This window comes from Nuphar pumila, chromosome 1 (genome assembly GCF_984573655.1).
Source record: "Nuphar pumila chromosome 1, dmNupPumi1.hap1.1, whole genome shotgun sequence".
Taxonomy (NCBI): domain Eukaryota; kingdom Viridiplantae; phylum Streptophyta; class Magnoliopsida; order Nymphaeales; family Nymphaeaceae; genus Nuphar; species Nuphar pumila.
The window spans coordinates 58,500,905-58,572,993 of NC_143249.1; positions in this window are offsets into that span (position 1 = coordinate 58,500,905).

Here is a 72,089-nt window from a genome sequence, read left to right on the forward strand (position 1 = left end):
AATCTTGGTTCCTCCGGCATGTGCCAGCCCGAGCCAGTTCATTCAGATACAATGGTGAAAAGCTTCTTCCAGTTGCGCGATACCGATTCTTGATTGATAATCTTCAGGAGGAAGAGGTCGTGTGAGATTACTTTGATCGTCAGGAATCACCTCTCAGATATACTTATGCATACGGCAAGCGGTTCAGGCTACTTGGCCCATTTTTCTGTGCATACTACCATCCAGAGCGGTGTGTCAGGCAGTTCTCTCAGAGACAAAAGCGCATAGAAATTCGTCTACTATCAAAGATCTTGCCAGAGTTCGATCTCACATCAGATCAGTGGTCCAGAGCATACCATTCTGCCAGACATGGCTGGGATTCTTTTGTTACTCTCACTTTTAGAATCCACTGCTTGTACTAGTAATCTTTTAAAATCCAGTGCTCGTACTGGTATTTTATCAAAGTTCGGTCTTCATACTGGTCGCAACATAAATCTCACATTGAGGTTCAGACTCAATGTTAATCTTCAGATCTGCGAACCAAACAATCTTTATGAGACCTTTGGGTTACTCCATTCTGTTAATCTGACCTTTGGATCACCAATTTTGTCAGACCTCTGGTCATCCATTTTACCAAGAAAACCTTTGGGTTATCAAATTCTCTTAATGTCGATCATATTTGTTCGACCTTTGAGTTGTATCCTGCAATCATAGTCTTTCAAGATTTGACCTTTATGTCCTATTCGTCTGCCAATTAGTTCAGAATCAATCATCAATCATTTTCTCTTGCGAGGGACCCTTTTTCCAGGGAGAGTTCAAGGGAGCTCGTTCTTCTCGCATGTCTTTATTGTTCGTTCGTTGAACCCCTTTTTCTAGGGAGAGTTTGAAGGGACTCATGTTTCACGAACAGTTTGCAAAACAATCTTTATTGTCACACAAGGAACCCTTTTCCCAGGGAGAGTTTCGACGGAAGCTCGTCCTCCTTGTAACCCTAAATGTCTTTTGTTAGGCCACCCCCGTCGTCGAGGACCCTTTTTCCAGGGAGAGTGTGATGGACTTGTTCCTCTATGATATCCTTCCAACTTTTGTTAGCGGCCCCCTTTCTATAAGAGAAGCCTTGAAATAGATAGTTTTGACGAAAACTTTATTTCTCTTCGAAAGTTCGTTTTGCAAACACCTCCTCTTCAGGGAAGAGAGGAGTATCTTTTGTTACCCGTTCAGGTAAGGGTCAAGCCTGAGTCTCTCCTTTGGGGAAAGGAGAGGAGAATCTAGCCACAGATGTGTCATTCAGACCTCAAGTGAACTCTTTCACCAAGGATTCCAAGAATATTTTGCCAATTTGTTATGAAAAATAGTTGTTGATTCCAAAAATATTTTATTACACAAAAGAATTATATCAAGTTACCTTCAGTATTACTTCGAAAAGAGCGAAGCTTTTGCGAAGAAGGATTCAAAATCCAAATTCTTTCTATTGACCAAACAAAGGGATGAAGAATAAATCCTTGATATGACCAGCAAAGAAAATTCAATGTTGTCGCAAAGCCATAAGTGATTGATATTGATCAAAGATATGGCACATTTTTAAAGATCATTCTTGTACAGGCAGAAAGACCATTCTGAGAAAAGAATCCCAGGATATCAAACTGCCAAATTTGCCAAGAATCTTCTTTAAATTTTGTGAAATTCTTTTATCAGTATCCTTTCACCAATTGCTTTCACAATATCAAGAATACTCTCTTTTTCGTTCATATCAAGGAAATTGATAGCCTACTTGAAAGAAAGTCAATGGCAAGCAATTTGAATTTGAATTTTGATTCTACGAAGTTAAGTCCATATGGAGGTAATACTTCAGGTAGAAAAGAGGGAATATTTTTCATATAAATATACTTATATTTTAATCATTTTTCAATCAACTACAATTTTTTTAATCTTATTGGCAATCTTTTCAAGTTATCCTGACATGAAGTGAGAGCTTGATGCATATTTTGATGTATCGAGACGTTGTTGTTATCCCTTTTAGGATCAGATGATGGGAGTTGTCCAAGATCCTTCCCTTCTTGTTTTGATCTGAACGCCTGGGCTCTCAGATTTACACACTTCCCTGTGTTCCCCATTATCCCACCTTAGACAGTTCCCATTCAGGGTAAGGGTTAAACCTGAATTTTCTGCAAAAGGTCATATGTCTTAAAAGCCATTCAGTCTCAACGATGAGACGCCCAAGATCAATCCATTTTCAAGCTGTAGGGAACCCCCTTTCTTCCTTTTGCAAGCTCCTCTCGGATTTATTGTGCAAAATTCGAAGGTCCCATCATGGTTTCTTCATTTGATGATTTCGTTTATTGTCCCCTTTCAGGTTAAGGGTTAAGCCTGAGCCTTGTTTTTTCATGAGGTAATGTCCCCTTTCAGGTTAAGGGCTAAGTCTGAGCCTTGTTTTTCCACGAGGTATTGTCCCCTTTCAGGTTAAGGGTTAAGCCTCAACCTCATTTTTCCATGAGGTATTGTTCCCTTTCAGGTTAAGGGTTAAGCCTGAGCCTCATTTTTCCACGAGGTATCGTCTCCGATCAGGTCAAGGGGTTAAACCTGAGCCTCATTCTTATAAGGTATTTCATTTTCTGCCCCATCCAGGTTAAGGGCTAAGCCTGAGCCTCATTTCGATGAGGTGAATCTTCTTCTTTATTCTCCATTCCATATCTACCATCATCGTCTGAATTAATTCTTTCACAACCAGTCAGATTCTCCTAACTGGGGCATTTTTATAGTCCAAATTTGGTGTACTTTTCTTTGCCACTAAGCTCGTCCCTATACCGACTTAGTAGCAAAGATGGGCATCTGTAAACACCCCAAATTTTCACCCTCATCCAGTGTTTATATATTTCATGTGTCACTGCATATCATTACATGCATTTGGCATACCATTTCATTGCATTGCATAGCATTTGCATGCATTCATTTGCATTTTCGCATACATCAACTTGAATCAATCCAATACCCATTCAGGATAAGGGATAAATCCTGAGATCCGTGGCATTTGTCCAGGTCATCATGAGGGTGAAGATTGAAAATCTCCCATCACAATCGATTGATAATCTTTTAGAAATCAGTGCTGGTAATGTTTTAAAAAAATCAGTGCTCGTACTGGTACTCATACTAGTTGAACTAATTCTAAATTTCATCCTTTCAAATTTCAGAATTGGTCTAGAAGATCCGAATTTTGATTCGAATCTTCTTCCAAATCCAATTCATAATTGGTCTAGAAAATCCAAGTCCCGACTTGAATTTTCTTCCAAATCCAATTCGTCTAATTTTCTTTCCTCCAGATTTCAGAATTGGTCTAGAAGATCTGAATTCTGATTCGAATCTTCTTCCAAATTCAATTCATAATTGGTCTAGAAAATCCAAGTCCCGACTTGAATTTTCTTCCAAATCCAATTCATCTAGTTTTCTTTCCTCCAGATTTCAGAATTGGTCTAGAAGATCCGAATTCCGATTTGAATCTTCTTCCAAATCCAATTCAGAATTATTCTAGAAAATCCAAGTCTCGACTTGAATTTTCTTCCAAATCCAATTCGTCTAATTTTCTTTCCTTCAAATGTCTTGAATTGGTCTAGAAGATCCGAGTTCTGACTCGAATTTTCTTCCAAATCAAATTCAGAATTGGTCTAGGAAATCCGAGTTCTGACTCTAATTTTCTTCCAAATCCAATTCATCTAATTTTCTTTCCTTCAAATGTCTTGAATTGGTCTAGAAGATTCGAGTTCCGACTCAAATTTTCTTCCAAATCCAATTCAGAATTGGTTTAGAAAATTCGAGTTCCGACTCAAATTTTCTTCTAAATCCAATTCATCTAATTTTCTTTCCTTCCAATATCTTGAATTGGTCTAGAAGATCCGAATTTCGATTTGATTTTTCTTCCAAATCCAATTCAGAATTTGTCTAGAAAATCTGAGTTCTGACTCAAATTCTCTTTCAAAATCCAATTCGTCTAGTCTTTCCTTGAAGATTTGAATACCGATTCAAAGCTTCTGACCGAACCCAGTTTTCCACTGGTCCAGTTAAATCCAATTTTCAAATTGGTCCTTTTATGAAATCCAACCTCACCTTGTTTGCTTTACCAAATCTTGTATTTGTATTGATAATCTTTTAAAATCCAGTGCTCGTACTGGTAATCTTTTAAAAATCCAGTGCTCATACTAGTAATCTTTTAGAATCCACTGCTTGTACTAGTAATCTTTTAAAATCCAGTGCTCGTACTGGTATTTTGTCAAAGTTCGGTCTTCATACTGGTTGCAACATAAATCTCACATTGAGGTTCAGACTTAATGTTAATCTTCAGATCTGCGAACCAAACAATCTTTATGAGACCTTTGGGTCACTCCATTCTGTTAATCTGACCTTTGGATCACCAATTTTGTCAGACCTCTGGTCATCCATTTTACCAAGAAAACCTTTGGGTTATCAAATTCTCTTAATGTCGATCATATTTGTTCGACCTTTGAGTTGTATCCTGCAATCATAGTCTTTCAAGATTCGACCTTTATGTCCTATTCGTCTGCCAATTAGTTCAGAATCAATCATCAATCATTTTCTCTTGCGAGGGACCCTTTTTCCAAGGAGAGTTCAAGGGAGCTCGTTCTTCTCGCATGTCTTTATTGTTTGTTCGTTGAACCCCTTTTTCTAGGGAGAGTTTGAAGGGACTCATGTTTCACGAACAGTTTGCAAAACAATCTTTATTGTCACACAAGGAACCCTTTTTCCAGGGAGAGTTTCGACGGAAGCTCGTCCTCCTTGTAACCCTAAATGTCTTTTGTTAGGCCACCCCCGTCGTCGAGGACCCTTTTTCCAGGGAGAGTGTGATGGACTTGTTCCTCTATGATATCCTTCCAACTTTTGTTAGCGGCTCCCTTTCTATAAGAGAAGCCTTGAAATAGATAGTTTTGACGAAAACTTTATTTCTCTTCGAAAGTTCGTTTTGCAAACACCTCCTCTTCAGGGAAGAGAGGAGTATCTTTTGTTACCCGTTCAGGTAAGGGTCAAACCTGAGTCTCTCCTTTGGGGAAAGGAGAGGAGAATCTAGCCACGGATGTGTCATTCAGACCTCAAGTGAACTCTTTCACCAAGGATTCCAAGAATATTTTGCCAATTTGTTATGAAAAATAGTTGTTGATTCCAAAAATATTTTATTACACAAAAGAATTATCTCAAGTTACCTTCAGTATTACTTCGAAAAGAGCGAAGCTTTTGCGAAGAAGGATTCAAAATCCAAATTCTTTCTATTGACCAAACAAAGGGATGAAGAATAAATCCTTGATATGACCAGCAAAGAAAATTCAATGTTGTCGCAAAGCCATAAGTGATTGATATTGATCAAAGATATGGCACATTTTTAAAGATCATTCTTGTACAGGCAGAAAGACCATTCTGAGAAAAGAATCCCAGGATATCAAACTGCCAAATTTGCCAAGAATCTTCTTTAAATTTTGTGAAATTCTTTTATCAGTATCCTTTCACCAATTGCTTTCACAATATCAAGAATACTCTCTTTTTCGTTCATATCAAGGAAATTGATAGCCTACTTGAAAGAAAGTCAATGACAAGCAATTTGAATTTGAATTTTGATTCTACGAAGTTAAGTCCATATGGAGGCAATACTTCAGGTAGAAAAGAGGGAATATTTTTCATATAAATATACTTATATTTCGATCATTTTTCAATCAACTACAATTTTTTTAATCTTATTGGCAATCTTTTTAAGTTATCCTGACATGAAGTGAGAGCTTGATGCATATTTTGATGTATCGAGACGTTGTTGTTATCCCTTTTAGGATCAGATGATGGGAGTTGTCCAAGATCCTTCCCTTCTTGTTTTGATCTGAACGCCTGGGCTCTCAGATTTACACACTTCCCTGTGTTCCCCATTATCCCACCTTAGACAGTTCCCATTCAGGGTAAGGGTTAAACCTGAATTTTCGGCAAAAGGTCATATGTCTTAAAAGCCATTCAGTCTCAACGATGAGACGCCCAAGATCAATCCATTTTCAAGCTGTAGGGAACCCCCTTTCTTCCTTTTGCAAGCTCCTCTCGGATTTATTGTGCAAAATTCGAAGGTCCCATCATGGTTTCTTCATTTGATGATTTCGTTTATTGTCCCCTTTCAGGTTAAGGGTTAAGCCTGAGCCTTGTTTTTTCATGAGGTATTGTCCCCTTTCAGGTTAAGGGCTAAGTCTGAGCCTTGTTTTTCCACGAGGTATTGTCCCCTTTCAGGTTAAGGGTTAAGCCTGAACCTCGTTTTTCCATGAGGTATTGTTCCCTTTCAGGTTAAGGGTTAAGCCTGAGCCTCATTTTTCCACGAGGTATCGTCTCCGATCAGGTCAAGGGGTTAAACCTGAGCCTCATTCTTATAAGGTATTTCATTTTCTGCCCCATCCAGGTTAAGGGCTAAGCCTGAGCCTCATTTCGATGAGGTGAATCTTCTTCTTTATTCTCCATTCCATATCTACCATCATCGTCTGAATTAATTCTTTCACAACCAGTCAGATTCTCCTAACTGGGGCATTTTTATAGTCCAAATTTGGTGTACTTTTCTTTGCCACTAAGCTCGTCCCTATACCGGCTTAGTAGCAAAGATGGGCATCTGTAAACACCCCAAATTTTCACCCTCATCCAGTGTTTATATATTTCATGTGTCACTGCATATCATTACATGCATTCGGCATACCATTTCATTGCATTGCATAGCATTTGCATGCATTCATTTGCATTTTCGCATACATCAACTTGAATCAATCCAATACCCATTCAGGATAAGGGATAAATCCTGAGATCCGTGGCATTTGTCCAGGTCATCATGAGGGTGAAGATTGAAAATCTCCCATCACAATCGATTGATAATCTTTTAGAAATCAGTGCTGGTAATGTTTTAAAAAAATCAGTGCTCGTACTGGTACTCATACTAGTTGAACTAATTCTAAATTTCATCCTTTCAAATTTCAGAATTGGTCTAGAAGATCCGAATTTTGATTCGAATCTTCTTCCAAATCCAATTCATAATTGGTCTAGAAAATCCAAGTCCCGACTTGAATTTTCTTCCAAATCCAATTCGTCTAATTTTCTTTCCTCCAAATTTCAGAATTGGTCTAGAAGATCTGAATTCTGATTCGAATCTTCTTCCAAATTCAATTCATAATTGGTCTAGAAAATCCAAGTCCCGACTTGAATTTTCTTCCAAATCCAATTCATCTAGTTTTCTTTCCTCCAGATTTCAGAATTGGTCTAGAAGATCCGAATTCCGATTTGAATCTTCTTCCAAATCCAATTCAGAATTATTCTAGAAAATCCAAGTCTCGACTTGATATTTCTTCCAAATCCAATTCGTCTAATTTTCTTTCCTTCAAATGTCTTGAATTGGTCTAGAAGATCCGAGTTCTGACTCGAATTTTCTTCCAAATCCAATTCAGAATTGGTCTAGAAAATCCGAGTTCTGACTCTAATTTTCTTCCAAATCCAATTCATCTAATTTTCTTTCCTTCAAATGTCTTGAATTGGTCTAGAAGATTCGAGTTCCGACTCGAATTTTCTTCCAAATCCAATTCAGAATTGGTTTAAAAAATTCGAGTTCCGACTCAAATTTTCTTCTAAATCCAATTCATCTAATTTTCTTTCCTTCCAATATCTTGAATTGGTCTAGAAGATCCGAATTTCGATTTGATTTTTCTTCCAAATCCAATTCAGAATTTGTCTAGAAAATCTGAGTTCTGACTCAAACTCTCTTTCAAAATCCAATTCGTCTAGTCTTTCCTTGAAGATTTGAATACCGATTCAAAGCTTCTGACCGAACCCAGTTTTCCACTGGTCCAGTTAAATCCAATTTTCAAATTAGTCCTTTTATGAAATCCAACCTCACCTTGTTTGCTTTACCAAATCTTGTATTTGTATTGATAATCTTTTAAAATCCAGTGCTCGTACTGGTAATCTTTTAAAAATCCAGTGCTCGTACTAGTAATCTTTTAGAATCCACTGCTTGTACTAGTAATCTTTTAAAATCCAGTGCTCGTACTGGTATTTTGTAAAAGTTCGGTCTTCATACTGGTCGCAACATAAATCTCACATTGAGGTTCAGACTCAATGTTAATCTTCAGATCTGCGAACCAAACAATCTTTATGAGACCTTTGGGTCACTCCATTCTGTTAATCTGACCTTTGGATCACCAATTTTGTCAGACCTCTGGTCATCCATTTTACCAAGAAAACCTTTGGGTTATCAAATTCTCTTAATGTCGATCATATTTGTTCGACCTTTGAGTTGTATCCTGCAATCATAGTCTTTCAAGATTCGACCTTTATGTCCTATTCGTCTGCCAATTAGTTCAGAATCAATCATCAATCATTTTCTCTTGCGAGGGACCCTTTTTCCAGGGAGAGTTCAAGGGAGCTCGTTCTTCTCGCATGTCTTTATTGTTTGTTCGTTGAACCCCTTTTTCTAGAAAGAGTTTGAAGGGACTCATGTTTCACGAACAGTTTGCAAAACAATCTTTATTGTCACACAAGGAACCCTTTTTCCAGGGAGAGTTTCGACGGAAGCTCGTCCTCCTTGTAACCCTAAATGTCTTTTGTTAGGCCACCCCCGTCGTCGAGGACCCTTTTTCCAGGGAGAGTGTGATGGACTTGTTCCTCTATGATATCCTTCCAACTTTTGTTAGCGGCCCCCTTTCTATAAGAGAAGCCTTGAAATAGATAGTTTTGACGAAAACTTTATTTCTCTTCGAAAGTTCGTTTTGCAAACACCTCCTCTTCAGGGAAGAGAGGAGTATCTTTTGTTACCCGTTCAGGTAAGGGTCAAGCCTGAGTCTCTCCTTTGGGGAAAGGAGAGGAGAATCTAGCCACGGATGTGTCATTCAGACCTCAAGTGAACTCTTTCACCAAGGATTCCAAGAATATTTTGCCAATTTGTTATGAAAAATAGTTGTTGATTCCAAAAATATTTTATTACACAAAAGAATTATATCAAGTTACCTTCAGTATTACTTCGAAAAGAGCGAAGCTTTTGCAAAGAAGGATTCAAAATCCAAATTCTTTCTATTGACCAAACAAAGGGATGAAGAATAAATCCTTGATATGACCAGCAAAGAAAATTCAATGTTGTCGCAAAGCCATAAGTGATTGATATTGATCAAAGATATGACACATTTTTAAAGATCATTCTTGTACAGGCAGAAAGACCATTCTGAGAAAAGAATCCCAGGATATCAAACTGCCAAATTTGCCAAGAATCTTCTTTAAATTTTGTGAAATTCTTTTATCAGTATCCTTTCACCAATTGCTTTCACAATATCAAGAATACTCTCTTTTTCGTTCATATCAAGGAAATTGATAGCCTACTTGAAAAAAAGTCAATGGCAAGCAATTTGAATTTGAATTTTGATTCTACGAAGTTAAGTCCATATGGAGGTAATACTTCAGGTAGAAAAGAGGGAATATTTTTCATATAAATATACTTATATTTTAATCATTTTTCAATCAACTACAATTTTTTTAATCTTATTAGCAATCTTTTCAAGTTATCATGACATGAAGTGAGAGCTTGATGCATATTTTGATGTATCGAGACATTGTTGTTATCCCTTTTAGGATCAGATGATGGGAGTTGTCCATGATCCTTCCCTTCTTGTTTTGATCTGAACGCCTGGGCTCTCAGATTTACACACTTCCCTGTGTTCCCCATTATCCCACCTTAGACAGTTCCCATTCAGGGTAAGGGTTAAACCTGAATTTTCTGCAAAAGGTCATATGTCTTAAAAGCCATTCAGTCTCAACGATGAGACGCCCAAGATCAATCCATTTTCAAGCTGTAGGGAACCCCCTTTCTTCCTTTTGCAAGCTCCTCTCGGATTTATTGTGCAAAATTCGAAGGTCCCATCATGGTTTCTTCATTTGATGATTTCGTTTATTGTCCCCTTTCAGGTTAAGGGTTAAGCCTGAGCCTTGTTTTTTCATGAGGTATTGTCCCCTTTCAGGTTAAGGGCTAAGTCTGAGCCTTGTTTTTCCACGAGGTATTGTCCCCTTTCAGGTTAAGGGTTAAGCCTGAACCTCGTTTTTCCATGAGGTATTGTTCCCTTTCAGGTTAAGGGTTAAGCCTGAGCCTCATTTTTCCACGAGGTATCGTCTCCGATCAGGTCAAGGGGTTAAACCTGAGCCTCATTCTTATAAGGTATTTCATTTTCTGCCCCATCCAGGTTAAGGGCTAAGCCTGAGCCTCATTTCGATGAGGTGAATCTTCTTCTTTATTCTCCATTCCATATCTACCATCATCGTCTGAATTAATTCTTTCACAACCAGTCAGATTCTCCTAACTGGGGCATTTTTATAGTCCAAATTTGGTGTACTTTTCTTTGCCACTAAGCTCGTCCCTATACCGGCTTAGTAGCAAAGATGGGCATCTGTAAACACCCCAAATTTTCACCCTCATCCAGTGTTTATATATTTCATGTGTCACTGCATATCATTACATGCATTCGGCATACCATTTCATTGCATTGCATAGCATTTGCATGCATTCATTTGCATTTTCGCATACATCAACTTGAATCAATCCAATACCCATTCAGGATAAGGGATAAATCCTGAGATCCGTGGCATTTGTCCAGGTCATCATGAGGGTGAAGATTGAAAATCTCCCATCACAATCGATTGATAATCTTTTAGAAATCAGTGCTGGTAATGTTTTAAAAAAATCAGTGCTCGTACTGGTACTCATACTAGTTGAACTAATTCTAAATTTCATCATTTCAAATTTCAGAATTGGTCTAGAAGATCCGAATTTTGATTCGAATCTTCTTCCAAATCCAATTCATAATTGGTCTAGAAAATCCAAGTCCCGACTTGAATTTTCTTCCAAATCCAATTCGTCTAATTTTCTTTCCTCCAGATTTCAGAATTGCTCTAGAAGATCTGAATTCTGATTCGAATCTTCTTCCAAATCCAATTCATAATTGGTCTAGAAAATCCAAGTCCCAACTTGAATTTTCTTCCAAATCCAATTCATCTAGTTTTCTTTCCTCCAGATTTCAGAATTGGTCTAGAAGATCCGAATTCCGATTTGAATCTTCTTCCAAATCCAATTCAGAATTATTCTAGAAAATCCAAGTCTCGACTTGAATTTTCTTCCAAATCCAATTCGTCTAATTTTCTTTCCTTCAAATGTCTTGAATTGGTCTAGAAGATCCGAGTTCTGACTCGACTTTTCTTCCAAATCCAATTCAGAATTGGTCTAGAAAATCCGAGTTCTGACTCTAATTTTCTTCCAAATCCAATTCATCTAATTTTCTTTCCTTCAAATGTCTTGAATTGGTCTAGAAGATTCGAGTTCCGACTCGAATTTTCTTCCAAATCCAATTCAGAATTGGTCTAGAAAATTCGAGTTCCGACTCAAATTTTCTTCTAAATCCAATTCATCTAATTTTCTTTCCTTCCAATATCTTGAATTGGTCTAGAAGATCCGAATTTTGGTTCAAATCTTCTTCCAAATCCAATTCAGAGTTGGTCTAGAAAATCTGAGTTCTGACTCAAATTCTCTTTCAAAATCCAATTCGTCTAGTCTTTCCTTGAAGATTTGAATTCCGATTCAAAGCTTCTGACCGAACCCAGTTTTCCATCGGTCCGGTTAAATCCAATTTTCAAATTGGTCCTTTTATGAAATCCAACCTCACCTTGATTGCTTTACCAAATCTTGTATTTGTATTGATAATCTTTTAAAATCCAGTGCTCGTACTGGTATTCTTTTAAAAATCCAGTGCTCGTACTGGTAATCTTTTAGAATCTAGTACTTATACTAGTAATCTTTTAAAATTCAGTGCTCGTACTGGTACTTTGTCAAAGTTCGGTCTTCATACTGGTCGCAACATAAATCTGACATTGAGGTTCAGACTCAATGTTAATCTTCAGATCTGCGAACCAAACAATCTTTATGAGACCTTTGGGTCACTCCATTCTGTTAATCTGACCTTTGGATCACCAATTTTGTCAGACCTCTGGTCATCTATTTTACCAAGAAAACCTTTGGGTTATCAAATTCTCTTAATGTCGATCATATTTGTTCGACCTTTGAGTTGTATCCTGCAATCATAGTCTTTCAAGATTCGACCTTTATGTCCTATTCGTCTGCCAATTAGTTCAGAATCAATCATCAATCATTTTCTCTTGCGAGGGACCCTTTTTCCAGGGAGCTCGTTCTTCTCGCATGTCTTTATTGTTCGTTCGTTGAACCCCTTTTTCTAGGGAGAGTTTGAAGGGACTCATGTTTCACGAACAATTTGCAAAACAATCTTTATTGTCACACAAGGAACCCTTTTTCCAGGGAGAGTTTCGACGGAAGCTCGTCCTCCTTGTAACCCTAAATGTCTTTTGTTAAGCCACCCCCGTCGTCGAGGACCCTTTTTCCAGGGAGAGTGTGATGGACTTGTTCCTCTATGATATCCTTCCAACTTTTGTTAGCGGCCCCCTTTCTATAAGAGAAGCCTTGAAATAGATAGTTTTGACGAAAACTTTATTTCTCTTCGAAAGTTCGTTTTGCAAACACCTCCTCTTCAGGGAAGAGAGGAGTATCTTTTGTTACCCGTTCAGGTAAGGGTCAAACCTGAGTCTCTCCTTTGGGGAAAGGAGAGGAGAATCTAGCCACAGATGTGTCATTCAGACCTCAAGTGATTTCTTTCACCAAGGATTTCAAGAATATTTTGCCAATTTGTTATGAAAAATAGTTGTTGATTCCAAAAATCTTTTATTACCCAAAAGAATTATCTCAAGTTACCTTCAGTATTACTTTGAAAAGAGTAAAGCTTTTGCGAAGAAGGATTCAAAATCCAAATTCTTTCTATTGACCAACCAAAGGGTTGAAGAATAAATCCTTGATATGACCAGCAAAGAAAATTCAATGTTGTCGCAAAGCCATAAGTAATTGATATTGATCGAAGCTATGGCACATTTTTAAAGATCATTCTTGTAAAGATAAGGCAGTTGAAATATCCTGGGTGATACAGAAAAATCCATTCAATTCCTATATCTCCTCAATCACCCAAGCTGCAATTAAATATCTGCAAAAGGGATCTCTCAATTGTCGTCAAGATGAAGACGAATTATGCGAGTTAGACCCCCGAAGCCAAAGAAGATTTGGATCATCTCCGAGATAAAGGAGTTTGTGATGGATCCTTCCAGAGAAAGTTCAGAGCACCGTCAAGATGAAGGCAACTGCGATGAGCCTCCCGACAAACCCTAAAAGATATTTAATTTCATCTATCATCAAGAGACCACCAGCCAATGAGCCAATATCGTCAATATAATCCCTGAGGCAAAGAAGGATCTGAACATCTCCAAGATAAAAGAGTTTGTGACGTACCGTTCTAAAAAGAGAGAAAAAGCTAGGACATCTCCAAAATGAAGGATGATGTAATAAATTCCCCAAAAACCCAAAAAGATCCAATTCTGTCGAAAAAAAAAGAGTACAGGCAGAAAGACCATTCTGAGAAAAGAATCCCAGGATATCAAACTGCCAAATTTGCCAAGAATCTTCTTTAAATTTTGTGAAATTCTTTTATCAGTATCCTTTTACCAATTGCTTTCACAATATCAAGAATACTCTCTTTTTCATTCATATCAAGGAAATTGATAGCCTCCTTGAAAGAAAGTCAATGGCAAGCAATTTGAATTTGAATTTTGATTCTACGAAGTTAAGTCCAGATGAAGGTAATACTTCAGGTAGAAAAGAGAGAATATTTTTCATATAAATATACTTATATTTCAATCAACTACAATTTATTTTATCTTATTGGCAATCTTTTCAAGTTATCCTGACATGAAGTGAGAGCTTGATGTCTATTTTGAAGTATCCAGACGTTGTTGTTATCTCTTTTAGGATCGGATGATGGGAGTTGTCTAAGATCCTTCCCTTCTTGTTTTGATCTGAGCGTCTGGGCTCTCAGATTTGCACACTTCCCTATGTTCCCCATTGTCCCACCATAGACAGTTCCCGTTCAGGGTAAGGGTTAAACCTGAATTTTCTGCAAAATGTCATCTGTCTTAAAAGCCATTCAGTCTCAGCGATGAGACGCCCAAGATCAATCCATTTTCAAGCTTTAGGGAACCCCCTTTCTTTCTTTCGCAAACTCCTCTCGGATTTATTGTGCAAAATTTGAAGGTCCCATCATGGTTTCTTCATTTGAGGATTTTGTTTATTGTCCCCTTTAAGGTTAAGGGTTATGCCTGAGCCTCATTTTTCCACGAGGTATTGTCCCCTTTCTGGTTAAGGGTTAAGCCTGAGCCTCATTTTTCCATGAGGTATTGTCCCCTTTCAGGTTAAGGGTTAAGCCTGAATCTCGTTTTTCCATGAGGTATCGTCCCCTTTCAGGTTAAGGGTTAAGCCTGAGCCTCATTTTTCCATGAGGTATCGTCCCCAATCAGGTCAAGGGGTTAAACCTGAGCCTCATTCTTATGAGGTATTTCATTTCCTGCCCCATCCAGGTTAAGGGCTTTGCCTGAGCCTCATTTCGATGAGGTGAATCTTCTTCTTTATTCTCCATTCCATATCTACCATCATCGTCTGAATTAATTATTTCACACTCAGTCAAATTCTCCTGACTGGGGCATTTTTATAGTCCAAATTTGGTGTGTTTTTATTTGTCACTAAGTTCGTCTCTATACCGGCTTAGTAGCAAAGAGGGGCATCTGTAAACACCCCAAATTTTCACCTTCATCTAGTGTTTATATATTTCATGTGTCACTGCATATCATTACATGCATTCAATATACCATTTCATTGCATTACATAGCATTGCATGTCATTGCATCTCATTTTCGAGATCCAGCACTCCTGTTTTCAAAATATTTAATCCAGATTCTGGTTTTAAAACTTTTCTTTCAAAATCAATTTTAAAACCTGGGTTTTTAATCAACATTTTGTCATTTGCCAACCCCCAGGACCTTATATTTTGAAATGTTTTTCTCAGAAAACAATCTGGATTCGTTTTAAACTCAATTTCAATTGATTTCAATTCTCAGATGAGGCCCATTTAGGTGGTGTCACTTCTGGATTCCTCTATTTATCAAAAATCTCAAAAATTTTAGAGTCCTAGTTGGATCAGGACTCTGTATTTTCATCTTTTTGAATCTTTTTAAAACTCCAATCTGATTTTAAACTAGTAGTGTCCAGAGGAGTTCTGATTTTAAAACTCCAATCTTTATTTCAAATTTTTAAAACTTCGATGTGGGGCCCACTCTGTTGGCGCCATGTCCAGAAGAGTTTTGACTCAGTCAGGACTCTGTGCCATTTCAAAACTTTCAATCTCAATGAATACTTTTGAATCTCTTTTGAAAAACCTCTCATTTTTAAGTTTTAAAATCATTTTTGAAAATTCAAGTGGGGCCCACTCGGGGTGGCGCCATATTTGAAGAAGTCAAGGTTAGACTAGGGTTAGTCAATGTCCTAGTTAGGTTAGGGGTTTAGAGGAGTCAAAAGCAATTTTGAAAATCCATTTTATTTAAGTTTTAAACCATTGGTTTTTAAAGGTTTCAAATTCAAGTTTTAAAAACCAAATGTGGGTCCATACTAGGTGATGCCACATTTGTACTTTCTAGGGTTTAATTAGGTGTTAATTAGAGATTAATTAGAGTCCCACCTAGGATATAATTCTCCAAAAAATCGTTGCTCTTAGTGGATTTATTAGAAAGAGTCCTGAAAAAAAGAAAAACCTCTTAATTAACCCTAATTAAGTGACTTTTTGAAAACCTATAAAAGGGGGACTTCAAGAGGTCAAAAAAGGCTCTTTTCTCTCTCAAAATTTCGTGGACTCTCTCTCCTCTCCAGCCCTCCCAGATGATCCCTCCATTGCTGCACCATCCAAGGTAGGATTCCTTAGTATTTTTTGATAGTTTTTATTATTTGTTTTATGATTTTTCAATAGATTTCACCATGGGAGCCTCCCTTTTCATAGTTTAAACCATGGAATCACCATCAAGAACCTCAAGTTCAATCCAAGAAGATAATCTAAACCTATTCCATGCTGTTTTCCAGGATTCTAATCCATTAGAATCGATGAAAGGTATGTTTTCTACGTTCTTAACCAAAGAAATGTGAGATTTACCCGTTAAATGGGTTAAATCCATGATTTCAAAGGTGAAAGCAATTCCAGACATGGATTCCCTGTGTTTTATTTATTTATTTTTTACTTATTCATGTTTATTATATGTGTTTCAGTTTAAAATTTAATTTTGTTTTACTATTTAGATATTATTTTATTTGTTTTCATTGATTAATGCATGTTTTGTTAAGTTTTATTAAATTTTTGTGTATTTTAAGCTTAGATCAGTAAAGAGCATGTTAGTTCGTATTGAAGTATTCAATGTAAATTTTTGATTTTTTAATATGTAATACATGGATATGTCAGTGAACTACTGTAAAAAAATCAGATGTTTTGGGATTCGGGAACTCTGTCAGAAAAATAAAAGATTAAACCGTGATTTTAAATCGTTATTGAAATTCATGGGCAACTTGCAGTTGTGTTATTTTTCTCATATGATATACGATTTGATATCCGTAAAATACAGTGGATTTATGTTGATGTGAACTATTTACTGTGAAATTTTGACAATTTTTTTGCTTCTGTTTAGTATTTTTCCTCTGTCATAGAGTCGGATTTTAGATTTAAAACTTGTTAGGGTTTACCAAAACCCTAATCAGACTTGTAATGATCATAGATCCCAAACCGTAGATCCGATTCATGATCTGTAAAAAAGGAAGTTCATTATTTTTGTGTCTACTATTCACTTCTGAAATATAAGAAATTTTTGATTAAATTTGCTATTTATTTCATTATTTTCAACCAGAAGTACCTGTTCTAAGCAATTTTATATTCATTAAATTTTAGTCCAGATTGGTGGAAGGGTTTCTCCCTATCCGGACATGATTTTTCCGATCTGTAAAAAGGCGATTCTCTGTTTTTATGTGTAGTTTACCTCTGTAAAATTTGAAAAATTTCTATGCTGGATTGACCCCTGATTCGAGTCTAACTATGAAATTGGTATGTGACCATGGGTAAAAATAGATTATTTTAGGGTTTTAATGCAATTTTTGAATTGAAATAATGTCAAAAAATATATTTTTATGATTCTAATATGATTTTAAAGTTATAACAAGTGCAGGTGTCGATTGTTATGAATTTTGGAATCCATTTGATGCTTGAATGGATCAAATTGCAAAACAGGGTACCTGTAGGATCCAGAAACACTGCAAAAATTGTGATTTTCATGATATTTCTTGATTTTCGTATATAAGTTCATGTTTTTAGGGTTTTTTCATGTTTAGAATCATATTAGGATGCTTCATGATTAATTTTATGTTTATTTGACTTTATTTAAACCCTAAACCCAAAGTTTTTACCAAAATTTATTTCAAAAAATCCTGATTTCAAGGCCATAGTCTTGCTATCAAAGGCAATTTGGTCATTTGACCTAAATTTCAAAATTCTAAACCCTAATTTTCATGTTTTTAATCATATCATATCATATTTGGGTTAATTTATCCTCATTTGAATTTCAAAAGTTGTATTTTACAAAATATTTTTCTGAAAACCCTGATTTCAAGGCCATAGTCTTGCTATCAAGGGTATTTTGGTCATTTTGACCCCAATTTTGAATTTTCAAATCTCATCTTTATTATTTATTTAGTTTTATGTCATATTTTATTAAGTTTATATCAGGGAATCATGGAAAAAAGCTTATATCTAGCAAAATCCAGTAATTTCTAGATGTTACTGGATAAATCTAGAAAAGCTGACATTTCTTCACTAACAAGTTTTCAAGTTTTGCAGGGATATTGAATACTTTACTTTCCTTTAAATTTCTGTATTTAAATTCAATTACTGATGTAAATTAAATGTAATATTTGGAATAAGATTTATATTTTCTGCTTAGATTAGGATTTGCATTGCATATAGTTTTAAACTTTGATATATAACTGCTATGTTTGTCATTCATGCACATTTTATAAATCCGCCATGGTCTACATGAATGGCACGTGCACAAGCTCTTATGAAGTTGACAAACTCGGTGGAATTTGTATTTATGGCCATAGTCAGAATACGAATGAGACCCAGATTTGTGATCTTCGTATTAGCCACATTCAGCCTACACTCTTAGGCTAACTTCAAAATGCACTGCATTTTTTAAAACTCAAAAGGATTTTCTGAATTCCTCAAAATCAAGTCTTTCAAGTCCATATTCATTCATTTCATTTATTTTCAAATTTCAATTCCAATTCAGAGAAATCAATTTTCTCAAAATTTTCTAAGTCTTACTCAGAAATCAATTTTCTAAAAAACTTTGAGTTTTCAAAGGATATTCTAACTATTTCTCAAGTTCAAATCATGATTTTCTAAGCTATATTTTCAATTTCAAAGTTTGAATTTAGAGAAATCAAGTTTTTCCAAAGTTATTTGAAATTTCTCAGAATCGATTTTCACAAAACCCTGATATTTCTTCAGAAATTGATTTTCACTTTCTCAGAAACATTCTCTCAATCATGATTCACGATTTTCAAAGGATTTCTTTTCCAAAAATTTTCCAAGTTTTTCAAATCTTAGAAGCAAATATCATGTTTTCAAATATGCATTTTCAGAAAATTCATAGCACATGTCTGATTCTTTGTGCATTTAGGAAATAGAACATGATTTAGACAAGTTGAGCACACAATTGATCCTTGGTTCAATTACCCCTACTAAAGGCGCTAGGAACGGTTGAACCTCGTACCGACAGACGAGTCCCATTCTTTGGAATTATCATGCATTTTAAAATGGAGGTGAGTTATTTTCAAATTCTTTTTCAAAGGTCAGTTTGACTTGCAAAAGTAAAATTTTGCGATGATAACAAAAAGCCTACACTTATTTCTAACAAGTTTTCTCATTTTGCAGGATTTTCTATTTTTTTATTTCTTTTTAATCGTTGTATCAATTCAAAGGTTGTAATAAATCAATTAATGAGAAGTTTACTTTATGCTTAGTTTAGAATGAATGAGCATGTAGTTTAACTTTTCATTTCTCATAATCAATATGTTGCATTTTTATTTACATTTTCAATAACACTATGGTGAAACACGAATGGCACAAGCACCATTCTAATAAAAGGTGATTAAATCCTAAATTGACGATTTGCATTTATGGTCATAGTCAAAATGTGAACAAAACTTAGGGTTTTCATCTTTTATGGAATAACATTGGGTCCACACTGGATCTTTTTTCAAAAATCATCATGTTTTTCTAAATATTTTCCTCCTTTATTAGTGTTTAATTTAAAATTAACTCAAAACATATATCAATGGTCATAGTCAGGATATATTGAGAGTTAATGTTATTTTAAACTCTATAAAGGCACCAAAATGTATCTTATTCTTCAAATGAATTTAAATACGATTATTATATAATACATTTTATGGCCATAGTCAGAAATGTATTATATCTTCAATCTTATTTCAATTCACTTAAAGAATGAAATATGCTTTTCAAAACCTAATTTCAAATTTCTTTTAATGCATTCATCATTTAAGATAGAATTGCATCATTATCTTTCAAATTATTCAAGTTATTTTTGAATTTCTAAGTGAGTTTTGAAATATATTTTTTTTCAAAAATAGTCTTTATTTCAAGGTTATCCTTTTTCTAATTTCATTCCCAATTTCATGCAATTTCAATTCCTTATTTTCAAATTAAATTCTCTCCATTCAATTACATTTTCAATTTCAAACTTCACTTCTTCAATTCTTCAATTTTAAGTTTAAAGTTCAATCTTTTGACTTCTAAATTCAATTCTAACTTCTGATTTTCAAATTCAACTTTAAATTTTGAATTCAATTTTAGAATTCGATTTCCAGATCTTCGATTTCAATGCGTTTAAATTCATTTCAAATTCTTGAATTTCAAAATCATCATCTGATTGGTGACATCTTTTAGTAAATCGCTATTGCGATTTACCGTGTCTTTCCATAAATCATTGTGCAATTTACAATGACTTTTAGCAAATCATCCTGCGATTTATGATATTGCGATTTATCGCGTCTTTCAGAAAATCATTATTGCGATTTACAACATTCTTCAATAAATTTTAAACCATTTTTTGAACTTTCGGGCTGTTCCCTAAAGGATGTTTTCAAAATTTATTCCCAAAATCACTTGGAAATTCTCAAATTTTCTGAAACACTTCTAAAAATATGCATTCTTTTCAAATTCAAAATCATAGCACAAGCCTGATTCAATGTGCATCTAGGACTTAAAATAATTACTTAGATAAATTTGGGCAAAGCAAAGGCATGAATTCGATCCTTGGTTCGATTACCCCTAGTAAAGGCACCAGGAACGGTTGAACCTTGTACCGACGAACGAATCTCGTATCTTCATTTTCCCGCAAAATTTTCAAAACGGAGGCGAGTGATTTTCCAAAATATTTCTTTGGTCAAATGAGACCTTGCAAAAGAGTTCCTCTCTCTTCTTCCTTTTCTTTTCTCTCTTCTTTTCTGTCTTTTATTTCCCCTTTAAAAAGGGATATAGAGGCTAGAAAGGCAAAGAGAAAGAAAATAGGAACAAGAGGAAAATTTTGCATGATCATAGAAGTTGGCGACCGTGATGGGACCTCATCTTCGTCCGGTCGAATTTGTGCCTTTTGCTTTGCTATGATATTTTCTATGTATTTATTCTTCAAATGTCAGCTTCATTTCCATGCAAACCTTAGGAGCCTAGACATTGTCCTAGCTGACATAATGCATATAGGATTTAAGTATGGTTTGGTAGGACCGTATTGAGGAGATTATTCCATGTTCACTTAGACTTATGTCTGAAATACAAGTCTCCTCAATTCTAGAGATTGAATATATACAATGTATGCAAGTGTATGCTTCTTTTCATTTAAATTCTATCTCTTTTAGGACTTGCATTAGAGCCATCTGGTTTTTATTGCATGCTAAACATGTTTTTGAAAACATCCTTACCTATATTGTCCCGGTCTTCACGTTGCTGGGCTGTCTCATTGAACCATAGTTTGGGAGAGAGCCTCACAACTGGACCACTTATTTGGATTCATGCCCCCCTACAACGTACCTAAGGGCCATAGTCCGAGGTATATCGGTAGGTGCTCAAGGATGTTGGGAAGCCATTACTCTAGAATCAGAGAGATATTTCTATGCCACGTACTTCGAGCTTCGGCTTGAGTATATCGGCATACCTTGATTGGAATCAGATAATCTGAACCATAGAATTAGGATTAAGGTCCTACAAGCCATTTCAAATACTGCATTTAGAGTCAGCCTTTAGGGAGTGCTGTTTGTGCATCCTTGTTTGTATAGCTGTGATTTTGTGATGTTTATTTACTTCTTATATATTACCTTATATTTTCTAAAACCCTGGGTATATTATTCAAAATTTCCTCTTTGTTTTTAAAACCCAGGTATATTTTTCCTTTCTTCTTTTGATTTCTTCAAATTCTCTGATCCTGCCCGCAATTCTTCAAATTTTAAATCTTTACCATCTATTTTCAAACTCTTCTTTCTTCTTATCTTCCAGTGTATCTTCCGATTCTATTTCAAAAATTCTTGTTTACATTTTTAATAAAATCTCTTTTCGTCAAGAGATATCCTTTTCAAAATAGCATTTTCCTTCACATTCCGATTGTTTGTTCCTTCTCACAGAGAGACAATGCGATTGTCGCAATTTCTGTGATCCCTGGTAATGGGATATCAATTTTTGTCAACCTGATTTCTTCTTTTGTTACCATTTCTTTTAAAATTCTTTTTTCTAAATATCCCATTTTTAAATTCTCCTATGTTTCTTAAATAGCATTCTTCAAACATTATTCTTCCTTCCCAGTTATACTGGGGCATTTTTTTTATGAAAAATCACTTGTTTCAAAAATCTACTTGCAGGCAGGATAAAAAAAACTCTTTCTTTTCTCAATTTCTTATCAATTTTCATTTATCTTTTGTCAGTCTTTATCAACTTTACCAATTTTTATATCCTTTATTAAATTTTATCGATTTCTCATCAAATTTTGGTCAAATCTTTATTCCATACCCTTTCAGGTTAAGGGATAAACCTGATGCCTCTTTTCCATGAGGTATCTCCTTTACCCTTCTTTCCCCTCAGGTTAAGGGATAAGCCTGACCCTCGTTCTTCGAGGTGTTTCCCATTCAGGATAAGGGATAATCCTGAGACCCCTCATAGGAGCGATATTGCTGCCTATGAGGATTCTTTCGCAAAAACAATTTTTCATCAATCTTCTTTATTTTGTAAACTTTTTATCAATTCCTCCTCAATTTTCCTCAAAATTCTAATCTTCTATACCCTTTTAGGTTAATGGATAAACCTGATGCCTCTTTCCCATGAGGTATTCCTTTTTTAATTTCCCTCTCAGGTTAAGGGATAAACCTGAACCTCGTCCTTCTTCCTTCAGAATAAGGGATACTCCCGAAGTCTCTCATCATCTTCCAAGTATCCTCAGTTTTTCCACCAAATTTTACCAATTTCTACCAGATCTTTGTCAATCTTTGACAATTCTTTATTAAGTTCTTATTCTTTATCAATTTTATTGATGCTTTATCATTTTTGTTATCAAATTCTTTCGATTCTTTATCAACCTTTTATCAAATTTGTCAAATTTGTCTATCCTATTCTTTTTCCTTTCAGGATAAGGGATAATCCTGAGACCCCTCATAGGAGCAATAATGCTACCTGTGAGAATTCTTTTACAAGACAATTTTATCAGTTTTCTTAATCAATTTCCATCTCTTTGTTTTCTCAATATTATTTTTCCCCGTTCTGGATAATGGGTTAATCCTGAAAATTAGACCACATACAATTAACTATAATGGTCTTCTTCATTGCAAGTCAAATAATTTGGTCCTTGAACTGGTCATTCTTGATCCGAGCTCCGGTCCTCGCACTGGGAATTTTTCAAAATTCGATCTTCTGGTTAAAACTTTCTGTCAAAAACCCGAGTTACGACTCGGGCTTCCTTTTTTTGGATCCAATGCTCGTGTTGGAACCAATCGTTTCTTCAGAAAATTGAGTTTTCAAACTTGGATTTCTCTTTTATCTTTTATTTTTGAAGATCCGAGTTCCAACTCGGGGTTTTCCCTTTATTCTTTCGTTTAAAGTTTCAAGTTTCGACTCAGACTTCCTTTTGGATCCAATGCTTGTGTTGGAGCCAATCGTTTCTTCAAAAAAAATTGAGTTTTCAAACTCAGGTTTTCTCTTTTATCTTTTATTTTGAAGATCCGCGTTCCGACTTGGGTTTTCTCCTTTATTCTTTCGTTTGAAGTTTCAAATTTCGACTCGGACTTCCTTTTGAATCCAATGCTTGTGTTGGAGCCAATCGTTTCTTTAAAAAAATTTGAGTTTTCAAACTCGGGTTTTCTGTTTCATCCTTTATTTTGAAGATCCGAGTTCCGACTTGGGTTTTCCCCTTTTTCTTTCGTTTGAAGTTCCGAGTTCTGACTCAGACTTTCTTTTGGATACAATGCTTGTGTTGGAGCCAATCGTTTCTTCAAAAAATTTGAGTTTTCAAACTCAATTTTATCTTTTCTCTTTTATCTTTTATCTTGAAGATCCGAGTGCCGACTCGAGTTTTCCCCCTTTTTCTTTCGTTTGAAGTTCCGAGTTCCGACTCAGACTTCCTTTTTGGATCCAATGCTCATGTTGGAACCAATTGTTGCGTCAAAAATTTGAGTTTTCAAACTCAATTTTTTCTTTTCTCTTTTATTTTTAAAGATCCGGGTTCCGACTCGAGTTTTCCTCTTTATATATTCCATGTTCCTTTTAAAAATATCCGAGTTCCGACTCAAACTCCTTTTTTTAAAAAATCCCACTGCCAGGTTGGACCTTCTTCCAAAATCTAGCCTTTTGGCTAATCCCTTCCAAAATTTCAAACTTCAGGTTTATTCTCTTCAAAATTCCTTCTTTCCCGTTCAGGTTAAGGGATAAACTTGAAACCATTTATAGAAGCAGCATAGTCTTCTACAATGTTCCCTCCAAATCCAGTTTAACACTGGTCCTTCATAAAATCCAATTCTCATATTGGTCCTTTATAAAATCCAATTCTCATATTGGTCCTTTATAAAATCCAATTCTCACATTGGTCCTTCATCAAATCCAATGTTTACATTGTTCCTTCCCAAATTCCAATTTTCTCAAAATTGGTCCTTCAAAATTGCAGTTTTTACACTGGTCTTTCAAAATTCCAATGTTTACATTGGTCCTTCAAAATTCCAATTTTCTCAAAATTGGTCCTTCAAAATTCCAGTTTTTACACTGGTCCTTCAAAATTCCAATTTTCTCAAATTGGTTCTTCAAAATTCGAGTTTTACGTTGATCCTTCAAATATCCAATGTTTACATTGGTCCTTCAAAATTCCAATTTTCTCAAATTGGTCCTTCAAAATTCCAGTTTTATGCTGGTCCTTCAAATTCCAATTGATCCTTCAAAATTCCAATGTTTACATTGGTTCTTCAAAATTCCAATTTTCTCAAATTGTTCCTTCAAAATTCCAGTTTTACGCTAGTCCTTCAAATTCCAATTGATCCTTCAAAATTCCAATGTGTACATTGGTCCTTTAAAATTCCAAATTTTCTTAAAATTTGTCCTTCAAAATTCCAATGTTTACATTGGTTCTTCAAAATTCCAAAAGGATAAAAGAAATATCTTTGGTATGATTAGCGAAAGAAATATTCAATGATGTTGAAAAGCCAAAAGCAAATTGATATTGATCATGGCTATGACGCATGTTTAAATACGACTTTCTAGCAATCAGGCAGTGAAAACATCCTGAGCGATAAAAGGAATCCACTCAGTCCATATCTTCTTATTCATTTAAGGTGCAATCAAATATCCGCAAAAGAGATCTCTCAATCATCATTCAGTTAAAGACTGGTGGATGAGTTTAGACCTCTGAGGCCAAAGAAGATATTGATCATCTCCAAGATGAATGAGTTTGTGACAGATCCTTCCAGAGAAAGTTCAGATCACCGTCAAAATGAAGGCGTATGTGATGATCCTCCCGACAAACCTTAAAAGATATTTGATTTCTGCTATCATCTAAAGATTTTTTAATGAGCCAATATCATCAGTATAATTCCTGAGGCAAAGAAGGATCGAAGCATCTCCAAGATGAAGAAGTTTGTGGCATACCCTTCCTCGAAAAAGAGAGAAAAGTCAGGACATCTCCAAAATGAAGGATGATGTAAAAACCCGAGAAAGCTTAATGTCTCAAAAAGAGTGCCAAAAAGATCATCAAGGGAAAAGTCCCAGGACATCAAACTGCCAAAATTGCCAGAAATCACATTTTCTTATGCAAATTTTTTTCATCAATATCTTTTCATTGATTGCTTTTATGAAATTAAGAATGTCTCTTCTCTTCTCATATCAGGGAAATTGATAACTTCCTTGAAGAAACTCAATAGCATTAAAATTTGAATTCGACTCTGGAAACCAAGGAGTTAACCTTATTTGAAAGGAATACTCTAGGGAATATCTTTTGCATACACGTGCACATTCTAAAGTATTTGAATCAACTATAAATTTTATCTTATCGGCAAAACCTTCTAGTCATCCAAGAATGAAATAAATATTTAATATCTATTTTTGATGCAACCTAGCGTTGTCTACATCCAAGAAAGAATCAACAAAGTTATCTCATTTAGACAAGGTATTTCTTCCAGTCCCATCATGATAGGGATTTTGAAATCCAGTTTCTCATAACTGGTCAGGATTTTCAAAATCCAGTGTTTTCACTGGTCGGGATTTCAAAATCCAGTTTCTTATAACTGGTCGGGATTTCAAAGTCCAGTGTTTTCATTGGTCGGAATTTCAAAATCCAGTTTCCCATAACTGGTCTAGATTTTAAAAATCCAGTTTATACAAGTGGTCTAGATTTTAAAAATCCAGTTTATACAACTGGTCAAGATTTCCAAAATCTAAATCTTCATAATATCCATCCGGAAAGAATTGTACTTGAGCTTCATCTCACAAGGTATTTTTCAAAAATGTCCCATCAGAATCCTCATGTATTCCTTTCCCATTCAGGTAAGGGTAGAACCTGAAATTCATCTTGATATATCTTCGTCCCATCCAGGTTAAGGGCTAAACCTGAGTCATTCCAAAAATTGATCGTCTCACTCATGAGATATGATCAAAATTCATATTTTTACCATTACGGGATCTTCACCCAATGTCCCATCACAATTTCCCCATTCCTATTATTCAGTCATATCATTTTTCGAGGATTTTGTCTCTCCAAAGCCATTCAGAATAAGGTTTTAAGCCTAAGAAATCATGTTTATCAAAATAGAATTCTTCCACACCCAGTTCAGATTTGCTGATTGGGGCATTTTTCAAAATTTGGAGTGTTTTCTTTACCACTAAGTTCGGCTTTCAACCGGCTTAGTAGCAAAGAGGGGCATCTGTAAACACCCCAAAATTTTCAAATCCATTTCGGATACCCCCTTCTATAGATGTTGAACCCCCTTTTTGAATTCCTGATTCATTCAGGAGTATATTTGAATCAATTTATGATCTCGAGTTCATCTGATATCTGAGATCCAACTTCATTTCTTAAGTTTTGATCTAATATCTAAGATCTGTTTCCAGGTTCGATCCGAACTCCATCATAAGCCTGGATTTTTCAATTTTATAAATTCATTCCCGAGGTTCGAACCCAATTCGAACTAATCTCCCTTATTTTGATTTGTAATCGAGATCCAAATCCAAAACTAGTTTTTATTCAAAACCTTGGATCCAGATCCTTTTCAAAATTCAATTTTTTGCTCTAATTTTAAATTCTTAAATTTGAAATTCAAATCCATCATTTTGCAAAAATCTTTTAAAAATACCATGGATCCAATTCATAATCCAATTCCAAAATACCAAAACGGATCCAGATCCAGTTTCAAAATCCAATTTTTATCTCCAATTCAAAAACAATTCTTGAATTTCAAACCCAAGATTCAATACTTTTACAAGATTTCTTAAAATTCAATCTGGATCCGGTTTTAACTCAATTTGGATTCAAAAATCAAATCGGATCTTGGATCCAAATGAAATCTGTTATTTTCAAAATCCTCCTTTCTATTTATATTTTATTTAACTTAGGTTTTTAAACCTATTAAATCATAAAAGAAAAAAAATACATTTTTAAAGGAAGGTCGCTGCCTCAGCTCAAGACCCTTCAGGAAAAGGGGAAGAAAAGGAGGAGGAAACAGAGGAAGAAAAAGAGGAGATAACGAAGGAGGAAAATGAGGAAGAAAATGAGCAAGAAAAGAAGGAAAAAGAAGAATAAGAAGAGAAAGGAAGGAAGAAGAAAGGGGGAGGACATTCAACGATTGGTGGTCAGCAGTCTCTCTCTCTCATCTCTCCTCTTCACTTGGAGTTTATGAAAGTTGGAGAAGTTTCCAGCCCTTTCTTTCAGACCCCTTCAGCCAAGGTGAGTATTCCTCTTCTATTCCCTTAAAATTTCTTGTCATAGCATGATTAATGGATTAGAATCTGAGTTTTCATCTTCCTATTTTCTGCATTTTAATCTATGTTTGACATATTTTGATTGAGCCAAAAGAATTGAATTGATTTGATCTTTTTAGATCAAATCCTTCTTTCAAATAGGCTACAACAAGTTAGATTTGCGCCTCAGCCATTTTGGTTTTCTTTTAATGCATTTTCTATCTTAACTTTTCATCATCCACGCATTCATTCATGTTTTAAGGCATTAGATCTCATGTTTGAACATCTACGCATGTGCAGTTTGCTTTCATCATGTTCAGTTGCTTTCTAGATTGTATTTTCAATTCTAAAAAATTTTAAATCTATTGATTTAATCAAAGCTCATTTCAATCTGAATTTTTTACTGCAACTTTATGCATATGTCTTCATGCTCTCCACCAAAAATCAGATCATTCTGAGGTTGTTTATCTCAGTTTAAAAATCAAGATTCAAAACCTGTTATTTTGCATCGTCAGGATTTTAGCAGAATCAGGACCAACTTACGAGAGTGATTTCTCCCTAACCAGAGATGATCTTTCCGATCCGTAAAAACGAGTGTTTTTTAAATTGAATATAGTTTGTTCATGCAGAATTTCAACAATTTATATGGTGTTTTCATTCCTATTATTGGTAAAAAACCACAACCCTGTCACCCTGTGTCATTTTAATGACTCAGATTTTGATCCATTTTTCCAGAATTTTATTTCCCTAATGGAAGATCATTTTTCACTTCTGTAAAACGGGTTCTCTTTGTTTATATGTCTAGTTAATTTCTGAAAATTTTCAGAATTTTTCATTGTCAATTGCTATTTTATTTTGATTAAATACCAGAACCCTATATCCAGATTTTGCACATGTTCTGATTTTGGCCCCCATATCATGACTGTTGTAGCACTCCTTCAACAAATCGCCATCTGATTGACAACATTCTTCAGTAAATCGTTGTTATGATTTTTTGGGTCTTCAATGAGTCCCTACTATAATTTATAGTGTTTTTAGGTCTCCAACGAGCCCCACAACGATTTATAGTGTTGTCTGGTCTTTTAACTACGATTTGTAGTGTTTTCGGGTCTCCAATGAGTCCCATAATAATTTATAGTGTTGTTCGGTCATCCTACAGCAATTTGTAGTGTTGTCCGGTCTTTTAACTATAATTTATAGTATTTCTGGGTCTCCAACGACCCCTACAACGATTTATAGTGTTGTCCGGTCTTTTAACTACGATTTATAGTATTTTCGGGTCTCCAATAAGTCCCACAACGATTTATAGTGTTGTTCGGTCATCCTACTGCAATTTGTAGTGTTGTCCAGTCTTTTAACTACAATTTGTAGTGTTTCAATGTCTCCAACGAGACCCACAACGATTTATAGTATTGTTGGACCTCACTATAGCAATTTGTAGTATTTTTCGCTAAACACTGCAGCGATTTGTGATACAAATCGCAGTAAATCGCCACCCGAATCAGGACCAACTTGTCAGGGCTATATCTCCCTAACCAAAGACTGAATTTCAAATCTGTAAAAAATGGTGTCTTTGTTATGAAGTCTAGTTTATTTTTGTGAATTTTCAGAGATTTATATGGTCATTTGATATCCCATTTGGATCTAAAACCAGACCCCTATCAGTCTACCTTACTTGAGTGATACATGATTTTAGTTCATTTTGTAAGAGTCATATCTCCTCAACGGGAGATCATTTTCTAAATCCGTAAAAAGGGTTTTCTTCCTCTATATGTTTAGTTTTTATCTGAAAAGTTTTAAAGCTTTATATGCTAATTTGTTATTTCAAACCTGTTAAAAACCGAGACTGGTTATAGAATTTTAAATTTTGTAACAGGTTCATTTCCTGTTTGGAAACAGTGACTTCTCAAAGTCGCCATTTTCAAACAAAAATTGATCTTTCAATTTTGTAAATTGGGTTGGTTTTTTTATTGAGTTAAGCAACTTTTCCCTTAAATTTGGGAGAAATTGAGTCTGTTAAGTCTATGTAACATCCAGTTTACTGAAACCTGTTTGTTAATATTCAATTTCCTGTTTCTGAAATTAACATTCTAATATTTTGATCATAACTCTAGTTTCAGAAGTGATTTTGATATTCTGTAAAAAGGTAATTCTTTTTTGCTATGTTGTGAATCCATAGGTTCATTTTGGGTTAAAATCAAATCGTTTAAGACTTCTGTCCAGTCAGAATGCTCTGGCAAATTCACCTGTAAAATCCTGATTCTGCAAAATACTGTATTATCTGGATGAAAGAATCCAAATTTGGGTTTTCCTTAGATGATTGCTTGGCATTTTTAAATCTACAGCATTCATCAGATTGTTAAGCATCTGCATATCATTTTAGAAATTTCTAAGATCATTAACCATTCATTAATTGCATCTTTCAAAAATTGATTTTATAAAAAGGTATTGCTTTGTTAAAATGAAATTAAATTGGACATTTTATCACTCTGAAATTTGATTTTCAGACATGATTCATATATTTCATAAATAAAAAATGAATTTTATCAAGTTAGAATGCCTTAATTTCATTTCAAACAAGCTTTAGAGTTTATTTGCCTTTATTTCAATAATTTTCAATAGATTTTCATAAAAATCTCAATTTTAAGGTTAAATTCACTTTGAATTCAAGTTTTAAAATGAATTTATATGTTTTAAGCACCAATTTCGAAAATTTGAAACTCCAATAACGCCTTTTCAAATGCTTTCACAAAATCATTCATCATTCACTTTTGTTTTATTTGATTTTCTTTATCTCTGAGGCATTAAAGGCTAATTTTGGATATATTCTTCAACTTTTCAATAATTGAGGGAAAATCCAAAAAGCCTACACTTATTTCTAACAAGTTTGCTTATTTTGCAGGATTTTCTATTTTTTTTATTTCTTTTTAATCGTTGTATCAATTCAAAGGTTGTAATAAATCAATTAATGAAAGTTTACTTTATGCTTAGTTTAGAATGAATGAGCATGTAGTTTAACTTTTCATTTCTCATAATCAATATGTTGCATTTTTATTTACATTTTCAATAACACTATAATGAAACACGAATGGCACAAGCACCATTCTAATAAAAGGTGATTAAATCCTAAGTTGACGATTTGTATTTATGGTCATAGTCAAAATGTGAACAAAACTTAGGGTTTTCATCTTTTTATGGAATAACATTGGGTCCACACTGGATCTCTTTTAAAAAATCATCATGTTTTTCTAAATGTTTTCCTCCTTTATCAGTGTTTAATTTAAAATTAACTCAAAACATATATCAATGGTCATAGTCAGGATATATTGAGAGTTAATTTTATTTTAAACTCTATAAAGGCACCAAAATGTATCTTATTCTTCAAATGAATTTAAATATGATTATTACATAATACATTTTATGGCCATAGTCAGAAATGTATTATATCTTCAATCTTATTTCAATTCACTTAAAGAATGAAATATGCTCTTCAAAACCTAATTTCAAATTTCTTTTAATGCATTCATCATTTAAGATAGAATTGCATCATTATCTTTCAAATTATTCAAGTTATTTTTGAATTTCTAAGTGAGTTTTAAAATAATTTTTTTTCAAAAATAGTCTTTATTTCAAGGTTATCCTTTTTCTAATTTCATTCCCAATTTCATGCAATTTCAATTCCTTATTTTCAAATTAAATTCTCTCCATTCAATTACATTTTCAATTTCAAACTTCACTTCTTCAATTCTTCAATTTTAAGTTTAAAGTTCAATCTTTTGACTTCTAAATTCAATTCTAACTTCTGATTTTCAAATTCAACTTTAAATTTTGAATTCAATTTCAGAATTCGATTTCTAGATCTTCGATTTCAATGCGTTTAAATTCATTTCAAATTCTTGAATTTTCAAAATCGTCATCTGATTGGTGACATCTTTCAGTAAATTGCTATTGTGATTTACCGTGTCTTTCCATAAATCATTGTGCGATTTACAATGACTTTTAGCAAATCATCCTGCGATTTACGGTATTGCGACTTATCGCGTCTTTCAGAAAATCATTGTTGCGATTTATAGCATTCTTCAATAAATTTTAAACCAATTTTTTAACTTTCGGGTTGTTCCCTAAAGGATGTTTTCAAAATTCATTCTCAAATTTTCTGAAGCACTTCTAAAAATATGCATTCTTCTCAAATTCAAAATCATAGCATAAGCCTGATTCAATGTGCATCTAGGACTTAAAATAATTACTTAGATAAATTTGGGCAAAGCAAAGGCATGAATTCGATCCTTAGTTCGATTACCCCTGGTAAAGGCGCCAGGAACGGTTGAACCTCGTACTGACGAGCGAATCCCATCTCTCCATTTTCTCACAAATTTTTCAAAACGGAGGCGAGTGATTTTCCAAAATATTTCTTTGGTCAAATGAGACCTTGCAAAAGAGTTTCTCTCTCTTCTTCCTTTTCTTTTCTCTCTTTTGTTCTGTCTTTTATTTCCCTTTTAAAAAGGAAAATAGAGGCTAGAAAGGAAAAGAGAAAGAAGAGGAAAAATTTTGCATCATCACACAACCCCTCAGCACAGTGACAACGAGATCGAAGCAATGGACTCTCCCAAGTCAGCTAGAGGACAGAGTCAGTACCAGGGAGATGATATCAATCCTACCATGTATGGTCTGTTCCAGAAAATGATGGCAAGGATGATGTCAGAACAAGCTGAGGCCAGTCTTAAGAAGGTCGTTCCAAAAAGCAAATTGAAGAAGAAGGTTGTGAAAAAGCAGGTCCAGATTGTCAGAATAAAGGTCCAGCCTGACACCACTTCTGAGGAATCAGAATCAGCAGAGGAAGAGTCAGAAGAGGAAGAGTAGTTTGTCTACAGTCAGAATCTTTTGCGGCATTTCGTAAAGATCACTGCAGAACCTTAATCTATGAACAAACCCACTCAGTTAAGGATCCAATGCACGAGCAATTAAGAGAAATGACTCGAGCAATCAAAGACATTCAAGCCAAGAACAAAGGCAAGCAAACCTATTCTGGCGAAGATTTCTATAATGGCCTAGACGGGGATGACAATCTAGAAAATCTCCCTCTAAAATTCCTCAAGTTTGATGGAACAGGCAATCCAAACGCTCATTTGGCCACATTCTATGCAGAGTGCGGCTGTTTCAGGAAAGACAACAGGGCTCTGTTCATTTGCTTTCCTTGCAACCTAGAAAGTACAGTGGCCAGGTGGTATGCGGACCACATTAACCCTATCAAACTACGAGAGTTCGATAAAGTCGTGAACTTGTTCATCAAGCGCTTAATGTTCAACATTGAGGCCTCACCAACTCTTAACCATTTATATAATCTAAAGCAGAATGAGAATGAAAGAGCTGGAGAATTCATCCACAAGTGGAGAAGTACCTGTAACAATATGAAGGTTCCCATCCCAGAGGAACATGCCTTGCAGATTATCCTAAACAACTTTGTTCAGCCTCTGAGGAATCTCATCTCTACATCTCCTGTGAAGTCATTCATTAAGCTGATTGAGAGAGCCGAATGACTCGAGACAGGATTGGACAACGGTCTGTATGAAGGTTACCTGTTCGTCCGAGGTAACCCTGAGCAGAAGAAGAAAGCACACGTTGCTTATTCTACAAAATTTTCAGGCAGTAGCAGCAACGCTAGCGGCAAGAAAAATAAGAAGAACCACCGTAAAAACTTAGAAAGCTCCAGGGCTGAAAGAACGAACTCTGCAGCTCAGAAAGGGAAGATCATCAAGCAACAACCGGTCCAGCCGGTGCAGCAGCTTGAAGCAAGGCAGTAAGAGAAGCCGAAGCATGATGGATGGAGTTAAGATCGAGAATTCACGGCTCTGGAACAATCCCGGGAGGATATCCTCAAATATATGCTATCGAAGGGGATGGTCAAACTCCCCAAGGTGGCAGATCCTCCAGTTGCTATGGGAAAATGGATGGACAAATTCTGCAAATTTCACCGGATTGTCGGACATGACACAGAGCATTGTTTTGTTCTCAAGAACATCATTCAGGACTGCATCGACAAGAATTTGTTGATCGATGATGAGGATAAAGAACAACTCAAAATCTTGTCCAAGCCTTTCCCTCAAGCATTCAGCTTCAGTGATTTTAGAACAAACAATCTTTCTTCAGAACAACATTCAGCTGTGTTCCAGCCAGGACATTCAAGATCAACATCAGGTCCTAGTCCTACGTCAGACACAGTCTTCCACCAAGAGGGTGGATATCACTTCACTTTTTAGCAGCAAGAAGTCAGTAAATGAGCCAGCGAAGGTGATAGCAGAGGTTGCCAAGCAAACTCCCAGGATTCCGAAGCGCTTCATCAAAGCAGCTTCAAAGAAGGGTGAGACATCAGAATCAATTCAAAAATCAATCACGACATTGTCAAACATCTCTATCCTGGATTTAACCCATGCTTTCTCAGAGCATCAGCAGGTTCTGGAAGATCTGTTGCGGAAGATCAAGGTCAAACCAAGCACAACTCCACAAGACATGGCTTAGATCGTTAATCAAGCAATGATGAATGCACCAATAACATTTTTAGATGAGGATTTGCCAAAGCCTCATTCATTCCACAACAATGCCTTGTATATAGTGGTGCAGACCAGGGGCATGACTATCCCTCATGTGCTTGTAGACGGAGGCAACAACCTCAACATCTGCCTAGAGATGGCAACCAGGGCCTTGGGCCTGAAAGAAGAATAATATATCCCAGATCCCATAACAATCTACGGTTTTGATAACCACGGGGAGACAGCCAAGGGAAAGATTTTTCTTGAGATTTTCATCAACTATTCAATGCATACCATCCTATTTCACGTAGTGAATGTGCCGCCCACGTACAACCTTCTGCTAGGACGCACTTGGATTCATAATGCCAATGTCGTTCCTTCAACCTTTCACCAATGCATCAAATGGTGGAAGGGAGGCATGATTACCAGAGTCTTGGAAGAAGATCCAAAGGAAAGACTCCCGCAGCTAATGATTCCCCATCCTACTTTCACTGCCGACATTCCGAGCATCCGGGAAGTTGATGAAATTAATCTTAGTGAAAGCCTGGATATGCTCAAACTGAAAGAAATCCATCCATCAGAGAACGTCGCAGCAGTGATCTAGTGGTAGGGACCTCGCTTCTTCAAACTGGGTGGGTGCCTCAATTGCGCTTCTTTTAAAGATCACCCTCTATTTCCTCAGTTCTCAAAAGCCAAGAAAGGATTCAATTTTTTGATGAAGCATGGCTACCAGCCCTTCAGAGGCCTTGGTAAGAACGAGGATGGCATGATGGAGCCAATTGTCTCCGCTCGACATGTTAGTGGTGCGGGTTTGGGTTTCACCGGTCAGTCGTCAGGCAGAAGAACCATCTTTATCAGAAAGGCAGAGTGAAGACAATGCCTTTGTTTTCTGTTTTCTTTTCATCTTGTAGGGACAACTCAGTCCTAGTTTTCCTTTTCTCGAGTCATTTGTAAAATATCAAATGGCTGTTTTCAGCAATCAATCAATGAAAATTTGATATTCTCTTCACATCTTGGCATATATGATTCTTTGCTTATATGTTTGTCTATGGCATCATTCTTTGTTTCTATACAAAATGCTATTTTTAAAATCTCTTACCTTTTTCTCAAAAACCTTCTTTGTGCTTTTCAGGAGTGCCAAAATCATGGCTCCTAAATCACTCAAAAGGCTCGTTATCAATTCCAATCTTTCTCAAAGTAAATCCAAACCGGCCAGAATCTGCAAGGCAAGGGCAAAGGTCAGCAAGGTAACAAAGCAGATCAAGGAATTAGCAGATTTTGACTCAGCAATTCAAGAATTGCCAGAATTTTCCAGTATTCAGAAGCAGGATGAACCATTGCTGTTGGTTCAAGATTCGACAAAGGATGTCAATATTGGTTCAGAAGATGATCCAAAAATCCTCAAAATTGGTTCCAGCTTAAGTTCAAATGAGAAGGAAAGGCTCATCCATTTTCTCAAACAACATCAGGAAGTCTTTGCTTGGACTTATGAAGATATGCCAGATTTGGACCCAAAGTTGGTCGAGCATTGTCTCGTGCTGAAGACAGACTGCAAGCCAATCAAGCAAAAATTAAGGAAAATGGATCCCTGAGTAGCGCCACAAGTTAAAGAAGGACTTGAGAATTTGTTAAAGGCAGAATTCATCCGAACCATTGATTACCCGGACTGGTTGGCGAACATTGTAGCAGTTCCCAAAAAGAATGGCAAAGTTCAGATCTGCATTGATTTTAGGGATCTCAACAAGGCCACCCCAAAGGATGATTATCCACTTCCCAACATCGATCTTTTGATCGATAGCACGGCAGACCATGCCATGTTTTCCTTTATGAATAGATACTCAGGCTACAATCAGATCAAACTGGTCGCTCGAGACCAGTCAAAAACTTCTTTTACCACGCCTTGGGGTACCTTTTGCTACAGAGTCATGCCGTTTGGACTAAAAAATGCTGAGGCAACCTATCAGAGAGCAAGGGCAGTTATTTTCCATGACCAGATGCACAAGAACATGGATGCCTATGTAGATGACATCCTGGTCAAATCGAAAGAAGGAGAGGACCATCTTGATGCTCTTGGCCAAGTCTTTGAAAGACTTAATCTTTAAAAGTTGAGACTCAATCCACAGAAATGTGTCTTCGGAGTAGAGCCAGGCAAACTGCTTGGCTTTATGATCAGCAAGAAAGGTATAGAAGTGGATCCTGCTAAGGGAAAAGCTATCATTGATATGTCGCCTCTCATCAATATCAAAGAGCTGAGGAGCCTTCAAGGGCACATCCAGTCGATTCAGCGCTTCATCTCCAATTTGGCCATAAGATGTGAGCCCTTCAATCACTTATTGAGAAAAGAAGTGAAATTTGAATGGGGATCAGAATGTCAGCTTTTATTTGAGTGCATCAAGTAGTATCTCCTCAATCCACCGATTCTGAAGCGACCAGAACTTGGAAAACCACTTCTCTTATACATTTCTGTCAACCAGAATGCTTGTGGCGGATTTCTTGCACAGTATGAGGAAGACAGCTGGATAGAGCACGCCATCTACTACATAAGCAAGACTTTCATCGACTATGAGAAAAGATATTCTCAAATGGAAAAGACATGTCTAGCCTTAGTATGGATATGTCAGAAGCTGAGACATTATCTCTTGGCGTCAGAAATTAAAATTTTGTCAAGGCTCAATCCCCTCAAGTACATCCTTGAGCAACCATTTCTTACTGGACGGATTGCAAAATGGCAAGTCCTCCTGATGCAATACGACTTGGAGTATGTATCTTAGAAGTCAGTCAAAGGTCAGTCTATCGCAAATCAGTTGGCAGATTTCCCATTGACAAAAGAGATCAAGGCAGAAGACGATTTTCCCGATGATCGAATCTGTAGCATTCAAGAATCTCCAGTCTGGACCCTGTTCTTTGATGGAGCCAGAAATATGTTTGGTATAGGGATTGGGATTTTGTTGATCACTCCCAAAAAGGAGATGATCCCTTACTTTCTCAAGATCAACTTTCAATGTACTCACAACATGGCTGAATATGAAGCTCTAATACAAGGTCTCAAAATTTTGCAAGATTTCAATGTCAAGAGAGTACATGCCTTTGGCGATTCGCTACTTGTGGTCAGTCAAGTTAATGTTGAATGGCAAGTCAATGATTCAAAATTGATTCCCTATCAGAAGATTGCCTTGGCTCTCATAGGCGATTTCAAAGAATTTCAGATCAATCATGTCAAGAGGGAATACAATCATATAGTCGATGGCCTAGCCTGCCTGGGTTCTATTTTGTTGTTCAAAGATAGTGAATCCTGTCACTCCTTCGAGATCGACAGACTTGATCAACCTGCCTTCATTCCAGCTGAGCGAGTAAACCAAGCCACTCGAAAAAAGAAGCCTTGGTACCAAGACATCAAAAACTTTATTGAAACTGGTGAATTCCCACCAGAGATGTTGTGAACACCCCAAATTTTTCAAAGTCTTGTAAAAATGACCCTTTTGCCCCTGATTCCATTTTCTGAGAAAATCAAAACAATTTCAAAGCTAAATTTCAGTCATTCTTCAGATTTTTTTTAATTAAATTCCATATTAATGCATTCAAAATCAATTCTGGATCCGAATCCAGCGTTTTAAATCCAAATTTCCTCAAAACCCGGATCCAAACCCATTTCTGAAGAAATTTTCTCAAAATAGTTTTAAAACTCTCAGAAAAATTCTCTTTTGTAAATATTTTACAAAAACACAAAAAAAATAGTTTTTAATCTTTGATTTCTCGTAAGGTTTTAGAATTTTATTCTAAAAGTACAAAAAAATAGAAAATAACATAAAAACCAAAAAGAACAAGATTTTGGAAAAACTTCGAGGAAAAATGAATTATTTTAAGCTTTTTAAAGTTGTTTTTGCTAAAAAACTCATTTGAAAAACCATTTTACTAAAAGTTTCTAAAGAGAAACCCTCTTTTTGGAAAAAGGGAAAATTTTACAACGACTTGCTCCCGCGTATTTTCTTCCGGAAACCTCCATCGCAAGAAGGCATCTCTCCATCGTTGATTTGAAACCAGCCTTCTCGTTCTCCCCCTTTCATCTTCAACAAACAGCTTCTCGAATTTTCCTTCTTCTCTTTAAAGAGGGCATATCTCTTCTTCCTTTGGGATCCATCATCCGACATCAATCGTCTTCCTTGCTAATCATCTTTTTTTATCGACTCTTTGCTGCATTGCGTACATCAATCCATCGACTCCATCCCGGGATCCATCCATCACCCAGCATTGCCTCTCACAGCCGTCGCCTTAGACCCTTCCTCAGCAGCCCACTTCGGCATTCCCTACAGAGGAGGAGGAAGACCTCCAGTAACAAGAATACCAAACACGCCTCTCCTCTTTCGATCTAAAGCAGAGAATCTGGTAAGAATTTCTCCTCTTTCCCTACACATTTTTTTCCTTTTTTTTTTTTCTTTCTTTCTCGATTACCTCTGAGCCTTCTCAATTTGCTGCCTCATTAACGCACCTTTTGAGGGATTGGGGTTGCTCATAGCAATACCCATCCCTTTTCTGTGCAATAGCAAATGGAATCTGTTGATTCCGACAATTATGTTTGTTCTTCTACTGTAAATTTTAGATTTCTGATATTCGTATTCCCTTTCCATTTTTGATCTTATGTTCCTGTGATAAGTTATTGCTGAATGTGATTTAAATTCGTATGGGTAATCTGCGTCCTGCATCTCATTTGGTACATGACTCCTCACTCTCTGCTTTTCCTTCCATTTTCCCTGCGATATTGTAAATTTTGCCTTTAGAATTCTGCTAGGAAGCTAATTGAATCTATTAAGGATTCAACCTTCAGCTTCAATCTTGAAATTCTATAATCCATCGAAAGATTATCGATTTTCCTCAGGAATTATCGATTTCATTGTAAATTTGTTATGTATTCTGCTGAAATTGGCTCATAAAAACTTATTCATCATTGTAAACTTCTTATATTCCCAGATTAAATCAATTGAAAGAGGCATTCATGAATGGGTTGTTTAAATCATTGCCTAAGTACCCTAAAATCATACATCCAGGTGTCGTCCAAAGACAATCAGCATCAGATCCTTTGGTTTCAAAATTATTAAGTCGGCAGCTTATCCAAAAGCCATGGTCTATATTCTTTTTCATGTTTTTGAATATTTGGTGGTTTGGGAGAATCTTATGCCCTGGAATCAAGCGATGCCCAGGAAGACAAAAATATATTGTTGCGGTTGCTGGAGCAAGTTCAAAATTAATTTTCGACTATTAAAAAAAAAAAAAAAAGAATATATAAAGGATGTTGGTTGGAGATTATTGTGAATGGTCCAGAGATGCTAGTGAGCTACTGTCTTGTTTTCGTTTTTGCATCTTTTAAACTTCGATATGATCATTTAGGAAATTTCTGTGAATCACATGTATCGTCAAATGGTACCTCAGCATAGCAATCCGTTAGTCTGGAGAGTCCTCTCATTTGAAATTAAGAACGAGTGATCCATCCTTGATTATCTAGAGCTTTATTCTTACTGTCATTTGCTGGATGTAGTTCTTTGCCTATAGGAATTCTGGAACATGATATGTTACATCTCAGATATCTTGGTTTTTGCTCTGATTTTTTTTTCTCCTTCTTCTTTCTGCATGTTGCTTGAAATATTGAAGAAGAATAGAATTTTCAAGTTTTGTGCATATACAACTTTGTTGTTATTGTTAGTATCTGCACAGTCCTACATCTTTCGTTTAAGGGAATTCGATTATGTTTCAAGATATAGTGAGGCTGAATAAATTGATGCAATACGGTGTGCTAAGGCTAAAAAAAAAGAAAGAAAAAGGTTGCTTGGAGGGCCTCTCAGCTGCAGCATATTCGTAGAATGGAAGACCAGGAGCACCAGCGCAATATGAAAGCTGAGATGCTCAATCTGCGGGGCCAGCTGGATAATACAAACTCATCAGGAAAATATGGCAGCTCTATCCCAGAAGTTGAAGTTGATTAACTTGTGCATTCTTCTCTGAATCTGCGTAAAGGGCTTAAAATTTCCAGACCAGGAAAAATAGGTAGTTAGGAAATAAATTCAGAGTTACGATGCTGAATATCTCAAACATTTAGGTAATGTGTTTTGTACCATCTATACAGTCTCACCAACTATACCCTTCTTTCTCCTATTCCAGACTTTTTTTTTCTCTGCTATAGGGCTGCCTACAGCAGCCAAAATGTAGTTTGTCCCTTCACAGTATCTTCACCTCCCCTGTTACAATCACTACCCATAGTCACCTGTTGCACAATACACGTTTCCCTGCACTTACTTCCTGCAGGCCTGTCTCCCAACACTCAGTATGGGAGAATGATATTGGTAAAAGAAAGATGTTTTAATACAGTCTCTATCAGAAATGAATCCCCATTTCCGTCCTCATCCTGTACTTTGACAGGAGCGTTTGGCAACTTGGCTACCTATGCACCATGAAGATCCCCATACCTCATTCGCCATGGAAATTGGCAGTTCATGATCATCGGTTAAGGGAGAAAAGTCCTCTTATGAGCAAAAGTTTCAATGGCAGAGTTTCAGCCATGGAAATCGGCAGTTACTTGTGCCATACAAGGTGTCCTCCGTTGTAAATCTAAGTTGGGGCTACTAAGCATTTCTATGTAAAGATTCTCTTTCTCCTTCCTGTTTAGCAGGAAATTATTTGAGGCAAGCTAGCTAAATCTGTATGACTTATTTTGTGTGTGATAAATTGTAATCATTAATCATGTCTGCACACCAACTGAACATTCACTTTTTCCCCTGTCATCTTCTTATAGTATGCATCCATCTACATTTTACAATTGTTGTAGTGTCCATTATACTTCCACATAACTACACACTGCAGCATCATTGCCTCAAATTACAGCAATGCCTAGCATTGCTGTAGCACTATAGGCATATGTTTTCATCACTCTTTGTGTCATCCTATCATCCAGCTCTACCATTTGCAAACCATTAACCCATCTCATTTTTTTTTTCAAGCCATATGTATCCATATATATAGATACATATATATACCTATGTATATAACATATATGTGTATATATATATATATACGTATGGGTATATGTATCATTCTCTCTGTCTTGTCATTATTCATATGAACATTTTGTAGATATCCACATGATATGTGTAAATTTTCCTTCCTTTCTCATACTAACCCAATTGTTTTGCAGGAAATATGTGGATAAAGTTATCATTTAAAGTTGTAAAATTAATTTCACGTGTTGTAATAGCTAGATTTGAATGAAAATTTACATTTCCTGTCTTAGATAGAATGAATGAGCATTGTAAATATCATGAATTACTTGTTTTTCATGTATTTTTGCCTTTATTTTTCAAATTCTCACAAATGGGAACACGAATGGCACGTGCACCATTTCGTAAGAGATAATAAGTACTAAGTTGATGATCCACATCAATGGCCATAGTCAGGGTGTGGACAAAACTTAGCATTTTTATCTTTTACAAAATAACACTGGATCCACACTGGATCCATTTTCAGAATTCATCATATTTTTCCTAAAAATATTTTATTCTTTTATCAGAATTTAACTTAAAATTAACTCAAAAAAATATACCAATGGCCATAGTCAGGGTATATTGAGGGTTAATTTCATTTTAAATTCTATAAAAGCACTAAAATATATTTTATTCTTCTTTTGAATTTAAATATAGATTACCATATAATACATTCAATGACCATAGTCAAGGATGTATTATATTTTCAATCTTATTTTAATTCATTTAAAGAATGAAATATCTTTTCAAACTCCAATTTCAAACCTATTCAAATTCATTTCATCATTTAGGGTAGAATTGCATCATATTTTCAAAATTCCTTTTTCAAAAACTCCAAGTGATCTCAAATATCTTTCTTAAGTCTATAGTTTAATTCATTCTTGTATCTTATTTCAAAGATTTAAATTCCAAGTTCAAAGTCCAATTTGACTTTGAAATTTCAAAATTCAATCTTTATATTCTTGATTCATTCCAAATTCAAAGTCCAAATTGACTTTGAAGTTCATTTATAAATTCAAATTCTCAAATCAGTTTTGAAATTCCAAAATTCCAACTCAATTCAAAATCCAATTTCAAAGTTCAATTTAACTTTGAAGTTTCTGATTCATCCTCTGATTCAAAATCGAGTTTTCTTCAAGTTTTAAACCAAAGTTGAGATTGACTTTGAATCTCAAAATCCAAACATTCCTAAGTTCAATCTGGGTTTTCAAAACCCAGATCCATCTTCAAAAGTCCCATTTGGACTTTCAAAATCCAAATCAAAAGATCAACTTAGATCCAGTTTTCTGAATACAATTTTACTTTTGGATTTTAGACTTCAGATCCAAATTGCATCATGAATTCCTAACTTCAGATCCAATTCCATCTTAGGATCCAGAATCCAACCCTATCTCGGATCTCAGATTTCAGATCCAAATATCATCTTGGATTCCAAATCTTGAATCTAATTCCATTCCAAATTCCAAATCCAAAATTCCATTTTAAATTCCAATTCTTAAAACCAATTCCATTTCATTTCGGATTTCAAGTCAAGTTCTCATTTCAGATCCTAAACTCAAAATTCGACTTTGAACTCTATTCAGAATCTAGATCTTGGATTCGGATTTTATCTTGAAACTCCAACTTTTGCAAATCCCATTTCTCAATTCCTTTAGATTTCCCACATTTCCTTCTAAATTCAAAACTTCAAAATTGGAATTCAATTTCATCCCAAATATTCATCCAAGTTCAAACTTCTAAGTTCAAAGTCCATTTATGACTTTGAAAATTTCCTTCATTCTCCTTCATCTCAAAACTTCAAAATCAATTTCCAAATTCCAGATTTATCTTCCCAAGCTCTTGATTATTCTAAAAAAACTTAGAACTTTAATCTTAAGTTCTAAGTTAGGAATCATTTCTTCACTTTATCATATTCACTTGGAAAATTCTTCAAAATATTTTCAAAGAGCATACATCTTTGCATTTACACAAGCATAATTCATTGTGCATTTAGACTTAGGATAAATACTTAGATAAGTTCTTCGCAAAGCAAAAGGCATAAAATTCGACCCTTGGTTCGATTACCCCTGGTAAAGGCGCCAGGAACGGTCGAACCTCGTATCGACGAGCGGATCCCGTCTCCCAGTTTTCTCGCAAATATTTCAGAAACGGAGGTGAGTTATTTCAAATATTTTCAAAATTAAGGTCAAGTGAAACCCGCAAAAGAATTCCTCTTCTCTCTCTTCTTTCTTTTCTCTTCTCTCTTTCTTTCCGTCTTTTATCTTTCTCCCTTCAAAAAGGAGGAAAATAAGAGGTTGGAAAGGAAAAGAGAAGGAAGAGGTAGAATATTACGAGAGGAAAATTTTTGCGATGATCACAGATGTCAAGAAAGGAGCAACGTGCGATCCAGTGCATGTCCGCCCACTATTTCATCATCGCCGATACTCTCTACCGTCGAGGGTTCAGTTCTGAGTACGCCAGATGCTTAGATAAGGATGAAGCCATGGAAGTTGTCCGAGAGGCACACGAGGGAATTTGTGGTGGCCACGTCGGCTACTAAACATTCGTCAAGCAAATCATCCGGGCAGGATATTACTGGAAAGCCATGCAGCAGGATTGCAATCGATTCGTGAGGAAATGCGTCAAATGTCAAATGCACACACCTTCCATTCATGCGCCAACCACATATTTGGAGTCTGTGGTTTCTCTATGGCCTTTTTTGATGTGGGCCTTCGACGTGGTGGGTCAAATTACTTCTTCAGCTTCTAATGGTCACAGATACTTCCTCGCAGCTACAGAATACTTCACAAAATAGGTCGAAGTCGTGACTCTGCGAACAATGGAAGGTCGACATGTGGTTTCTTTTATTCATAAGAACCTCCTTTGTTGTTTCGGTGTGCCGCATGATATTGTGTTTGACAATGGCAGCCATTTCAAGAATGAGATGATGAAGACCTTCTGCTTAAAGTTTAGGATTCATCACCACTTCTCAGCTCCTTATTATCCTGAAGGGAACGGCTAGGCAGAGGCCACCACCAAGATTTTGATCTGCATTCTGGAAAGAACTATGGAAACAGGCCGCAATTGGCACGAGAAGATTCACAATGCACTCTGGGCATACCGAACCACCATTCGGACTCCAACCAATGCTACACCTTCAGAGCTTATTTATGGAATTAAAGTAGTACTACCTCTTCACGTTCAAAAGCCTGCACTCAAATTTGCATCGCTCATCGAACTCCCGTTTGATCAGTATCAACAACAGAGATTGGTACAACTCGATCTGCTAGACGAGAGAAGGCTCAAAGCAGCAGAGTATGCTCAAGCTTATCGGCAGAGAATAGCTAGGCACTATGCCAAGTCAGTTTGAGAGAAGATTTCAAGTTAATGATCTTGTACTCAGATCGACAACTCATCTCAAGCATCGGCCATGGATCAAATGGTCACCTAATTGGGAAGGCCCTTATGTGGTTAAGGAAGCGTTGCCTCGCAATTCATACCGTCTGATCAACGCAGATGGGGTGAAACTGCAAGATCCTATCAATGCTCTGCATCTAAAGAAGTTCTATGCTTAAAATGTCCATTCTAACCTTTGTACTCTTCAAAGAGCCTTTTTCAATAAAACGATGATCTTCTATCAAATTCTCGCATTCTTCTCCATGATACTGGGGCATTTTATTTTGATTTATACTTGTCTTCCTTCATCATATGCAGGCAGAATCAGACAAACACTTTTTTTCTAAAAAATCTTATCAACTTTTCAATTAATCTTGTTATATTTATTAATTGCATTCATTTCATTTTCCAATTTAATCAAATTTTCATCATTTTATTATCCATTTTATCAAGTTTTGTCAAGTTTTATCAAGTTTTTATCAATTTTATTAAAATTTTATCAATCTTTATACCCCTTTCAGGTTAAGGGATAAACCTGATGCCTCTTTTCAATGAGGTACTCCTTTATTCGTTTTTCCTAATCAGGTTAAGGGATTAACCTGACCCTCGTGCTTCGAGGTGTTCTCATTCAGGATAAGGGATAATCCTGAGACCCCTCATAGGAGCACCAATGCTACCTGTGAGAATTCTTTTCCAAAATAAATTTTCAATAAATGTCTTTAAATTCTTCTCCATTTTTATAAATTTTATTCTTTTTTCCCCTCTCAGGTTAAGGGATAAACCTGAACCTCGTTCTTCGAGGTATGTCCCTTTTAGGTTAAGGGATAAAAACTGAATTATTTCCCATAAATTCTTTAATTTTTATTCTATTCTCCTTCAAGATAAGGGAAAATCCTGAAACCATCATAAATAAATTCAAATCTTAGGCCATCTTGGGTCAAGAAGTTTTGAAGAAATCTCTCATTTTTGTCATAATCGTCGGAGTCTATTCATGCCTTTTGTCAATCCTTCTAGAATCCGACTTCTGGGTTGGAATTATTTCCTTCTCATCTGAGTTCCAACTCAGTTTTTTTTTTTGTTTTTCATTTTTATTTAAAAGATTTGGCTTTTGACTCGAGTCTCATTATATATTCTTATTTTTGGAGTTTTGAGTTTCGACTCGGGCTTCATTTTGGATCTGATGTTCGCATTAGACCAATTGTTATGTCGAGAATTCGAGTTCTCAAACTCGATTTTCTCATTCATTCTTTTATTTTGAAAAACCGGGTTCCGACTCGGGGTTTCTCTTTTGTATATATTCTTATTTTCGGAGTTTCGAGTCCCGACTCGGGCTTCCTTTTGGATCCGATGTTCACATTGGACCAATTGTTACATCAAGAATTCGAGTTCTCAAACTCGATTTTCTCATTCATTCTTTTATTTTGAACAACTGGGTTCCGACTCGGGGTTTCCCTTTTGTATATATTCTTGTTTTCAGAGTTTCGAGTTCCGACTCGGGCTTCCTTTTGGATTCGATGTTCGCATTGGACCAATTGTTAGGTCGAGAATTCGAGTTCTCAAACTCGATTTTCTCATTCATTCTTTTATTTTGAAAAAACGGGTTCTGACTCGGGTTTTTCTTTTTGTATATCTTCTTATTTCCGAAGTTGCGAATTCTAACTCGGGCTTCCTTTTGGATCCGATGTTCGCATTGGACCAATTGTTATGTCGAGAATTTGAGTTCTCAAACTCGGTTTTCTCATTCATTCTTTTATTTTAAAAAATCGGGTTCGCCCTTTTATATATATTCCATTTCCGGAGTTTTGAGTTCCGACTCGGGCTTCCTTTTGGATCCGATGCTCGTATTGGACCAATTGTTACGTCGAGAATTCAAGTTCTCAAACTCAATTTTCTCATTTATCTTTTATTTTTAAAAAACCGGGTTCTGACTCGGGTTTTCTTTTTTTATATATATGTATTCTTATTTTTGGAATTTTGAGTTCTGACTCGAGCTTCCTTTTGGATCCGATGTTCACATTAGACTAATTTTTATGTCGAAAATTCAAGTTCTTAAACTCGATTTTCTCTTCCATTTGTTGTTTTAAAAAACCGGGTTCCGACTCGGGGTTTCCCTTTTGTATATATTCTTATTTTCAGAGTTTTGAGTTCCGACTCGGGCTTCCTTTTGGATCCGATGTTCGCATTGGACCAATTGTTACGTCGAGAATTCGAGTTCTCAAACTCGATTTTCTCATTCATTCTTTTTTTTTGAAAAACCCGGTTCTGACTCGGGTTTTTCCTTTTGTATATCTTCTTATTTTCAGAGTTGCGAGTTCCGACTCGGGCTTCCTTTTGGATCCGATGTTCGCATTAGACCAATTGTTACGTTGAGAATTCGAGTTCTCAAACTCGATTTTCTCATTCATTCTTTTATTTTGAAAAACCAGGTTTTGACTCAGGTTTTCCCTTTTATATATATTCCATTTCCAGAGTTTTGAGTTCCGACTCGGGCTTCCTTTTGGATCCGATGCTCGCATTGGACCAATTGTTATGTTGAGAATTCGAGTTCTCAAAGTCGATTTTCTCATTTATCTTTTATTTTTGAAAAACTGGGTTTCGACTCGGGTTTCCCTTTTTATATATATATATATATATATATATATATATATATATATATATATATATATATATATATATTCTTATTTTCGGAATTTTGAGTTCTGACTTAGGCTTCCTTTTGGATCTGATGTTCGCATTGGACCAATTGTTACGACGAAAATTCGGGTTCTCTAACTCGATTTTCTCTTCCATTTGTTATTTTGAAAAACCGGGTTCCGACTCAGGTTTTTGCCTATTGTATATGTTCTTATTTTCGGAGTTTCGAGTTCCGACTCGGGCTACCTTTTGATTCTGATGCTTGCATTGAACCAATTGTTACCTCGAAAATTCGAGTTTTCAAACTTGATTTTCTCTTCTTTCTTTCATTTTGAAGATCCGGGTTCCAACTCGGGTTTTCCCCTTTGTCTTCCATTTCTGCAATTTTGAGTTCCGACTCGGATTTTCCCTTCAGGATAAGGGATAATCCAGAAACACCGACAATCATTATCGCTTCAATTTCCAAATATCTTAGGAGTGTCAGTCTCTTCTTCAAAACTCAGTGCTCGTACTGGTGTGCGTTTTGAAACCAAGGGCTCATACTGGTGCATTTCGAAACCCAATGCTCGTACTAGTGTGTCTTTCAAAATCCAGTGCTCGTACTGGTGCATTTTCAAAATCCAGTGCTCGTACTGGTGTTTTTCAAAATACAGTGCTCGTACTGGTATGTTTTTTAAAAACCCAGTGCTTGTGCTGGTACATCTTCAAAATCCAGTGCTCATACTGATACATCTAGTGCTTGTGCTAGTGTTTGGCTGACTGATCAGTTAGCCCTCTAGGTTCAGTCTTTGTACTAACCAATCATCAACAATTCAAGCTCTAAATTCTTAATTTCAACCTTCAGGCTACCAATCTATCAAAAATCAATCTTTTTCTCTTGAGAAGGACCCTCTTTTGGGAGAGTTCGAGGGAGCTCGTTCTTGTCGCATGCAACCATCTTTCGTTCACAAGAACCCTTTTCCAGGGAGAGTTTGAAGGGACTCGTTTTCTTCACGAACAGTTTGCAAAACAACAACCAACTTTACACAAAAGAACCCTTTTTTTTCAGGGAGAGCTTCGACGGAAGCTCATTTCTTTTTGTGGCCCCCGTTTTTCTCATCTTTGTCCAACCCCTTCACAGAGGACCCTCTTCTAGGGAGAGTGTGATGGACTCGATCCTCTGTGATACTTTCTCAAACTTTATTGTCAGCTGCCTTTCCATAAGATAAGCCTAAAGATAGGGAGTTTTGACGAAAACTTAATTTCTCTTCGAAAGTTTCGTTTTGCAAACACCTCCTTTTTTTGGAAGAGAGGAGTATTTTCAACTTCCCATTCAGGTAAGGGCTAAGCCCGAGTCTCTCTTTTTGGGGAAAAAGAGAGGAGAATTTTGTCACGGACGTGTCGATTCACGTTCATCAAGGATTTCTAGAATATTTTGCCAATTTGTTACCAAAAATAGTGTTTGATCTCAAAAACTTTTATTACACAAAGAATTACCTCAAACAACCTTCAGTATTATTTTTAAAAGGACAAGACTTTTCCGAAGAGCAAAATTCAAACTTTTTATGTTGGTTAACCAAGAGGATGAAGAAAAATCTTCGATATGACCGGCAAAGGAAAAATTTGATGTTGTTGAAAAGCCATAAGTGAATTGATATTGATCATAGCTATGACACATTCTTAAAGATCATTCTTTGGCAGTAAGACAGTGAAAATATCCTGGGGAGTAAAAGGACCTACCCAATCCATATATCCTCAGTCATTTAAGCTACAATCAAATATCCGTAAAAGGGATCTCTCAATTGTCATCAAGATGAAGACGAATATCCGAGCTAGACCCCCGGGGCCAAAGAACATTTAGATCATCTCCGAGATGGAGGAGTTTATGAAGGATCCTTCCAGAGAAAGTTCAGATCACCGTCGAGATGAAGGCGAATGTGATGAACCTCCCGACAAACCCTAAAATATATTTGATTTCTGCTATCATCGAGAGATTTAGACCAATGAACTAATACCATCGTTATAATTCCAGAGAAAAAGAAGCATTGGAGCATCTCCAAGATGAAGAAGTTTGTGACGTACCCTTTCCCGAAAAAGAGAGAAAAGTCGGGACATCTCCAAAATGAAGGATGATGTAATAAGCTTCTCCCAAAAGCCCAAGAAAGCTCCATGATTCAAAAGAGTGCAAAAAGATCATCATGAGAAATGCCCAGGATATCAAACTGCCCGAAACTATTAGAAGTCATCTTTTTCTATGTGAAATTCTTTTATCAAATATCTTTTCACCAAATTGCTTTTATGAAACTAAGAATATTTCCTCTCTTTTCATATCAATAAAATTGATGTCTTTCTTGAAGAAATTCAACAACAATAAATTTGAATTTGATTCTTGATTCTACGGAGTTAGCCCAATTGGAGTTAATACTCTAGGTAGAAAGAGATGATATTCTTACACATATATGCACAATTCAATCATTTTGAATCAACTACAATTTTTGGCATCTTATTGACAATATTTTCTAGTTATCCCAACATGAAGCAAGAACTTGATATTCATTTCAACATATCCTGGCGTCATCCCTCTTTAGGACTGAAAAGTCCTCTCCTTTCGTCTGATCTGAGTGCTCTTAGATTCACACGCTTCCCTGTGTTCCCCACTGTCCTGCCATAGACAGTTCCTGCTTAGGATAAGGGTTAAACCTGAATTTTCTGCAAAAGGTCTGTTATTGTTAAAAGCTATTTCAGTCTCAGCAATGAGGGGCCCCTTTATCAACCCTTTTTCAAGCTGTAGGGACCCCCATTTTTCAACCTTTTGTAAACCTCTCTTGGACTTGTTGTGCGAAGTCTAGAGGTCCCATCATAGTTTCCTCGCTCTTCAAGGATTCTGTATCCATTCATGATAAGGATTAAACCTATTACCTCGCTCCTCGAGGTATCACCCCAAACCTTCTGCGAGAGGTCGTTTGTATTTAAAAGCTTATTTAGTCTCAGCAATGAAGCGCTCAAGATCATCCATTTTCCAAGCTTTAGGGAACCCCATTTTTTTTCTCTTCTCGCAAACCCCTTTCGGATTTGTTCATCCAAACTCCGAAGGTCCCATCATGGTTTCTTCATCCGAGGATTCCGTATGGCTGCCTCTTTCAGGTTAAGGGTTAACCCTGAACCTCGCTCCATGAGGTATTTCTCCATCCAGGTTAGAGTTAAACCTGAATCTTATTTTAACTAGATATCCTTCCTAGTCCCACCACGATTTCTTCATCCGAGGATTCTTTACAGTTCCCACATAGGTCAAGGGTTAAACCTGAATCTTATTTTGGCGATGCATTTCTTTCTGTCCCATCATGGTTTCCTCGTTCGAGGATCCCATATGGTCGTCCCTTTTAGGATAAGGGTTAAGCCTGAACCTCGCTCCCCGAGGTATTGCCCCTTTCAGGTTTAGGGTTAAGCCTGAACCTCGTTCCACAAGGTATCTTCCGTTCAGGTTTGGGTTAAACCTGAGCCTTGTTTCTACGAGGCAATCCTCCCAGCCCCATCATGGTTTTCCTCACAAAGAAATCCATGCTTTGTATATCCATCTAGAAAGGATCATGCATGAGCTTAATCTCATGAGGCATTTTCTCAAAAATATCCCATCAAGATCTTCATGTATTCCTTTCCCATTCAGGTAAGGGTAGAACCTAAAATTCATCATGATATATCTTTGTCCTATCCAGGTTAAGGGCTAAACCTGAGTCATCCCAAAAGTTGATCTTGTCTCACCCATAAGACTTGATCAAGATTCTTATTTTCTACCGTTCAGAGACTTTCACCCAAAGTCCCATCACGATTTCCTTATTTCTGTTATTCAGTTATATCTTTTTCGAGGATTTTGTCCCCCCAATACCATTCAAGATAAGGTATTAAGCTTGAGAAACTATGTTTTTCAAATAATTCTTCCACACCCAGTCTAGGTCTGATGACTAGGGCATTTTTCAAAATTTGGCGTGTTTTCTTTGCCACTAAGCTCGGCTTTCAACCAGCTTAGTAGCAAAGAGGGGCATCTATGAACACCCCAAATTTTTTTAAATTTTATAAATATTCCATCTTTGTCCCTGACCCCCATTTTTTGACTAAATCGAGTCATTCTCACGCAAAATTCCAGTTTATTTCTCAAATTTACTGGAATCAAATCCATTTTATATATTTGACTCAATTTTGGATTCCGATCCATTTTAAAATCCAAATCTAAGCCCCGTTGTTCAGTTTTAAAATTAAAATTACAAAATTGCAAAAAATAGTTTTTGAATGGTTTGGACGGTCCATCCGACATCCGTTTGGATTCACTGTTCTATATTTATCGATTTGAGGTCAAAAACTCAAATATTTTCTCAAAACCCGGGTCAAAAACCTGTTTTCTGAAGAAATCAGACTCGAATTCTCAGAAAACCCTTCTTTTGTAAATATTTCTCAAAAAAAATTCCAAAAATAGTTTTAAATCTCTTGTTTTCCCCTAGTTTTAAAGTCTTTATGTCAAAAATACAAAAAATTAGAAAATGCAAAGAAAATAAAAAATAAGCTCTTAAAACCACCTTTTGAAAAATTATCTTTTTGTTAAAATCTATCTTTTTGAAAAACCTTATAAAAGAGCCTCATTTTAAAATTTTTGATAAAATTGGAGGACATGTTAAGGAAGATCCCTAACCATTTTCGGTTTCAGGGGGGGGGTCGATGAGGTGGTCTCCGCCTTTTCTCTCATCGTCTCTCTCTCTGATCATCTCTCTCTCTTGCCCAAACCTTCCATGGCCAATCCCATGTGCTTCTTTCTTCGTCTCCACCCTCCATCGCCAACCGTGCACTTCTTTTCCCCCTCATCCGTCGATCCCTAACGACATCCACCTCTTCCAGATCTTTCCTTCATCTCCTATATAAGCAAACCGTAGGGAGGAGGGTCGATCATCGATCGTTCTCGCATCAGCTCTCCTTCATCTGAGTCCTCTCTCAGCTCCTCCCATCGATCGAAGAAAACCCTGCAGCATAGTAAAGCAAGCCTGCTTCTCTCTTCCTGGCCGACCAAAGAAATTTTTCATCTTCAACCTCCAGAAGAACCCCCCGATCGATCAAGGTAGATTGCAAAAGCCACGTTTTATTTCCTCAAATCTCTGCAAGCAAGATCCTCGTAGCAACAAAAAAAAAAAGAGAAGAAGAACTCGACTCCCTTTTTTAAAATCCTACGAAACCAAGGTAAGTCACCTCTCTTCTATCTCTCATTTACAAATTCCTTTGATTCTTATGAACAGTTATAGTTTGATTCTCTATTTTCATCCATTATATGCAATCCTTCCACTGTATCTTCGATTTATTAGGTTATTTTCGAGAATGTTAAAATTTCGATTATCTTTTCTTATGCATTGATGATTGACAATGCCTCACAATGGCATCGCCAATTCATTTAGATTTTGATTTTGATTTTGTTTTTGTGTTTGCTTTACTCCTCCCCCTTCTTCTTCTCTGCTTTACTCTTGATTTTTTGATCTTGCCTTGTTAATGCACCCTGGATAAACGTTGGGTTGTCTATAGAAATCCCAATCGCATCCTGTGCAACATTAACGGAATCCCTCGATTCTGACATTTTCGTATTATCATTTTTTTTCTCTCTTTTCTTTCTTTCTGTTGGTTTCGAATTCCAGTAGTTCTGTATATGTTGATATTCTGGTTATCATACAATAGACCATGTCCTTAATTTATGTCTTGATCTGCTGTGGTCTTTTTTCCTCATCTCTGTTTCATTACTTTATTTCAGCGTCAATATCCTTAGTCGCTTTCCTTATTACATAGGCCATAAGATCGATCCTATTTTAGCACTTGTGTATTTCGCTTGTTGTTCTCATTTTGATTTTCTTTTTGATACTATATATGTATATGTTCTTTTTTTTTATTGTTTCGGAATCTGCACGATCTGCATCATCTATGCATATCTATTTTTCATAGTGGGTTCGATCCAAAATGGGGATCATATCCTCTACAGTGTTTGATTCCACTAACCGTGCCATCATCCACATCTATCTGAATTAGGAGTTCACATCGGATCACCTGCGATCTCAGATTCGCAGGTGGTCCTTGATGTTCATTTCACAGACATCTTCTGCATAACCTGTTTATTACATATTGTCATAGCATTGTGGCATAAGTTCCACTTGATCCCATGCATGTCATTGTATTTACATCTTTGATCGCATCTCTCTGGTTCATAATATTTCTTTCATTCCCATTTTCATATATATATTTTGTTATTCACTGCTGCAGATGGTTCAGCATTTACAGTTTGTCACTTCGTATTTCCCATTTATGTTCTATTTCTTGCATTTTAGGCTACAACTGACATATTCTGTGGTTGGTATTGAAGTTTATTGCATATTATGATTTCACTCTCATTTATATTTCATTTTTCTCCATTGTATCACATCCCATGTTAATGTATGGTGGAATATTCTGCAATGCATGATCTTTTCACGTCTGTATATACATCATCATCCCCCGAAACGCCCATTTCCCAAAAGTGTTGGAATCAGCTGATTGATGATATTAAGAGCCCCCTTGTGTGGGTTGATTGACCGGACCTTCAACAGGGTGTCAAGTGATCATAATAAATTTGACGTGTGCATGCTTCATTGACCCAAATTGTTGCTCTCTTTCTCTTAATCCAATCTCAATGTATGTCCTAAGCACTCTTTAAACAATATCTCAACATGTGGAAGTAAACAATAGTCAATATTTGTACAGGTCTTGGTGTTGTATCCATTTTTTTGTTATGTTATTATTTCTAGTTTATGGAATTCAACTATGTTTTGATTATGTTTACTGTGACTATTTTGGATTCAATGGAGACGATATCACTCGTTGAAGATTCAATGGAGTACCGTTATTATTGAGAAACTAATGATTACTGTTGAATTTTGTAACACTTGCCTTTGTGTTAAGCCATAGAAACAAAACAGGAGGGGATGCACGAATCACTCGGCACCATAGGTGCTTTTGTGTTCAGTGGCATCACAATTATCAAACTCGTTCAGCCGCAGTTACATGCTGGAAGAAGGAAAAACGATTTCCTTATGTTGATCCTTCGCTGGCTCTTGAAGTTGAATGGTGGTATCATTTTTGGCTACTTTGTATAGAGATAGCACCTATGGTAACTCTAGGTTTGTTCATATTCTTGATCTCCCGAAGGAAGGATTTCAGCCCACATTTGGGCAATTTTGAAAGTATTGCCTTGATGTTACTGTATTTAGCTATGTGCTTGTATCTGTGTGTTGGACAAAGCTATCCAAATAGCTGGTGAGGAGCTATTATAGAACATGTGAGTTATTGAATCAGGCACCAAACTTTTATTTAAAGTTGCAAAACATCATACATGGCTGAGTTGAAATTAGATTATTAATTTGATATATGGGACATAGCAATATTTTTTTTTACAATTAGTCTACCCTCCATGAGTTACATTTGCAAAAAAAAAAAAAGTGATGATGCAAAGAACTATAATTTGCAGAAACAGTGGCAGTTTACTCACGTATCCAGGAGTGTACACTTTCATGAGATTTGTCACTTTTCATAAAAAGAAAATTTTCTGTAGAAAAGGGGATTATTAACAATATTTTGGATAATTTGGAAGGATATTCTCCTTTAGGTTTTGATAAGATGGGCATTCAGCTGCAGAGGCACAAGACAGTTTTAGAAGTTGATCATGTGTTTTCCTCTCAATCTGACCTTAAATTGCTCAGATTGTCACTGCTTTTGTTTGAGGTTGTGTTTACTGGTGTTATTCCTACAAACGTGACTGTCACATCATATGTTGATGCGGCTTCACTCTAAGCCATTTACTACACTCACATATCCACCTGTATATTGCATGTTATTACTTACCTGTTATACTCACCTGTATATGGCTCTAGCACATGCTGCACTGCATTTCATCTCATAAAATACAGTATCTCCTGCACACTGTATACTATCAGCTCATACCTACATCCTATTGGTTTCTGTAGGCTGCCTTCCTTGCATTATTTTATCTGTGCATTCCAAATTATTAGTGTTAGTTCGTCCATTCCATATTTTCTTTTTTGCACCATGGTTACACCCTTTAGCATATGAGCAATGATGTGGTTTACTGCATTTTTTTTAGTCCTGTGGGCTGTTATAAAAAAAAAACTGTGATCTTCCCTTACTATAGTAGTCCATCAGGAACTACTACAGTTGTATTCTGTTTTCCTTTCCACAGTGGTTCACAAGGAACCACTGTGGCCTTTTACTGTTATAGTAGTTTATCAAGAACTACTATAACTATCTTTCTTTTCACAGTGGTTCACATAGAACCATTGTGGTCCTTCTTTGCTGTAGTAGTTCATCAAGAACTACTATAGTTGCTTTTTTTTTTTTTACAATGGTTCACATCGAACCATTGTGATCTTGCTTTACTATAGTAGTTCATCAAGAACTACTATAGTTGTATTCAGCATTGTTGTTCGCAAGAAACCACTATGATCTTTCATTTCCATAGTAGCTCATCACGAGCAGCTATGGCCATTGCATTTCACGATGGTTCACCTTGGACCATCCTAGCTCTCACCTTCATCCATTGCATATAAATTTTCATTTACCTATGGTATTGCCTATACACACACACACACACACACACACACACACACACATATATATATATATATATATATATATATATATATATATACCTGTATATATGTGCATTTTCTAACAAATGCAGGATATGTCATGTGCCTTTCTCATTTAACATGAGTAAAACATCTTGTGTTAGAATTGGCATAACCATCTACATTTGCATTTTCGACCTAATTTCTTCTACTTCCTTTTATCTTGGCATTGTGCTAACTCCATCTTGCAGGAATATGTGAAAAGCTGAATTAGAAGTTTTCGATATTTTTCAATTCCATTGTTGTAATAAGCTAGATATTAATGAAAACTCTACATTTTCAGTCTTAGATAGAATGAATGAGCATGTAAATACTCTTTGTTTCATTATTTTCTTTTATTTCTCAAGAAATCACAAATGGGCACACAAATGACACGTGCACTATTTTATAAGAGGTGATTAAATCCTAAGTTGATGATTTGCATCAATGGCCATAGTCAGGATGTGAACAAAACTTAGGATTTTCATCTTTTATGGAATAACACTGGATCAACATTGGATCCCTCTTTAAAAATCATCATATTTTTAAATATTTTCTTCTTTTATCAGGGTTTAACTTAAAATTAACTCAGAATATATATCAATGGCCATAGTCAGGATATATTGAGAGTTAATTTCATTTTAAACTCTATAAAAGCACTAAAATATATTTTATTCTTCACCTGAATTTAAATATGATTATTATATAATACATTCAATGACCATAGTCAGGAATGTATTATATCCTCAATCTTATTTCAATTCATTTAAAGAATGAAATATGCTTTTCAAATCCAGTTTCAAATTCTTTAAATTCATTCATCATTTAGGATAGAATTGCATCATATTTTCAAAATTCTTTTTTCCAAATCCAAGTGATCTTGAATATCTTTCTTCAAATTTCCATTTCAATTCATCAATTCTATCTCATTTCAAAAGTTCAGAATCCAATTTCAAAGTCCAATTTGACTTTGAAATTTCAAATTCATTTTATATTCAAAATTTCCATTCAAATCAAATTTCAAAGTTCAATTTGACTTTGAAATTCCAAATTCATTTTCAGGATTCAATTTCAAAATTCAAATCCACATCTCAAAATTCAATTTTAAAGTTCAATTTAACTTTGAAATTTCTGATTCATCTTCTGATTTCAAAACTCAAGCTTTAAATCAAGTTCATCCTTTATTTTTCATTGAGTCTTGATTCTCAAAAATTCAAAATCAAAGTTTTGATATTGATTCTTAATCTCAAAATTTGATTTTTCCTAAGTTTTAAACTCAATATGGGTTTTCAAAATCCAGATCCATCTTCAAAAGTCCCATTTGGACTTTTAAAATTCAGATTAGAACCCAATTCCACTTTGGATCCAGATTTCCAAATCCAATCTCCATTTTTTTCCAGACTTCGAATCCAATTCCATTTAGGATTCTAAAATTTAACTTCATTTTGGATCTCAGACTTTAGATCCAGATTTCATTTAGGATTCCAGGTTTCAAATTCAACCCCATTTTGGATTCCAGACTTCGGATCCAATTCCATTTAGGATTCAGACTTCGGATTCAACTTCATCTTGGATCCTAGACTTCGAATCCAGATTCCATTTAGAATTCCAGATTCCGAATTCAACCCCATTTTGGATTCCAGACTTCGGATCCAATTCTATTTAGGATTCAGACTTCGGATTCAACTCCATCTTGGATTCTAGACTTCGGATCCAGATTCCATTTAGGATTCCAGATTCCGAATTCAACCCCATTTTGGATTCTAGACTTCGGATCTAATTCCATTTAGGATTCAAACTTCAGATTCAACTCCATCTGAGATCCTAGACTTCGAATCCAATTCCATTTAGGATTCAGACTTCAGATTCAAATTCCATCTTGGATTCCAGGTTTCAAATCCAATTCTATTCTCAAATTCAAATTTCAAAACAAAATTCCATTTTCAGATCCTATCTGGACTTCTTAAATCCAAATTTATTTTCAAATTCCATTTGGAGTTCTTAAATCCAAAACTCCATCCTGACTTCAAACTTTAAATCTGGAATTCAATTCCATTTCAAATTTCATCATCTACTTCGAAATCCAGATTCAAAATTCAAATTCAAAGTCCATTTTGACTCTTTGAAACTTCACTTTATCTATCTCAGCTTCAAAAATCCCCCTTTCTCTTCATTATTTTCAATTCAAGATTTATTTCTCCAACTCTGATTCTTTCAAAACTTAGAACTTCAAAAATATCTTTTCAAGATCTATCTCAAAGTTCTAAGTTAGATTCAACTTTCAAAAAAACCATTTCTTCACTCCATTATCAAGTTCATCTCAGAATCACTTGGAAAAATCCCAAATTTCCAAACTGTTTTCTCAAAAGCATACATTTCTGCATTTCACAATGCACAAGCATGATTCTTTGTGCATTTAGACTTAGAAAAAATTCTTAAATGATATTTCAGCAAAGCAAAAGGCATAAATTCGATCCTTGGTTCGATTACCCCTGGTAAAGGCGCTAGGAATAGTCGAACCTCGTACCAACGAGCGAATCCTGTCTCTCCATTTTTCCCACAAATTTTTGAAACGAAGGCGAGTGATTTTAAAACATTTTCAAAATTTTGGTCAGATGAGACCTTGTAAAAGAGTTCCTCTCTCTTCTCTCTTTTCTCATTCTCTCTTCTTTTTCTCTCCTTTATTTCCCCTTCAAAAAGGGAAATAGAGGTTAGAAAGGCAAAGAGAAAGGAAAAGAGGAACGAGAAGAAAAATTTTGCATGATCACAGCATGCTAAATTTTTTTTCAAGGAACAACGAGTATATGTAAATGCATCTTCATCTTAGATTTTCTGGAAGAGGAAGGATGTCACGGTTGCAATGGTTTTCCTCCAACAAGGGCTGAACCACACCCCACGACTGGAGAGTGTGAGAGATGAGAGAATGAGAGAGAGACCAAAGAGAAAATTGCCCCTTTGGAACTCTCGATTTTTTCCAAAGGGGTCTTAAATGCTGGTAGGTGAGATGGTGTGAACACCCAAATTTTTCAAAATTTTGTAAATATTCCTTTTTTGCCCCTGGCCCCCATTTTCTGAGTAAATTGAGTCATCTTCGATCAAAATTCTAGTTATTTCTCAGATTCACTGAAATCAAATTCATTTTATATATCTGACTCAATTTCGGATCCGGATCCAGTATTAAAATCCAAATCAGAGCCTCATTATTCAATTTTCAAATTAAAATTATAAAAATATCAAAAATATTTTTTTGAATGGCTCAAACAGCGCATCCGGTATCCGTTTGGATCCACTGTCTTATATTTCTCAATTCGAGGTCCAAAACTCGAATATCACCTCAAATTCTAGATCCAAACCCGTTTTCTGAAGAATTTTTCAAAAGAATAGCCTTGAATTCTCGAAAAACCCTTCTTTTGTAAATATTTTCAAATTTTTACAAAAAATATTTCAAAATTCTTTGTTCTCTCGTAAGTTTAGAATTTTATTCCAAAAATAACAAAAAATATAGAAAATATAAAGAAAAAGAGCAAAAAAAATCAAAAGAAAAAAAGAAAATACGAAAATTTTCGATTTAAAAGCCCCTGAGAACCGTTCGTAGTGAAGACCACTTTTTGAAAAATATTTTAGAAAGAACCCTCTTTTTGAAAATTAAAAAAAAAATCAACGGCTTCCGCTTTCTCCCGTTCACGCATCTCTCTCTCTCTCTCTCTCTCTCGATCGATTTCCACTCGATCGACATCCAACTTGCCTCAACCATTGATCCTCAACTGCCACCTTCCAGATTCTTCTCCTCTCCCCCTTTTATAAAATAGGCACATCCGAAGCCCTCAGGCATCCATCTTTTGCCAAGCTCCATCACGTATCCATCGGCCTCCACCATCGCCTCCTCTCCCTTCTCTTCTTTTCTCATTTCCTCTGCTTCTTCCTGTTGAGTGGTGAAGGAGCATCGCCCAGTGGTATATACACAAGCAACACCCTTTCCTCCCAATCAAATCCTAGCCACGGTAAGTCTTTTCCCTCTTCTCTCTATTGATTACTGTTTTTTTTAGATACGTACATTTCTCTGGTTTTTCCTTCTCTTATATCTCCATTAAAGCATCTCTGCAACATCGGTTTTCTCATTAGCAAAACCGATCTACAGATATGCAATATCAACGGGATGAGAGATCCCAACATTTTGTTTACAGTTGTGTAAATTATTTCATCAAATTTCTTAAATCTATGTAAATGTAGATCTCAATTAATGTCGTTTAGATATGATATTCCTTTGCAAACCCTGTGACCATCCTTGTTAATGCACCATTATCAGTTTAATTTATGCGTGGTTCCCTCTTTTTCTTTATTTTTTTTTGGGTTTTTCCCCATCTCCTATCATCAAAGCATCCTTGATAGCATCGAGTTGCCTATAGCAACGACGATCTACCTATCTGCAATAGAAATTGAGTGATCTGACTCCAACCATTTTCCTTTTTTTTCTTTCTTTCTTTCTTTAATTCCTTTACGTTTCAGCAAATTGAATGATTGCTAGTTCAGGATTTTGAACCCCATTTCCCTTTCTCATTCCGGTTTTGACTCCCAGATGTATATCGGGTTACTTGTTTGCATTTGATCTTCAGTGTTGATGACATTCGTGGTTCACTTCATTCAGTTCGTCTTTCATATTGATTGCATTTTATCTCTTGGTATTTGACAATTCACGGGATCCTCTCCCAAGCTGCAAGAAGGGCTTCCGTTGGGTGTAGATTTACTCTTCATTCTGTTTCTAAAACACCTTATGCATCACCTCCGTGTTGCAAAAAGGAGTCATGTAGCAGCAGCCCATTTAGCCAGCGTCATGCTTCATCTTCTTAATTTACATTTTTGTATTTCTATTTTTGTATCTCGGTTATAGTTATATTTTTGCAACATCTTACCCATCCCCATGTTTGTGTTGGCATCTTGTTATTTATGTGGTTCTTTGATCCCTCACTTATAGTTTTATATGCTCTTTCACTTATGCATCTCTGTATTTTGGTTCATTCCTGTGTTAATCAGGTTTTGCTCTTCTGATGCATTTGCATTTTACTCTCTTATAGTTTCATTTCCAATGTTCTGTACAGCAGGCCATATCATCTCTTCCACACACGTACACCCATTTGCATAAAATCATATGGATACATGCGTATGGGTCACTATGCTATGACTGGAATCAGTCAGGAATTTGATTAAACTGGGTTATTGAGCCAATTGTATGTGCATGTCATGTTAATAAGTAACAGAGTATCTTATAAATCTTTCAAGATTAACCATATCTTACTAGTTAGTGAAATTCAGATTGCTAATAACATTTGTTTGCTGACCAAGTGGGGTTGTGGGTGATCCATGCCAGATCTCACATGCATCAACAAGTATGTCATATCAGAAATCGCAGCAGGGCCTGCTTCCGATCAGATAGCTTATTGCTTCACTCAAAGATGGTTTCATAAATCTGGCTAGTTTCTTATTTTTTTTTAAATTTTTTTTTCTCTTTCTTTTGGGAAATAAAGAATTACCACCTTCCAGCAATAAAGAATGATGTCTTATTTGATTAGAGAAATACATTTGAAATTAGAGAGATCATACCTTCATCTTGTTTTGCGTAGTTTCATCTATAGATATCATGACAGGATCATGGACAAGAGGTATGTCTGATCGTTCACTGCCCTGAATTCTTTTCCCTGAGAAACTGTGGATAGCTTATAAAAGGGTTTATCTCTTTTTATCATGTACATGTCTGAGGCATTCTGCATATTAACATTCCTATTACCTAGTTTATAATATGTGTATTTTTGTCAATCTCAACCACAACAACGTATCATGTGTTGCCTCCACAACCTACATTCCATAAGCGTCCACCATTTCACAACACCAACCCCTCATTCCATACAATATATCACATCTCCCATTCATAGTACGTTGCATACCATGTCTCTTTTTCCACCTCAAAATTCATAGTACCTGTATATGCCTTCAGCACACCTGCTCATATGTCACCATTGTTTCCACCCGCACCCACTTCACAAACTTACACTCCCCTTCATTACACCATGCTGCAATATTGCTAGCACTTCATCCCCTTACACCCCCTGTAGCACCTCTTGTCACCACCTACCACATATAGCTCTAGCAGCCTCATCACTAAATCCACCATTGAAGCCTTCAGATATGCCATACACAACCTGTCATTTCTATATATGATATACTCATGCTCCCTATGCACATATCCATCACACAACAACATTTTTTGCTGTAATTTGCACTTTGGCCTCTATCACCTCCAGCCCATCCGTTATCCAATGCCTTCATAGACCACCACCTACTATCCACACTACTTCATCAATAGTAACACCCACTGTAGCCACACTATACCTTCACCTGCTACTATCTACCCCCTGTCATCATCTGTATTCATTACCTTCCCCTCACTCACAACAACACTTACACTATCCATCATCCCACACTAACCCATATTCCCACCTTTACCTCCACTACCTATTTTTCATTCCTTGTTGTAATCCCTTCACCACCTACAGCTAACAATCTCACCTCCCTTGCATCTTGACTCACCCTTAGCACCTTCATCCCTAGCCCAACATCCATTTTCCATCACTATCACCCACCTGCTATCACAACAAGCCATGCCTTAACATCTCCATCGCCATCACTGCCTATTCCCCTTACACCTCCAGCTACCATCTATAGCCTCTTTCTTCCACTGCTACAGTCCTATTTGCAATAGCTACTTCATTCAACACCTCACTACAACCCAGAATCCCCATATATAGTAGTATCACTGCACCTGTTAATACTTGCAGCCCTTGTACACAACACCATTTTTTGCTACAATTCACATAAGCATTCATAGTTGTTCTTAATACGAAATATTGGTTGCGGGAATTTGACTTACAATAGCCATTACCTGTATGTTTTAGCTTGATAAAGCCAAGTCATTCATGTCTCATTCATTAGTCAAACATATCAACCTATAGTTGCATTCACATCCCCTCTATATCTGTATACATTAACTATCAAATTGTGATATATATCAATGAATGAGGTATAATTCAACACTTACCTCCATGCAATTGGTTGACAGCCATCTATCTTTTCATGTATATATAGTTAGGTATATGTCCTCCGTATGTCAACTCATCAAAAGGCCTATACTTATCATATTTTCCACCCTACCCGAGTATGGACGACTTTCGCTTTCATTCTAGTATCTCATTTAGTATAGGGTACATCACCTAGGTATTGCATATATGTTCCCTCATTTGCATTACCTTTAAGTATTACATAGATGTTTCTCCATAGTGCATTATGTTAAGTGTCATATCTTCGCTAACATATACATTTTCATTATAATGTAGGTCTAGCCATGTGCATTTTTGCTTTCAATGTAGTATTATCTTCCGTATTTTGCATCTTGCTTGGCGATCAACCTTGTTTTATAGGAGATATGTGGAAGATGCCATTTTCCTTCTTAGTTTAGAGATTCTAATTTCAAATTTCAATTCAAGATTGTAATAATTAGATATCAATGAGAAATTTCACTTTTTAGCACTAGATTAGAATGTATGAGCATGCATATATCTTAGAAAATTGCTTGTTTTCATTTTTCTCTTTTATTGCAAAATTTCATAAATGGGAACACGAATGGCACGTGCATCATTCTAATAAAAGGTGATTAAATCCTAAGTTGAAGATTTACATCAATGGCCATAGTCAAGGTGTGAACAAAACTTATGGTTTTTCATCTTTTATAGAATAACACTGGATCCACACTGGATCTTTTTTTTTTCAAAAATCATCATACTTTTAAATATTTTCTTCTTTTATTAGAGTCTACTTAAAGTTAACTCAAAATATATATCAATGGCCATAGTCAGGATATATCGAGAGTTAATTTCATTTTAAACTCTATAAAAGCACCAAAATGTATTTTATTCTTCATATGAATTTAAATATAGATTATTATGTAATACATTCAATGACCATAGTCAGAGATATATTATATCTTCAATCTTATTTTAATTCATTTAAAGAATGAAATATGCTTTTTCAAAATAAAATTTCAAATTCTTTAATTCATTTCATCATCTAGGATAGAATTGCATCATATTTTCAAAATCCTTTCTCAAAATCCAAATGATTTTGAGTATCTTCTTCATTTCTTAAATCAAATTTATCCTTCTATCTTATTTCAAAGATTCAAATTTCAATTTCAAAGTCCAATTTGACTTTGAGATTTTAAATTCATCCTTGTATTCTAAATTCAATTTCCAATCTAAATCCAATTTCAAAGTTCAATTCGACTTTGAAATTCCAAATTCATTTTCAAGATTCAGTTTCAAATTCAAATTAACATCTCAGATCCAATTTCAAAGTTCAATTCAATCTTGAAATTCTTGATTCATCTCTTGATTTCAAAACTCAAGTTTAAATTCAAATTTATTCTTTATTTTTTTCAAAAATCTTCAAAATTCTATCTCAAGATTGAGTCTTGATTCTCAAATTCAAAATCAAGGTTTTGAGATTGATTCTGAGTCTCAAAATCCGATTTTCTCTAAAGTTTAAATCCCACTTTTAAATTCAAATCTAGATTTTCAAAATCCAGATCCATCTTCAAAGTCCCATTTGGATCTTCAAAATCCAATCTCATCTCGGATTCTAGATTTAGAACCCAGTTCCACCTTGGATTCAGATTTCCATTTTTCATCTTGAATTCTAAATTTAGAACCCAATTTCCACCTTGGATTCGGGATTTCAAATCCAATTCCATTTAGAATTCTAGATTTCGGATTCAACTCCATTTTGGATTCCAGACTTCGAATTCAATTCCATTCAGGATTTCAGATTTCGGATTCAACTCCATTTTAGATTCCAGACTTTGGATCCAATTCCATTTAGGATTCCAGATTTTGGATTCAACTCCATCTGGGATTCCAGACTTCGAATCCCATTCCATTTAGGATTCCAGATTTTGGATTCAAATCTATCTTGGGTTCCAGACTTTGAATCCAATTCCATTTAGGCTTCTAAATTTCGGATTCAAATCCATCTTGAAAATCTAGATTTTAAATCCAATTCTGTTTTCAAATTCCACCTAGATTTAAGATCCATTCCAATTTCAGACTGTAAAATCTGGAATTCAATTTCCTTCCAAGATTCCATCTCTGAATTCTAGATTCAAAATCAAAATTCAAAATTCATTCTAACTTTGAAAATTCATCTTCACTTCAAAAATCCTATCTCAGTTTTAAAAATCTCTTTTTCCTCCTTATTTCTTCAAGATTCAAAATCTGTTTTTCAAAACATCTGATTATTCCAAGATTTGGAATTTCAAGTCTCTTCTCCCAGATCTATTTCAAAACCAAAGTTAGATTCAAAATCTAACTTTTTCAAACCAATTTCAAATCTTTGAATCATTTTCTTCACTCCATTATCACATTTATTTCAGAATCACTTGAAAAATCCCAAATTTACTTTCTCAAAAGCATACATTTCTGCATTTGCATTGCACAAGCATGATTCTTTATGCATTTTAGACTTAGAATAAATTCTTAAATGATATTCTAGCAAAGCAAAAGGCATAAATTCGATCCTTGGTTCGATTACCCCTGGTAAAGGTGCCAGAAACGATCGAACCTCGTACCGATGAGCGAATCCCGTCTTACCATTTTTCCCACAAATTTTCAAAACGGAGGCGAGTGATTTTTCAAAACATTTCTTTGGTCAAATGAGACCTTGCAAAAGAGTTCATCTCTCTTCTTCCTTTTCTTCTCTTCTTTTCTTTCTTTTATTCTCCTTCAAAAAGGAAATAGAGGTCAGAAAGGCAAAGAGAAGGAAAAGAGGAACGAGAGGAAAATTTTTGCATGATCACAGGAGTTGACGACCGAGATCGGACACGTCTCCGTCTGGTCGAATTTGTGTCTTTTTGCTTTGCCTTGATATTTTCTAAGTCTTTATTCTTCAAATGTCAGCTTCATTTCTATACAAACCTTAGGAGCCTAGATTCTGTCCTAAAGCTGACATAAAGCATATAGGATTTAAGTATGGTTTGGTAGGACTATATTGAGGAGAACTATCCATGCTCACTTAGACTTAGGTCTGCAATACAACTCTCCTTAATTCTAGGGATTGAATGCAAACAATGTATGCAAGTGTATGCTTCTCTTCATTCAAATTCTATCTCTTTAGGACTTGCATTAGAGCTTTCTGGTTTATTGCATGTTGAACATGTTTTCAAAAAACATCCCTACCTATATCATCTCGGTCTTCATGTTGCTGGGCTGTCTCACTGAACCGTAGTTTGAGAGAGAGCCTCACAACTGGACCACCTATTTGGGTTAGCGCCCCCCTACCACGTACCTAAGGGCCTTAGTCCGAGGTATATCGGTAGGTGCTCAAGGATGTTGGGAAGCCATTACCTTAGAACCGGAGAAATATTTTTATGCCACGTACTTCGAGCTTTGGCTTGGGTATATCGACGTATCTTGATTGGAATCAGATGATCTGAACCATAGAGTTAGGATTAAGTTTCTACAAGCCATTTCAAATATTGCATTTAGAGTCAACTTTAGGGAGTGACTGCTTGTGCATCCTTGTTTGTGCAACTGTAATTATGTGATGTTTTATTTCCTTATGTATATTAACCTTTTTCAAAATCTTGGGTGTATCATTCAAAATCTTTTTCGTTATTTTCACACCCAGATGTATATTTTTATCTTTGTCTTCATTCTTTTCTTTATATATACTTCTCTCGAAAACCTGGAAATCCTTCTTCTAAAAATTCCTTAATTTTTCAAAACTTCCAGGATTTATATCTATTCTATTTTCTTCAAGAGTCTGTCTGTAAGTCCTGCATTCTATCTGATTTTCTTCACTCTCTTTTTTGTCCCAGTATTATCCAAATGGTGTCCAAATCCCTCAATACTATCTTTCCCAGTGATCATGTCTCCTATCAGATAAGGGGTGAACTGTCGGATCACCGAGCCATCCAGAATCATTCTTTCTTCCCCCGATGGTATTATTTTTGGTTTGCCACCTTCTCGCGTATGTTCTCAGACCACTTGAATGATTGCGGATTGGAGTTGGCATCAGCGGTAGGAAAGTGAACCATCAACGGAAGTCTGATTCAAGCTATGGCAGAGCGGTGAAATCCACGTATCTGCACATTTTGGTTTCCATGGGGAGAAATGACCCTACTAATGGATGAATTCAATGACATCATGAGATTGCCAGAACCAACGGGTCAGCCAGATGATCCTGTCGAGCAGCAGTTTCTGATCAATCTCAAGGGGGTAGATGTTCGAGAAGCTTTGGCTAGAACAACAGGGAGCAGATCTTGGCCTCTCATGGAGATCAGCAGAGATTAGTTCATCGACCTATTTGGACTCTATCACAAGTATGGAGCATACAAGGAGGTTGACACCTTGTCCTGAGTATCAAAAGACAGAATTCAGAATGCCATGGTCCTATGTATAGTGGGATTAACATTCTTTCAAGATGGTCAGAATTACAGCGATGTCAGAGTTGCCCAACTCTTTCGAAGATGGGGAAGCAAACAGACCCGTCGACTTTCAGTTTCCATGGTAGCTCTAGCCTTCCTTTACCGAGGCTTAGCTTGCTTTGCGCTTGGAGAGACCATTCTGGTGGAAGGATGCACTTATGCTCTGCAGTCATGGTTCTTGTGACTCATGCCATCGAAGGCCAGTTCTTTCAGGTTCAACAACAAAAAGCCGAAGTCAGCCATTCAGTATCGAGCTTTGATCGAGAGTCTGCATCAGAAGGAGATTCTTTGGGATTACGTTGACCGACAGGAGTCAGTTCCTTGCTACACTTATTCTCAGTGCAAGCGGTACAGATTGATGGGGTCTTTCTTCTATGTCGATTATCAGCCTGAGAGGTGTCTCAGACAGTTTTCGCAGTGACATGTTCGAGCCAACACTCGTTTCCCTGTAGGTCACGTGCCAAAGTTTAATCTGCAGTTAGATCAATGGTCTGGGGCATACCATGCGACCAAATACACTTGGGACTCCTTCATTTCTCTGTCTATATTTCCACGACCCAATGTATATTCTGAATATCGAGAGTGGTGGCAAACTGTCTGCCCACCTTCTCTTTGTCTTTGAATTTGTCATCAATAAAGTTCAACTTTTGTTCTATTAAAAAGCTTTTTGGGCCAAATTTTATTTTTTTATTTGTTTTATGTCATAAATGGTCATAATTCTCAAGACGACCTCATCCCTAGTGATGGGACATTCCTCCTATTCCTCTTCAAATATCTTTTATCATGATTGGCGACCTCGCCTAGGTAACAAGGCACATTTTTCCGTTATCACAAAAATGGTAACACAATTATCACAAGTTTTGTGGTGACTCGATCCTTGGTGATGGGATAACCTTGTATAATTGTACATCAATTCCTCTATTCCTGTTTTTCTCAAAACTTTTGTTTCAAAAAGCTTCTTCCGCGCTCTAACCATTCCCCTTATTCTGCAGAAAGCATTGGCATTGTCAGAATGGTTCCAACAAGAGCTGGGAAAGAAACGACTGCTCAACACAGTGACAGTGAGATCGAAGGAATGAACTCTCCCAAGTCAGTCAGAGGACAGGGTCAGAACAAAGGAGATGATATTGATCCCATCATGTATGGTCTGTTCCAGAAAATGATGGCCATAATGATATCAAAACAAGCTGAGGCCAGTCTGAAGAAGGTCATTCCTAGGAGCAAATTGAAGAAGAAGGCTGTGAAAAAGCAAGTTAGGATTATCAGAAAGAAAGTTCAGCCAGACACTACTTCTGAAGACTCAGAATCAGCAGAAGAAGAGTCAGAGGAGGAAGAATAGTTTGTCTACAATTAGAATCCTCTGCGGCAGTTTATAAAGATCGCTGCAGAGCCCGAATTTGTGAACAAACCCACTCCAGCTAAGGATCCGATGCACGAGCAATTGAGAGAAATGACTCGAGCAATCACAGACATTTAGGCCAAGAGCAAAGGCAAGCAGACCTATTATGGCGAAGATTTCTACAACGGCCTAGACGGGGATGACGATCTGAAAAATCTCCCTCGAAAATTCCTCAAGTTTGATGGAACGAGCAATCCAAAAGCCCAATTGGCCACGTTCTATGCGGAGTGCGGCCATTTCAGGAAAGATAACAGGGCATTATTCATTTGCTTCCCTTGCAACCTAGAAGGTACAACAGCCAGGTGGTATGTAGACCACATCAATCCTATCGAACTATGAGAGTTCGATAAAGTCGTGAATATGTTCATCGAGCGCTTCATGTTCAATATTGAGTCATCGTCGACTCTCAACCATATGTACAATCTAAAACAGAACGAGAATGAGAGAGCAGGAGAGTTCATCCATAGATAGAGAAGCACCTGTAACAGAATGAAGGTTCCCATCCCAGAGGAGCATGCCTTACAAATCATCATAAATAACTTCGCTCAGCCTCTAAGGAATCTCATTTCCACGTCTTTTATGAAATCATTCATTAAATTGATTGAGAGAGCCGAATGACTCGAAACAGGACTGGATAATGGTCTTTATGAAGGTTACCCATTTGTCTGAGGTAACCCTGAACAGAAAAAGAAGGCACATGTTGTGTATTCCACAGATTTTTCAGGCAACAACAACAATTCTAGCAGCAAGAAGAACAAGAAGAACCACAAAAAAAACTCAGGACATTCTGAGAGAACGAACTCTGCAGCCTAGAAAGGAAAATTTGTCAAGTTGCAGCTTGTTCAGTCAGTGCCACAGCCTGAAGCGAAGCAACAATTAAAACCAAAACACGATGGCTGGAGTTATGAGAGAGAGTTCACAGCTCTATAGAGCAATCCCGGGAAGATGTCCTGGAATATATGCTGTAAAAATGGATGATCAAACTCCCCAAAGTGGTAGATTCACCGATTGCTATGGGCAAATGGACAGAAAAGTTTTGCAAATTCCATCGGACTGTGGGACATGATACAGAGCATTGTTTTGTCCTCAAGAATATCATCCAGGACTGTATTGACAATAATTTGTTGATCGAAGATAAGGACGAAGAACAACCCGAAATCTTGTCCATGAAAGTGCACTAGGATCGAGGCAACGAGCACTAGAGAGGGGGGTGAATAGTGCTTTTAAAAATTTCTGCGGAATATTGAATGATTTTGCAAATCTCAAAGCAAACACACAAAGAACACAAGATTTTATCTTGGTTTGGTCAAACCCAACCTACATCCAGTCCCCAAGCAAAACCCGCTTGAGATTTTTCACTATCAACCTTGTAAACTACAAGATCACACAGACCATAACCGGTCCCACTTTCAGTAACAATCCTATTGAAAGCAAACAACTCCTTTACACCAAGGAGACCTTCTTTTTACACAAAAGAAATAACAACTTACAATACAACCTATGAGCCTTCCTTTTGAATGCAAATGAGATGCAATTGGCTTTTGAGGTTGTTGAAACACTCTACTCACGAATTCACTATCTCTCAAAGTGATTTGAGTGAAAAACTGAAGTGAAAATATCACGTGAGTGAGAAAACAAATACTTGAATGAATAGGAGTGAAAAGCAAGAAGTAAATGATTCAAATCGATTGAATTCTTGTTCTTTTTTAGTGTAAAATGCACTCATATTTATAGTTAAAAGATTCCATACGTTGAGAGTATGAAAGGGTGTCAAAACTGTCCATTTTGAACGATCAAAACGTTTGAAAAATGAAAAGACACGCCTTTTTTGAAGTTTCAGGAAAACGGCAAAATTAGTCGACTGAAACATCAGTTAGTTGACTAATACTTAGTTATTAGTAGACTGACAGTTATCGTCGGTCGACTGATCTGTTAATCGAGCCGTTTGAAAATCTGAACTTTTGAAACTTAGTTGACTGGAGAAAAGTTAGACGACTGATAATATCATCAGTAGACTGAAAAACCTTTTAGTCGACTGCTGCTAAAAACTTCTGAAAAACAAACATTCTGTTCGGTCGACCGATAAAAAGCATTAGTCGACTGCTGCTAAATTTTTCAGAAAACACATGTTCTGTTCAGTCGACTGATAAAACCATTAGTCGACTGCTGCTAATTTTCCAGAAAACAGACATTCTGTCCAGTCGACTGATAAAACCTTCGGTCGACTAATTTGACAAAAATGACTTTTTAGAAAATATGGCACGAAAGGATTAGTCGACTGATAAGTCTATTGGTCGACTAATAAACATGAAAATTTAAGAAAAGAGTTTTCTAAAAAGATTTTCAAAAGAGTTTCTTTTAGAAAAGTTTTTCTAAAGACTTTTAAGGTGAAATGCAACCTAAATATGCACTCTAAGTAAGGCTTTTACAAGAATCTAAGACTTTTAATGAATTAAACATTTGCACACTAGTCTTCAAGGATTCTTCACCGAATTCTTCAATTTCTTCATAGCCTTAGCTGAAATGCAGTTGATTCTACTTGCTCATCATCAAAACCTTGTACTTGAAGTATCATGTATGGATTCATTGTCGTAACAATCTCCCCCTTTTTGATGATGACAAACTTAATCAAAGATGAAGCATTTAGATGCATAGATGGAGATTTTACTCCCCCTATCAATATGCTGCAAAACATTAAAAGTTAGCACATTTAAAGCACATATATCACATATTGATTGGTTTGCATTTCCATTCATCATTTCTTCATGTATTTAGAAATACATTCATTCAAAGCTTTTTTTTTCTCTTAATTTTGCATTTCTCATGCAAGATCTCCTGTAATGTAATTGCTATTATCTTTTTCTCAAGATCTCCTGCAATTTCAATGTAATGCTATCTTTATCTTTTTCTCCTCCTTTGTCAGAATCAAAAAGAGTAAGGGCAAAAATAGCATAAGCAAAATAGAGATACAAGTTTAAAAATATTACAACCCATAAAGTAAGTTTTTCAAAGATCAAAGATCAGAAAAGAGAGTTTAGCAAATCCTTAATGGCAGTTACATCCTTCTGAATTGAAGCAAGTTGTTGAGTCACATCTTCACGAAAGGTGTGTTGATGCAGCTCTAAAGCTTCCAGTCTCTGCATAACTTCATCATGGTCTTGATTTGTCAAAAATTTCTTTCTTTTTGCATGAGATAAAGGTGTCGCAGAAGGTGAAGGTTCAGAAATAGATGGTTCATTAGGATCAGATGGTTCAGTTTGATCAACATTTAAGGGAGGCAGATATTTAATTTTCATTCTTTTAAAAATTGTTTGATCAAAGAACTCTTTTTGCTCAATGTATTTTTCATTTGTTAAAAGAACTTTGAAATGTCTAAAAATACGGGTTAAAAGACAACCATAAGAAAGAAATGGTTTTTGTTTCCACAAGTTTGTAAAATACACATTGGCCCAGTTGACAG